The sequence below is a fragment of the Phyllobates terribilis genome, unplaced genomic scaffold (genome assembly GCF_046119375.1).
Source record: "Phyllobates terribilis strain yellow unplaced genomic scaffold, ASM4611937v1 Scaffold_1__5_contigs__length_1240528914, whole genome shotgun sequence".
NCBI classification, from domain to species: Eukaryota; Metazoa; Chordata; class Amphibia; order Anura; family Dendrobatidae; genus Phyllobates; species Phyllobates terribilis.
Window position 1 is genome coordinate 893,609,136 of NW_027362761.1, and position 72,089 is coordinate 893,681,224.

Genomic DNA, 72,089 nt, shown 5'->3' on the forward strand with positions numbered 1-72,089 from the left:
TTGTATCTAAAAAAAAAACAGTTTGAGTGTGTCGCTCACTGTTCAGCTGCAAATATCTCTATTTAAAAAAGTGTGGTATACCCCAGTAAACAATAACTGTGGTTTTGCCATCCCACGGTAAAAAATCTCTATTATTCAGCTTTTGGTAGTTTTTTCCGTAAAGAAAAACAGTAGTGTCTCCTGACTGTTGTGACACAAAAATATATCTGTTGAAAATAGTCTTGTGTAGGCCCGACATCCCAGTGTGGTTTCGCAGTTCCACGGGTCAATTCGCTGTACTATCCAGTTTTGGGCCTTTGATATCTAAAAAAAAAGCAGTTTGAGTGTGTCGCTCACTGTTCAGCTGCAAATATCTCTATTTAAAAAAGTGTGGTATACCCCAGTAAACAATAACTGTGGTTTTGCCATCCCACGGTAAAAAATCTCTATTATTCAGCTTTTGGTAGTTTTTTCCGTAAAGAAAAACAGTAGTGTCTCCTGACTGTTGTGACACAAAAATATATCTGTTGAAAATAGTCTTGTGTAGGCCCGACATCCCAGTGTGGTTTCGCAGTTCCACGGGTCAAATCGCTGTACTATCCAGTTTTGGGCCTTTGGTATCTAAAAAAAAAGCAGTTTGAGTGTGTCGCTCACTGTTCAGCCGCAAATATCTCTATTTAAAAGAGTGTGGCATACCCCAGTAAACAATAACTGTGGTTTTCCTCTTCCACGGTTCTAATCTACTCTTTATTACCCTTTTTCCATTGATAGAGCAAGTGTAAGCTATTTTACTTAATTTACAATGGGCAAGGCGCGTGGCAAGGGACGTGGAAGTGGACGTTCTGGTGATGGTTCGTGCAGAGGACGGGGCCGTGGCCAAGGTGAAAATGTGCCACAACCAACAGCCACATCTTCTCGCTCCCACTTCTTGACCGAATTACTAGGGAAGCACAGAACAACACCAGTATTGAGAACTGATCAGTGTGAACAGGTTATTAATTGGATAGCAGAGAATACTTCCAGTTACCTGGGCACCACCACCTCCGGTCTGTCTTCCACACGGTCAACTCTTAGTAGCCGTGAGTCTCGACCGCATACTCCTCCTCCCCCTGATGCTCCTTCCTCCCACCATGCCGAGTGTCGTCAGACAGCAAGTGATCCCACACTTGGACACTCTGAAGAGCTGTTCACTGGTCCATTTCCATATTTGGGCCCCTCGCCTGATACGCTTGAAGTGGTGGAAGAGGAGATCCCATGTTGCGATGCCCAAATATTTGAACAGCCACGGCCACAGGAAGTCGACATTGGCAATCTGTCACAAGAGGTGGACGATGACGAGACACAATTGCCAGGAAGTGCGGAGGTGGATCGTGGTGCGCAAGTGGAAGAGGAGGAGGTGGTGGATGATCTAGTAACTGACCCAACGTGGAAGGAGGACATGCAGAGTGAGGCCAGCAGCACACAGGGGAGGGAGGCAGAGTACCCCAACAGGCAGGAAGAAGCAGTGTGGTGGCCGCAGACAGAAGGCAGGCAACCGCTCCCCGTAACACCAACACGAGGGACGTTGCCAGTACAAGCGGTAGGTCTTCCAGAGTCTGGAATTTTTTTAAAGACTCTGCTAATAACCCCAAAAAGGCCATATGTTCCACCTGCCATGCCAGCATCAGCAGGGGTGACAAAACTACCAGCCTGACCACCACCAGCATGATCAGGCACATGGCAGCAAAGCACCCGACTTTGTGGGGCAAAACCCAGGGTCCACGACCAGTGTCAGCGGGTGTCACCACTGCTTCTTCCACTGTTGTGCATGCAATAGAACCCCCTGTTGTGTGTGCAAGGCAATCCCCTGTCCATACTGCATGTAAAGATGCCCCCTCCTCTCAGTCTTCACTTGTTATGGCAGTTTCTCAAGAAACAGTATCAACGTCCACGTCCACGTCCCACCGCAGCGTTCAATTGTCCATATCCCAGACCTTTGAACGAAAGCGGAAATTCGCAGCTAACGCCCCACAGGCCACAGTCCTAAATTCGCACATTTCACGACTGCTTGCATTGGAAATGCTGCCTTTTAGGCTGGTGGAGACAGAATCCTTCCGCAATCTTATGACGGTGGCCGTCCCTCGGTACTCGGTCCCCAGCCGACACTATTGTGCCCGGTGTGCCATCCCCGCACTACACAAGCACGTGTCCCAAAGCATCTGTCGTGCCCTCAACAGCGCAGTTACTGGGAGAGTCCACCTGACAACGGACACGTGGACAAGTGCTTGTGGCCAGGGACGGTACATCTCTCTGACGGCACACTGGGTAAACATAGTGGAAGCCGGGACCCAGTCGGACCTTGGGACGGAACACATCCTCCCCACACCGAGGATTGCGGGCCCTATGTCAGTCAGAGTTGCCCCCACAGTGTACAGCTCCTGCGCATCCTCCTCCTCCTCATGTTCAGCCTCCATCTCAGATATCACCACATCAGTTACAAGCTGGAAGCATTGCAGTACTGCCTCCGCCAAGCGGCAACAGGCTGTGCTGAAACTCATAAGCTTAGGTGATAAACCTCACACTGCTTGTGAGTTGTGGACAGCTGTGAAAGAGCAGGCAGATCTGTGGCTGAGACCGCTGAACCTACATCCCGGCATGGTCGTGTGTGACAATGGCCGTAACCTGGTGGCGGCTCTGAGGCGAAGTGAGATCACACACGTTCCATGCCTGGCTCATGTGCTTAACCTCGTGGTTCAGCGGTTTCTTAAATCGTACCCCGAGTTGCCAGATCTGCTCGTGAAAGTACGCCGCCTGTCAGCTCATTTTCGCAAGTCGGCTACAGTTTCCGCCGCCCTTGCTGTGTTGCAGCAGCGTTTGCAGCTTCTGGCACACCGACTGGTGTGTGACGTCCCCACACGTTGGAACTCTACCCTCCACATATTGCAAAGGATTTGTGAACAGAAGAGAGCAGTTGTGGAGTACCAGCTGCAACAAGGCCGTCGATATTCAGGTCAGACTCCACACATAAGACCTCAGGAGTGGACCTGGATGTCTGACATATGTACCATCCTGACAAACTTTGAGGAGGCCACCAAGATGGTCAGTGGCGATGACGCCATCATTAGTGTCAGCATCCCACTTGTCTGTCTTTTGCAACGCTCTCTGCAGAGAATTAAAGAGGAGGCATTGCAGCCAGAGTATGATGAGATGGATCAAGAAGCCGTAGCGGGCGATTACACACAGCCCAGCCTCATCTCATCCCAACGTGCATTGGGGGACAATGAGGGAGAAGAGGAGGAGGAGGAGGAGGAAGAACAGGAGCTGCTATCATGCGTTGTAGACGGTAGTACCTGTACAAGTGTCATACCGTCGGTTCAGCGTGGGTGGCCTGAGGACAGGGGGGAGGAGGAAGAGGAGGAGGAGGAGAGCATGGTCAGTCGTCATCTTGGTGAGGACACGGAAATCTTGCCCGTTACCAGTCTGGCACGCATGGCTGACTTTATGTTACGCTGCCTTAACCGTGACCCTCGCGTTGTCAAAATGTTGGGTGACAGTCATTACTGGTTGGTGACACTTGTAGACCCCCGCTACAAGGAGAACTTTCACTCTCTTATTCCTGAGGTGGAGAGGTCTACAAAAATGGGGCAATACCAGAAGGCCCTTGCTGCAGAACTCTTAAAAAAATTCCCATCTGAACACGCTAGCGGCAGAGGTCACAGTTCGTTGCCCAACCAAGGCGTACAGGTGAGAGAGATGCAACTCCAATCCAGCAGAGGCAGGGGAACACTGTCAATGTTCTGGGACAGTTTTCTGACACCCGCCCAACTTACAGGCCCTGAGGCGCGGGGTACTATCACAAGGAGTGGAAAGTTTCAAAAGATGGTGAGGGAGTACCTTGCCAATCGTACCAGCGTCCTCCGTGATTCCTCTGTGCCTTTTAATTATTGGGTATCCAAGCTGGACACTTGGAATGAACTCGCTCTGTACGCCTTGGAGGTCCTGGCCTGCCCTGCCGCTAGCGTGTTATCAGAGCGTGTTTTTAGTGCCGCTGGGGGAATTATAACTGATAAGCGCACTCGCCTGTCAACTGACAATGCTGACAAGCTGACCCTTATCAAAATGAACAAGGGCTGGATTGGACCAGACTTCTCATCACCACCAAATGACAGCAGAGTAACATGAAGTCAAATCCACTGTGTTATTTCGGGAGGTGTATTCACATGCACCGCTTCACACCCACACATGGGTATACGCTTCCTCGTTTCGGCTGTTTAATCTTCTTCTCCTTATCCTCAGCCTCCACCACCACTATACCACCAGGGTGCCAGCATTGCAAGTTCCTCCGTCCTTATTTTTGGCAGCTTTTGCTTGCAAGGCATAAGCAAATACTATGGGACACCCACTCCCCAATAATGGGACTTATGTTAGTAATATGATGTGCTGCATGGCTCTTGTAAGGGGCATTGCAAGTTGCTCCGTCCTAATTTTTGGCAGCTTTTGCTGGGAAAGCATAAGCAAATACTATGGGACACCCACTCCCCAATAATGGGACTTATGTTTGTAATATGCTGTACTGCATGGCTCTTGTAAGGGGCATTGCAAGTTGCTCCGTCCTAATTTTTGGCAGCTTTTGCTGGGAAAGCATAAGCAAATACTATGGGACACCCACTCCCCAATAATGGGACTTATGTTTGTAATATGCTGTACTGCATGTGACGCGCCCCCTGGGCTGTGTGTACACGTGTGTGGGATACCCGGTGCCGGGTCTCTGGGGTCTGTAGTCTCCGTGGCGGTGACCCGGTCCCGTGGCTCAGGCTGGTCAAACCAGTGGCAGTCTTTCTTAGGTTTTGAGGTTAATTGTCCGACTGCGCCACCCGTGGATTGCGGTCAGGGAGTACCACCGCTGCGAGGCAGACCGCTGAGGCTGGTGTTGTGTGCGCAGCATAGAATGGGATAACTCCCCTCGGGAGGAGTATAGCCTCAGGGCAGTTATTGTGGATGATGGGGGTGATGGTGCACGAGCGCAGCAGGAATGACTCAGAGTCTTTGCAGTGCAGTTCAGGGTCTTTACTGATGATTATAAGGTAGACCCTCCCGGGAGTACTGGCTAGCATAAGAGGCCTGGTCAGTCTGTGAGCAAGCAGGAGTTCCCCTGGCCAGGTGGAGTTGTAGGCCTCCCCGTCTGTCTGCACTCTTCCTGGCTACCTTGCTGTAAGCGGGTAGAAGTAGCCAACGTCCCTGAGTGTACCGTGTAGTGCTCACCCGTATGGCTGGTGACTTGGGGCCTTCAGTTAGCCTCCGCTCCACAACGGCGGTGCTGGTCCCTTGCTTGTGACTGAGCCTCCGGGCTTCTATGGCCAGAGGACCTGAAATCCCCTGCCGGCTGGTTTCTGCTGCTGGATATATAAGTCCTCACAGCTTCGGACTCCTGTGTCCGGTTCCTATTGTCTTCTGCCAGGGCGAGCTCTGCTCAGCTTCCAGCCCCTGGTCTTTAGCTCCTACAGAGCTCCTTGCTGTTACTTTCCCTTGCTCTCACTCTGACTCTGACTCTGACTGTTCTCTGACTCACTCAACCCAGCCCCAGATCCAGTTTATAAGGGCAGAATTCTCCCCTCCCAGGATTGGGGCAGGAGGATGTTGCAAGTTTAAGGGATCCTGACCAGGAAACCTCCCACTTGCTCTCCGACGTAATATCTCTATTACTGTTGTGACCAGACCCCTGGGGTGCCACACATGGCTCTTGTAAGGGGCATTGCAGTTCCTCATAATTTTTGGAAAGCTTTCCATTCACTGCTTAGGCCAACAGTGCACGGGAGACCCAGTTGCTATAAATGGAAAAAAAGGTTTAGTTAACGCCCTCTGACCTCCATGTCATTTCCAAGGGGCATTGGAGTGGCTCGAAATTTTTGGTAGGCATTGCACTCACTGTATGCCCTATAACTGTGTAGCCGAACCGCTCCTTTTGTTACAGAAACATATCCTACAAGACATATCTGGTTGACTGGCCTGATATTGATGTGAATGGTCCCTGTTCCTCCTGCTCTTTCTCCTTTGCCACTACCTCATTTATCATTTATCACCTGAAGCTTTGTTTTAACGGGAGTCATAGAACTTGGATAGTAGCAGGAAAACATCCAGCAATCCTCGGAGGAGGTAGGATATGCGCCAAAACGCTGACCACCTCAGGCCTAGCCGCTACTACATACATGCGCTTGTGACGCGCCCCCTGGGCCATGTTCAAGGAATACCCGGAGCCGGATCTAGATAGGGGTAGTAGTCCTTGTGGCGGTGACCCGGTCCGTGCCCAGGGTGGTCAAACTAAGTGTGTGGCAGTCTTGGTAGATGTTGTTTCAGTGTCGACTACGCCACCCGTTGATTTGCGGTCACAAGGCCGCCGCTGCAGAACAGTCCGCTGAGGCCGGTAGTATGTGTGCAGCAATGGTGGTATAACCCCCAACGGGAGGGGTATGGCCTCAGGGCAGCTGGTGCGGATGATGGAGGTAGTGATAGTGCAGAAAGGAGAGTCAGAGACGTGAGATGCAGTTTCAGGGTTTTTACTCACTGATGTTGCTTTAGTCACTTCGGCCGGGAGTGACCACCCGAGCCGTACTGCATTCACCAGGTGCGGGACTCGGCTAACCCACAGGCAGTTCCGGAGCGTGGTCCTGAGCTTCCCTCTCACTCTCTTTCTCCTGGCCGTCCCCACCAGGGATCCACCTTTGTCCGGTTCCCTTGGGCCTTCTACGGTAAAACCTTCTCTGGTTTTCCTGACCCTACTCTTGGTGTACCTTCCTGGTGGATGTGGTGAGGGTCGTGGCAAAACTTGACCACGACCTCCGGTTCCTGGTTAAGGGTTACTTTTGCTTCCGCCAGCTTGGGATCCGGTGCCCTCTTCTGCCAACCCTTCACCCTTTTGGCTTAATTCTGGGATCTTAGGGTTCCCTCTTTTCTGCGTCTCTGGGCCTTCCTTCTTCCTCTCCACTACAAGCCTGGCCCTGGAGCTGGGCCCAGCCTGAGCCACAGCTCCTAGTCAGCCCTCCTGGCTGAACTCTCCTTCAGCTTCTCTTCAGACTGACTGACTGACTCTGTCCTAAGATGGTGCCCACCATATATACTCTCTCTATGTGTGAGCCCAGGTGACCAGCACCCAATGGGCTCCTAGCTTTACCCAGAGTACTCCCCCTATCTGCCCCTACACTACTGGGATGTTCCACCCCCCCTCCCACTCCAGCCAGGGACAGACGCTGTCGTACCTGCACATTTACTTGGTGGGAGTACCGTAGTTCTGTCCCCCGGAAATGGGATGTATGTAGTGCATGCAGCCTACTGAGCTCAGTCCCACACTCCATCCTTACCCGGGAGTGGAATACCACACCTCTGGAGTGAGGTTCAATACCCCTGTAGCAGCCGAGTCCTCAGGGTGCTACATTCCCCCCTGGTAAATCACAGCACGTCCTCGGGCTGTAAAAGAGCAAAACATTCAAACATACAAAATTTTTCAAAACATACACGAATATATAAAACATTATAAACATTATCAGCAACATAACATTACGGGTAACTTCTTATATTATAAGACCTTTTTGATATAATACTCTTCTTATAAAATGTTCTTGTTCTTCTGGCCACTGTGCACTTGTGACCAGGTAAAAGTGCAACAGTACAAAAACAGTTCCTTATAAAACCAGTAGGGGGCGCTTTAGGAAGCGCAACTATATACAAGGGTATGGCCGCTCTCAGTCCTCGACCAGTGGGGATAAGGGATGGCTGCTCACAGTCCTCAGCCTGTTAAGGGATAGGGACACACGGGTAACAGTTTGCTGGTCCCAACGGGGACTATACTTTACAGGTAACAGTTCTTGTACCCTTACGGGTAACTATTTACAGTTTCACTGTACCGTACTTTAGTAACGGCGTCCTCCTGCTCCTTCCTGCGGGTAACCTTCAAACCCGTCCGGGTCCTCTTGATCCTCCTTGCACTGTAGCTCTTCCTCGGTCAATCGGTGCACATGAAGAGCATATGGACCTTTGGCACACTGATGCCGGGTGAAGGTGACCTCGTCACCCAGGTAAAGGTCACGACCTCTGTGTCCCTCCGGCAGATGGCTCTCGACATCCCTGCGGGTGACAAAGACGTCGCCGGGGGTTCTGTGGTCCCGGACAAAACTCCACCCGTACTGCAGTTGAAACTTAATTACGGTCCCGGTGGCGCGGGGACCGTGGGCTGCACGGGGGTTTCGTCTGGTCCGGCTCTTCTGCTCCGCACTCTGGACTTGCAGCCGCTCCTCGCGGACCCGCCTCTCTCGCCGTTCCCGGTCGAAGACCTCCAGCTGTTGCCGGCAGCACTCTGCTCGCTGGGCTGCGGCCGCCCGGGTCTCGTGGGTGAAGCCGATGAGGTATTCTCCAGTGGGGTCCCATTCGAATTGGGCCTCCTCCAACGGGAGCGGAGTGATCTTGGCGGGCGCCGGAGCCGGAATCAGAGGCTCACACAGAGGCCTTTCCTTCCGGAGTCGGGGATGGAGGTACTCCGGTGGCCACTCAAAGGGCTGCCCATCCGGGCAAGTGTGCTGGGCGAACAGGTCTTCACCCAAGGGTAGGACTTTGTGGGTTGAGGGCGCGGTGGTAGTAGCGGCGCCCGGATTCACCAGGCCTTGCGACCAGGCCGGTGGTGCTCTAAAGGTAAAGGGCACTGTGGAGACGGCGGCGCCCGGGGGCACTCGACCTTGCGACCAGGCCGGTGGCGTCTCCTGCTTGGCCGCGCTCGGGGTTGAGGCGCGTGACGTCACAGGGGCGTGGCCGCGGCGCCTACTTGAGGCCTAGTCTGTAGCGGTGGCGGTGCAGCGACGGGCACGGTAGGGGGAATTTCGGGCTCTGCGACGGGGAGCTGGGGCAGGCTCGCGGTTTCTAGGCTTGGGGTAGTGACGTCCCCTTTACCTGCCTCCGTCTCTTCAGCTCCTTCCACGGCGTCGTCTCCGGCCTTCATTCCTCCTGCACCATCCTCAGAGGCGGTCAGACTCCTCGTCTCGGGTGGCGTGCTCCGCTGGCGGGTTCCAGCCTGCTGGGCCATCTCCCTACTCCACTCAGTCAGCGTTTCTCACTGCACCTGGGCCATCCTCCGTGCGAGGCCCTCCAGCGCGGTCTGTGCACGCTCCCGGTCTCGGGGGAGCTGTGCTAGGATCTCCACCAGGTCTTGTGGGGTGGTGACTTGCAACAGGCTCCTGACCACAGGGTCGGTGCTGCCTGACTCTCCCTCCATCTCCGGGTGCGACCTCTCCAGACTCTTCCAGGCTGCACCCATCCTCACTCTTTTGTTCTGTATCCGCCCACACTGAGGGTGGTCCCGGGGCAACTTGGTGATTGTCAGTTCCAGGGGCAGACCCCCACGCTGACGGACATCTCAATCATTGCAATCTCTGCTGGTGGGGGCGGTCTTCGCTTTTGGCGCCATTCTTGGACCTCGCCCACGATGGGAGGTGGCCTCTTGCCACCCTCTGGCACGCCCATAATGGCGTCCGCTCTGCCAGGGCGGGAAATCTTCTCAGATGGCGGGAATCGTCTCCCAGTGGCGGGAAACTCCGTGGATGGCGGGAAAAAGCTGCAGATGGCGGGCAACCGGCGGGAAACGACCCGTGATGGCGTCCGATGGCGGGGACCCTCAGGAATTGGCGGGAGACTTCTTCTTACGGTACATATAAACTTTTCTTCAGGCACGCAGTACCCGGTGGTGCCGGGCACGTGATCCTGCCGACTACGCCAAAGTTGACGCGCCCCCTGGGCCATGTTCAAGGGATACCCGGAGCTGGATCTAGATAGGGGTAGTAGTCCTTGTGGCGGTGACCCGGTCCGTGCCCAGGGTGGTCAAACTAAGTGTGTGGCAGTCTTGGTAGATGTTGTTTCAGTGTCGACTACGCCACCCGTTGATTTGCGGTCACAAGGCCGCCGCTGCAGAACAGTCCGCTGAGGCCGGTAGTATGTGTGCAGCAATGGTGGTATAACCCCCAACGGGAGGGGTATGGCCTCAGGGCAGCTGGTGCGGATGATGGAGGTAGTGATAGTGCAGAAAGGAGAGTCAGAGACGTGAGATGCAGTTTCAGGGTTTTTACTCACTGATGTTGCTTTAGTCACTTCGGCCGGGAGTGACCACCCGAGCCGTACTGCATTCACCAGGTGCGGGACTCGGCTAACCCCCAGGCAGTTCCGGAGCGTGGTCCTGAGCTTCCCTCTCACTCTCTTTCTCCTGGCCGTCCCCACCAGGGATCCACCTTTGTCCGGTTCCCTTGGGCCTTCTACGGTAAAACCTTCTCTGGTTTTCCTGACCCTACTCTTGGTGTACCTTCCTGGTGGATGTGGTGAGGGTCGTGGCAAAACTTGACCACGACCTCCGGTTCCTGGTTAAGGGTTACTTTTGCCTCCGCCAGCTTGGGATCCGGTGCCCTCTTCTGCCAACCCTTCACCCTTTTGGCTTAATTCTGGGATCTTAGGGTTCCCTCTTTTCTGCGTCTCTGGGCCTTCCTTCTTCCTCTCCACTACAAGCCTGGCCCTGGAGCTGGGCCCAGCCGGAGCCACAGCTCCTAGTCAGCCCTCCTGGCTGAACTCTCCTTCAGCTTCTCCTCAGACTGACTGACTGACTCTGTCCTAAGATGGTGCCCACCATATATACTCCCTCTATGTGTGAGACCAGGTGACCAGCACCCAATGGGCTCCTAGCTTTACCCAGAGTACTCCCCCTATCTGCCCCTACACTACTGGGATGTTCCACCCCCCCTCCCACTCCAGCCAGGGACAGACGCTGTCGTACCTGCACATTTACTTGGTGGGAGTACCGTAGTTCTGTCCCCCGGAAATGGGATGTATGTAGTGCATGCAGCCTACTGAGCTCAGTCCCACACTCCATCCTTACCCGGGAGTGGAATACCACACCTCTGGAGTGAGGTGCAATACCCCTGTAGCAGCCGAGTCCTCAGGGTGCTACACTTGCATTACAACAAATCAAAGCAGATGCTAACTTCTATCATCCTCATCATGCTCCTCACCTTTGCACTCTCAACTCCCCTGATGGAGAAGCCAGGGCCCACCGGAGGAGTCTGATAGTCCGGTGGGCTCGGCCAATGCTGCCCTAAAGCAGGCCAGGCTAAGAAAAGTGTGGGAAAGGTTACCGGGACAAATAGGGGTGGCTGGGGACCGAGTATGGACACCCGGCCACCCCCTGGAGGCTGGGGAGCAAGCGGGGACACCCGGCCACCAGGCGGCTGGGGACTGAGTATGGATACCAGGCCGCCGACACAGCCATGGCGTGGTGGCCAGATTCCGCCTCCACATGCCTAAAAGGCCCAATTTAAAGTGCAAGCAAGCAAGCAGTATGGTATTGCAGCCTGGGGGTGGGTGGGTGGCAGGCTGCATACTTGGGCTTGCATTGCAAGGAATGGGAGAGGTACAATTGAACACTGCCCTGGGACAAGGACTTGAATGGGGATAGTTGCAAGTCTGCATCTTCTGATGCGGTAAGGATCACTTATGATGGGCACACTTTTAGACAGTGACCTGGGAGTCAGAGATGCTTCCAGGGGTCTTCCCCATGCTGTTCCCTTGTCTTTTCAGCACTTTATGCATGTGTCACACAGCACATGGCCAGTTAAGGTTGTAAAATATGACATTTCATGGTGAATACATTTGTCATAGTTGAAAGCAATACAAAAGTGCAAAAACGCATAAAAAATGCTACTTGTGAACATAGCCGAAGGTGTGGAGGAGTATTTTTGTTTTTGGTCATTTATTTTAACTTATACACAAGTCTTTACCCTGGAAAGGATGTTCCTTAACATATTTCACAGGAAAAAAGTTTCACTTTCGTTTTTGAACGTTTTATTGTGAGCCTGTAAAAATGGCTTAATACCTCTGACCACGTTGTTGACAGCAGTGACCTGGGGGTCAGAAATGCTTCCTGGGGCGATCCCTATGCTGTCCCCATGTCATTTGAGCACTGTTACTATCGTTTTGGGCACTTGTTAGGCTTTTAAAAGACTGCCGGGGGTGCCACCGCAAAAATGCTCGAGTCTCCCATAGACTAACATTGGGCTCGTTGCTCGGGTCGAGCACCCGAGTATCACGGCGAGCTCGGCCCGAGCTTCGAGCACCCGAGCATTTTAGTGCTCGCTCAACACTATTACCCATCCAATATAGAGTTCAATTTAAACTTATCACGCTTACCCACAAAGCGCTCCATGCTTCAGTACCCTCCTACATCTCCTCCCTTGTCTCAGTCTACCACCCTACACGTGCTCTCCGTTCTGCCAGTGACTTAAAACTTAAATCCTCCATAATCTGAACTTCCCACTCCCGTCTCCAAGATTTCTCACGTGCTGCGCCAATTCTTTGGAATGCATTACTCAGGACAGTTCGATTAATTCCCAATACCCACAGTTTCAAGCGGACCCTAAAAACCCATTTCTTTAGACTGGCGTATCGCCTCCACACACTATCTGTCCATCCCAGTTGTCCGTCCCAGTTTTCCCCCATATTAAAATCTTCTTCAATTTCAGGTTCATACCAAACATGCACATAATAGCCTCGGTCAGGACTGCACACATACTGCCAGGCGACCACTCCATGTATTATTTATCTTATTTAGTATATTAAGGCTGCATTATACAATATATGTACATTCTACCTTTTGTGTCTCCCCCATTTCCTCATAGACTGTAAGCTTGCGAGCAGGCCCCTCACTCCTTTCGATATGAAATATGTTTATTCTGTATTGTTTGTTTGTATAAGTCCCCCCTAAAATTTGTAAAGTGCTGCGGAATATGTTGGCGCTATAAAAATAAAAATTATTATTATTAATTAATACATGAATTCATAATTATTGTATACTGCATTGGTATAAATATTAAATGTATAAATCATGTTCAGTTTTTCACAATTACATTATTGGATTGTCTTGTAATAATCATGTGATATGACGCTTTCATACATTGATCTTTTTGAATATCCAAATACATATGCAAAAATGTTGTCACAAGTATTCAATATTCAGACAGTAATTATATCAATCCAAACAAACTCTTAGGCTGTGTCTCCACGATGAGTTTTTGATCCTGTGTATTTTCGCTGCATCAAAAATGCAGCATCTTACAGTTCCAGTAAAGTGGATGGGATTTATAGAAATCTCCTGCTCCCTGTGGTTTTTTTTCACTCAGAGTAAACCGACCTGTGCTGTGGGTTTCAAATCCGCAACATGTCGATTTCTCCTGCGGGTACACTAAGTTTTATGTGCAGATTTTTCCCATAGACTTGCAAATCCGCAGGTAAAAAAGTACACCCGTTGCGTTTTTGCACGGAAAAGAAATGCAGTATTTTAGAATACCAGCAAAGTGTATGAGATTTCTGAAACTTCTTCATGCACATGCTACATATTTTTTCCTTGTAGATTTCATTCTTCCCTTCAAAGCGTTTTTTTCAAATCTGCAAACATTGACATGATTGGGGGGAAAAGCATCTAAAACTAAGGCAAAACACGCATATCTCAAACTGTTTTTCCTGCCAACGCTATGGTTTTTGCAGCAGAAAAATCGGCTGCATACATTAAACATATGCACTTACTCTTGCACTCATGTGTTCATCGCTGGACACCATTTGACAGATGATATATAAATATATTCTGTATAAAAAGTTGACTTTGTGAACACATTACATCACTCATCTTGTCCTGGCCTACAACCTGTATTTTAGAGTTTAGAGCAGCACTGACAGGTCTGAAAATGTGTGGACACTCAGGCTTCACCTTACAGCTCCGCTGAGCTCCCATAGCACAGAACTGTCAGGAAGCATTTACACTCCCCAAGTGTAGTGAACAATTTTTTGGAGGAACACTCGTTTCCAATAATGGCTCAGTGTAAACAGGATGCAAATCATTGTTCTGAGATAATTTTTAAGATTGCTTAAAACTAATTGTTCTCGGCTGCACATTATCTTGTGCAAATAGGTTGTGTGCTGACGACAAAAACAATAGCTTATGTGCACAAAACGATCTATTACGATTGTTCTGTGTGTATGGGAAACGCGGTCAGTCTGTGTGAACAGAATAAACTACCGCCAATCGGTTGTCGTTTAATGTTGCGAGTAGGGTAGTGTAAACCTGCCCTTACATCAAATTGCTGGCGCGCAGACTATATGTAAAGGAATAATCTTAAATTAAAAAAAAACCTGAGGAATAGCTGGAAAAATATTAAAGTTTGAGAGTCCTTGGTAGTTGATACCGCAAAATGTGAGGAACAGCAGTAAATCTGTTAAAATAACAAAAATAACCAATACTTACGAATTTATGACTTATCACTCAAAAGTGGTCCCACTCGCCCTGCATCAATTATGTGACATACATTACTCATGTGACCACTGCAGCCAATCAATGAACGTATTAGTAAAATTTGCATGTACAGCATGTCACCATTGATTGGCCATAGTGCTCATGTCAATAATGGATATGAGATCATGGGTGCAGGATTGGCAGAAACCACCAAAACGTCAGCGCTGCAGTGCCGATGAGTTGAGTAAATTATTCAGTCATCTGTTAAAGAGGATCGTCATACATGACTATGTTTGTAGATATTTGCATTCTTCTTGGCATAACCATTCTGGAGATTTTTCCTGATATCTCTGTGCTGTGTCTATTATTTCTTCTAGAAATGTATGAATAAATTGGCATCTGGGGGTCACCACTTGGGGGTGTCCCAGTACACGCTCACATTGTCCACTCACTTCTCACAGGACCACCTGGTAACACCGGGCTATTTCCTCAGACATTTCCAGGAGCAATAACAGAGGAATGTCACCATGCAGAGTTTTTAGGAAACATGCTTCAGAATTGCTATCTCATAGAGAATACCAATAGTCGCTATAAAAACATGTCAGGAGAAATGACAGGTACTTTTATAATGCCACCATTGTAGCATTTCTTCTAAAAAAAAAATAAAAAAAAGTACTAGAATCAAAGAAATTATTATTATAATGAGGGCGAAAAATTTCTCTTGAAGGGCGATCGCCATCAGTGTTTGTTAAAGATAACTTTGGACATAAAACATTTGGTTCTGTGATATCTATGGGTCTCAGCTTTACACAATACTACATTAATAGGTTTGGCAGTTCTAACTTTTTTTTATTATTATTTTTAAAGCTCCATTGATTCCATGATACTGCACATGTGAGAAGGGGGTTACATATAAAACACTGAGATAAATTACAAGAAACAGACTAACAATGACAGACTGGTACAGACGGGAGAGGGTCCTGCCCAACAGCTTACAGTCTACAATTGTCATAAAGAAGGAATAAGATGCATGAATAATACCAGTCCAGATAGGCAGCATTGGAACTTGTGCTGGGAGTCTTTGGATGATAGGATAGATAGATAGATAGATAGATAGATAGATAGATAGATAGATAGATACAGTTATATGAAAAGTTTGGGCACCCCTATTAATCTTAAGCTTAATGTTTTATAAAAATTGGTGTTTTTGCAACAGCTATTTCAGTTTGATATATGTAATAACTGTGGGACACAGTAATGTTTCTGCCTTGAAATGAGGTTTATTGTACTAACAGAAAATGTGCAATCTGCATTCAAACAAAATTTGACAGGTGCATAAGTATGGGCACCTCACCAGAAAAGTGACAGTAATATTTAGTAGATCCTCCTTTTGCAAAAATAACAGCCTCTAGTCGCTTCCTGTAGCTTTTAATGAGTTCCTGGATCCTGGATGAAGGTATTTTTGACCATTCCTCTTTACAAAACAATTCCAATTCAGTTAAGTTTGATGGTTGCCGAGCATGGACAGCCCTCTTCAAATGATCCCACAGATGTTCAATGACATTCAGGTCTGGGGCCTGGGATGGCCATTCCAGAACATTGTAATTGTTCCTCTGCATGAATGCCTGAGTAGATTTAGAGCGGTGTTTTGGATCATTGTCTTGCTGAAAGATCCATCCCCTGCGTAACTTCAACTTTATCACTGATTCTTGAACATTATTGTCAAGAATCTGCTGATACTGAGTGGAATCCATGCGTCCCTCAACGTTAACAAGATTCCCAGTGTCGGCATTGGCCACACAGCCCCAAAGCATGATGGAACCTCCACCAAATTTTACTGTGGGTAGCAAGTATTTTTCTTGGAATGCTGTGTTTTTTTGCCGCCATGCATAACGCCTTTTGGTATGACCAAACAACTCAATCTTGGTTTCATCAGTTCACAGGACCTTCTTCCAAAAAGAAATTGGCTTCTCCAAATGTGCTTTTGCATACCTCAGCCGACTCTGTTTTTGGCGTGCTTGCAGAAACGGCTTCTTTCGCTTCACTCTCCCATACAGCTTCTCCTTGTGCAAAGTGCGTTGTATAGTTGACCGATGCACAGTGACACCATCTGCAGCAAGTTGATGCTGCAGCTCTCTGGAGGTGGTCAGAGGATTGTCCTTGACTGATCTCACCATTCTTCTTCTCTGCCTTTCTGATGTTTTTCTTGGCCTGCCACTTCTGGCCTTAACAAGAACTGTCCCTGTGTTCTTCCATTTCCTTACTATGTTCCTCACCAAGTGGAAACTGACAGGTTAAATCTCTGAGACAGCTTTTTGTATCCTTCCCCTGAACAACTATGTTGAATAATCTTTGTTTTCAGATCATTTGACAGTTGTTTTGAGGAACCCATGATGCCACTCTTCAGAGGAGATTCAAACAGGAGAACAACTTGCAAGTGGCCACTTTAAGTAGCTTTTCTCATGACTGCATACACCTGGCTATGAAGTTCAAAGCTCAATGAGGTTACAAAACCAAAAAAAGTGCTTTAGTAAGTCAGTAAAAAGTAGGTAGGAGTATTTAAAACAAGAAAATGATAAGGGTGCCCATACTTATGCACCTGACAAATTTTGTTTGAATGCAGATTCCACATTTTCTGTTAGTACAATAAACCTCATTTCAAGGCAGAAACATTACTGTGTCCAACAGTTATTACATATATCAAACTGAAATAGCTGTTGCAAAAACACCAATTTTTATAAAACATTAAGCTTAAGATTAATAGGGGTGCCCAAACTTTTTCATATAACTGTAGATAGATAGATAGATAGATGATAGATAATATAGGGATAGATATATAGATAATAGATAGATAGATACAGTATTTAGATAGATAGATAATATAGGGATAGATAGATACATAATATAGGGATAGGTAGATGGATAGATAGATAGATAGATAGAAAAAATCAAGGCCACAACAGCAAAAAAGAGGGGGCAGGGGTTCAGAGCCTCCCAGACATAAACCAATCCTCCAATATACCTACAAAAATGAAGGCAGCACTCCCAAAATAGAAAATTTGAAAAATGTAATAGCCCAGAGTGACGACGTTTCAGTCCAATTGAGGACCTTTCTGGATAGAGATAGATAGATAATGAGAAGACGCTTTTTCTTTCTCTTTCCTTCTTCCTGACTTGTGCATTGTATGTAGTAAGGCACCAATATTAGTGCTATTTCTAAATGTAAATGGAGTCATGCTATAATCAAACAATTTTCACATGTATATCATGTTATGTAAATTGTGATATGCTCTTATCTTTGTAATTGCAGCTAAACACTTTGGTCATTTAGATGCCTTAAATACTCTGCACTTGTACTTTTGTATTGCTTGAAAAAGGTTCTCATTTTTTATCTGAAACGTCGTTCTCATGGGCTATTAAATAGCACTTATTTTTCTGTGTTTATGTGGTGTGATGCCTCTATTTTTTTTAGATAGATAAAGATAGATAGAAATGATAGATAGATGATAGACGGATACATATATGGAGCTACATATAGATAAGTAATTATAGATGGTAGATAAATAGATCAGATATGTAGATAAACATAATCATAGACTAGCTAGATATTAGATACATAGATGGTGATATATAGTTAGATACAATTCTAGAGCTAGAACATTATAGTTGATGGATAGATTAGATATAGTTGATGGAATTATTACATAACTATGGAGATAGTGAAGATGAATAGAGATAATTATAGATGGATTATATCGATTACATACAGAGCTGATGCACTGATTACATAGCTGTGTATGGAGCTAGTGATTAGGATTATATAGATTACATAGAGTAGACAGATAATTCCATAGATCGCTGGATAGATGGACAGGCAGGTGACAGCAGTAGCTACAGGTGCTGCTCTGGGGGCTTCACATACAGAACTGCACAACTTTCCAGCGTCTTCTAGTCCGGGGCGGGGGTCGCACGGTGATATAATGGCCGCTGGCCGCAGCTGCCTCCCGCCTCATCCTCAGCTGCTCCCGCACACGCGTCTCGCAGCCCCCCGTCCCGGCGCCGCCATTGGCTGCTCCCCTCACTATTCATTAATAAAATTAGCGGCACGCTTCAGCCGAGCGGGAGCCACCAATCAGCAGGCGGGGAACGGAGGATACCAAGAGCCCGTGACAGGGGGGCAAAAGGGGCGGGGCCTGAGAACAACAGACCTGAGCACCAGGAGTAGAGAAGTGCAAGGATGAGGGATGCTGAGGAGAGTAACCCGGGCGGGGAGGGGGCGCTGTGCCCCGGGGCAGCGCTGATTGTAGCGGGCTGCTATATAAGGGCTATGAGGAGGGTCGTGTGCCAGACACACAGCCGCCCGGCCACAGCAGCCTCACTCCTCCACAGCAGGACGCGTGCCAGGAGAGCGGAGCCGCCCGCAGCAGCATCACCTCAGCCGCAGGTCAGTACCGCCTGGTGGGAATACAGGGAGGGCTGCACGGCATGGAGAGAGCCGAGGTGTCACGTCCTACAGCGTGCCGAAACTGCAGGAAGGAATGACAAACACCGCTCTGCTACATCTGTGTCCTGTACAGTCCTGTAATACAGCTCTGCTACATCTGTGTCCTGTACAGTCCTATACTACAGCACTGCTACATCTGTGTCCTGTACAGTCCTATACTACAGCACTGCTACATCTGTGTCCTGTACAGTCCTATACTACAGCACTGCTATATCTGTGTCCTGTACAGTCCTATACTACAGCTCTGCTACATCTGTGTCCTGTACAGTCCTGTAATACAGCTCTGCTACATCTGTGTCCTGTACAGTCCTGTAATACAGCTCTGCTACATCTGTGTCCTGTACAGTCCTATACTACAGCTCTGCTACATCTGTGTCCTGTACAGTCCTATACTACAGCACTGCTCTATCTGTGTCCTGTACAGTCCTGTAATACAGCACTGCTACATCTGTGTCCTGTACAGTCCTATACTACAGCACTGCTACATCTGTGTCCTGTACAGTCCTATACTACAGCTCTGCTACATCTGTGTCCTGTACAGTCCTATACTACAGCACTGCTACATCTGTGTCCTGTACAGTCCTATACTACAGCACTGCTATATCTGTGTCCTGTACAGTCCTGTAATACAGCTCTGCTACATCTGTGTCCTGTACAGTCCTATACTACAGCACTGCTACATCTGTGTCCTGTACAGTCCTGTAATACAGCTCTGCTACATCTGTGTCCTGTACAGTCCTGTAATACAGCACTGCTACATCTGTGTCCTGTACAGTCCTGAAATACAACACTGCTACATCTGTGTCCTGTACAGTCCTATACTACAGCACTGCTACATCTGTGTCCTGTACAGTCCTATACTACAGCACTGCTACATCTGTGTCCTGTACAGTCCTGTAATACAGCACTGCTACATCTGTGTCCTGTACAGTCCTATACTACAGCACTGCTACATCTGTGTCCTGTACAGTCCTGTAATACAGCTCTGCTACATCTGTGTCATGCTCAGTCCTATACTACAGCACTGCTACATCTGTGTCCTGTACAGTCCTGTAATACAGCTCTGCTACATCTGTGTCCTGTACAGTCCTATACTACAGCACTGCTACATCTGTGTCCTGTACAGTCCTGTAATACAGCTCTGCTACATCTGTGTCCTGTACAGTCCTATACTACAGCACTGCTACATCTGTGTCCTGTACAGTCCTATACTACAGCACTGCTACATCTGTGTCCTGTACAGTCCTGTAATACAGCTCTGCTACATCTGTGTCCTGTACAGTCCTGTAATACAGCACTGCTACATCTGTGTCCTGTACAGTCCTGTAATACAGCTCTGCTACATCTGTGTCCTGTACAGTCCTGTAATACAGCTCTGCTACATCTGTGTCCTGTACAGTCCTGTAATACAGCTCTGCTACATCTGTGTCCTGTACAGTCCTGTAATACAGCTCTGCTACATCTGTGTCCTGTACAGTCCTGTAATACAGCACTGCTACATCTGTGTCCTGTACAGTCCTATACTATAGCACTGCTACATCTGTGTCCTGTACAGTCCTATACTACAGCACTGCTACATCTGTGTCCTGTACAGTCCTATACTACAGCACTGCTACATCTGTGTCCTGTACAGTCCTGTAATACAGCTCTGCTACATCTGTGTCCTGTACAGTCCTACACTACAGCACTGCTACATCTGTGTCCTGTACTATAGCACTGCTACATCTGTGTCCTGTACTATAGCACTGCTACATCTGTGTCCTGTACTATAGCACTGCTACATCTGTGTCCTATACTATAGCACTGCTACATCTGTGTCCTGTACTAGAGCACTGCTACATCTGTGTCCTGTACAGTCCTATACTACAGCACTGCTACATCTGTGTCCTGTACAGTCCTATACTACAGCACTGCTACATCTGTGTCCTGTACAGTCCTATACTACAGCACTGCTACATCTGTGTCCTGTACAGTCCTATACTACAGCACTGCTACATCTGTGTCCTGTACAGTCCTGTAATACAGCTCTGCTACATCTGTGTCCTGTACAGTCCTATACTACAGCTCTGCTACATCTGTGTCCTGTACAGTCCTATACTACAGCACTGCTACATCTGTGTCCTGTACAGTCCTATACTACAGCACTGCTACATCTGTGTCCTGTACAGTCCTGTAATACAGCTCTGCTACATCTGTGTCCTGTACAGTCCTATAATACAGCTCTGCTACATCTGTGTCCTGTACAGTCCTGTAATACAGCTCTGCTACATCTGTGTCCTGTACAGTCCTGTAATACAGCTCTGCTACATCTGTGTCCTGTACAGTCCTGTAATACAGCTCTGCTACATCTGTGTCCTGTACAGTCCTATAATACAGCTCTGCTACATCTGTGTCCTGTACAGTCCTGTAATACAGCTCTGCTACATCTGTGTCCTGTACAGTCCTGTAATACAGCACTGCTACATCTGTGTCCTGTACAGTCCTGTAATACAGCTCTGCTACATCTGTGTCCTGTACAGTCCTGTACTATAGCACTGCTACATCTGTGTCCTGTACTATAGCACTGCTACTTCTGTGTCCTGTACTATAGCACTGCTACATCTGTGTCCTATACTATAGCACTGCTACATCTGTGTCCTGTACTAGAGCACTGCTACATCTGTGTCCTGTACAGTCCTATACTACAGCACTGCTACATCTGTGTCCTGTACAGTCCTGTAATACAGCACTGCTACATGTGTCCTGTACAGTCCTGTAATACAGCTCTGCTACATCTGTGTCCTGTACAGTCCTGTAATACAGCTCTGCTACATCTGTGTCCTGTACAGTCCTATAATACAGCTCTGCTACATCTGTGTCCTGTACAGTCCTGTAATACAGCTCTGCTACATCTGTGTCCTGTACAGTCCTGTAATACAGCACTGCTACATCTGTGTCCTGTACAGTCCTGTAATACAGCTCTGCTACATGTGTCCTGTACAGTCCTGTAATACAGCTCTGCTACATCTGTGTCCTGTACAGTCCTGTAATACAGCTCTGCTACATCTGTGTCCTGTACAGTCCTATAATACAGCTCTGCTACATCTGTGTCCTGTACAGTCCTGTAATACAGCTCTGCTACATCTGTGTCCTGTACAGTCCTATAATACAGCTCTGCTACATCTGTGTCCTGTACAGTCCTATACTATAGCACTGCTACATCTGTGTCCTGTACAGTCCTATACTACAGCACTGCTACATCTGTGTCCTGTACAGTCCTATACTACAGCACTGCTACATCTGTGTCCTGTACACTCCTATACTACAGCACTGCTATATCTGTGTCCTGTACAGTCCTATACTACAGCACTGCTACATCTGTGTCCTGTACTATAGCACTGCTACATCTGTGTCCTGTACTATAGCACTGCTACATCTGTGTCCTGTACTATAGCACTGCTGCATCTGTGTCCTGTACAGTCCTGTAATACAGCTCTGCTACATCTGTGTCCTGTACAGTCCTATACTACAGCACTGCTACATCTGTGTCATGCTCAGTCCTATACTACAGCACTGCTTCATCTGTGTCCTGTACAGTCCTGTTTTACAGCACTGCTACATCTGTGTCCTGTACAGTCCTATACTACAGCTCTGCTACATCTGTGTCCTGTACAGTCCTATACTATAGCACTGCTACATCTGTGTCCTGTACAGTCCTATACTACAGCACTGCTACATCTGTGTCCTGTACAGTCCTATACTACAGCACTGCTACATCTGTGTCCTGTACAGTCCTGTAATACAGCTCTGCTACATCTGTGTCCTGTACAGTCCTATACTACAGCTCTGCTACATCTGTGTCCTGTACAGTCCTATACTACAGCACTGCTACATCTGTGTCCTGTACAGTCCTATACTACAGCACTGCTACATCTGTGTCCTGTACAGTCCTATACTACAGCACTGCTACATCTGTGTCCTGTACAGTCCTGTAATACAGCTCTGCTACATCTGTGTCCTGTACAGTCCTATAATACAGCTCTGCTACATCTGTGTCCTGTACAGTCCTGTAATACAGCTCTGCTACATCTGTGTCCTGTACAGTCCTATAATACAGCTCTGCTACATCTGTGTCCTGTACAGTCCTGTAATACAGCTCTGCTACATCTGTGTCCTGTACAGTCCTGTAATACAGCACTGCTACATCTGTGTCCTGTACAGTCCTGTAATACAGCTCTGCTACATCTGTGTCCTGTACAGTCCTACACTACAGCACTGCTACATCTGTGTCCTGTACTATAGCACTGCTACTTCTGTGTCCTGTACTATAGCACTGCTACATCTGTGTCCTATACTATAGCACTGCTACATCTGTGTCCTGTACTAGAGCACTGCTACATCTGTGTCCTGTACAGTCCTATACTACAGCACTGCTACATCTGTGTCCTGTACAGTCCTGTAATACAGCTCTGCTACATCTGTGTCCTGTACAGTCCTATACTACAGCTCTGCTACATCTGTGTCCTGTACAGTCCTATACTACAGCACTGCTACATCTGTGTCCTGTACAGTCCTATACTACAGCACTGCTACATCTGTGTCCTGTACAGTCCTGTAATACAGCTCTGCTACATCTGTGTCCTGTACAGTCCTATAATACAGCTCTGCTACATCTGTGTCCTGTACAGTCCTGTAATACAGCTCTGCTACATCTGTGTCCTGTACAGTCCTATAATACAGCTCTGCTACATCTGTGTCCTGTACAGTCCTGTAATACAGCTCTGCTACATCTGTGTCCTGTACAGTCCTGTAATACAGCACTGCTACATCTGTGTCCTGTACAGTCCTGTAATACAGCTCTGCTACATCTGTGTCCTGTACAGTCCTACACTACAGCACTGCTACATCTGTGTCCTGTACTATAGCACTGCTACTTCTGTGTCCTGTACTATAGCACTGCTACATCTGTGTCCTATACTATAGCACTGCTACATCTGTGTCCTGTACTAGAGCACTGCTACATCTGTGTCCTGTACAGTCCTATACTACAGCACTGCTACATCTGTGTCCTGTACAGTCCTATACTACAGCACTGCTACATCTGTGTCCTGTACAGTCCTGTAATACAGCACTGCTACATGTGTCCTGTACAGTCCTGTAATACAGCTCTGCTACATCTGTGTCCTGTACAGTCCTGTAATACAGCTCTGCTACATCTGTGTCCTGTACAGTCCTATAATACAGCTCTGCTACATCTGTGTCCTGTACAGTCCTATAATACAGCTCTGCTACATCTGTGTCCTGTACAGTCCTGTAATACAGCTCTGCTACATCTGTGTCCTGTACAGTCCTGTAATACAGCACTGCTACATCTGTGTCCTGTACAGTCCTGTAATACAGCTCTGCTACATGTGTCCTGTACAGTCCTGTAATACAGCTCTGCTACATCTGTGTCCTGTACAGTCCTGTAATACAGCTCTGCTACATCTGTGTCCTGTACAGTCCTGTAATACAGCTCTGCTACATCTGTGTCCTGTACAGTCCTATAATACAGCTCTGCTACATCTGTGTCCTGTACAGTCCTGTAATACAGCTCTGCTACATCTGTGTCCTGTACAGTCCTGTAATACAGCTCTGCTACATCTGTGTCCTGTACAGTCCTATACTACAGCACTGCTACATCTGTGTCCTGTACAGTCCTATAATACAGCTCTGCTACATGTGTCCTGTACAGTCCTGTAATACAGCTCTGCTACATCTGTGTCCTGTACAGTCCTGTAATACAGCTCTGCTACATCTGTGTCCTGTACAGTCCTATAATACAGCTCTGCTACATCTGTGTCCTGTACAGTCCTGTAATACAGCACTGCTACATCTGTGTCCTGTACAGTCCTGTAATACAGCACTGCTACATCTGTGTCCTGTACAGTCCTGTAATACAGCTCTGCTACATCTGTGTCCTGTACAGTCCTATACTACAGCACTGCTACATCTGTGTCCTGTACAGTCCTGTACTACAGCACTGCTACATCTGTTTCCTGTAGTCCTGTAATACAGCTCTGCTACATCTGTGTCCTGTACAGTCCTATACTACAGCACTGATACATCTGTGTCCTGTAGTCCTGTAATACAGCACTGCTACATCTGTGTCCTATACAGTCCTATACTATAGCATTGCTACATCTGTGTCCTGTAGTCCTGTAATACAGCTCTGCTACATCTGTGTCCTATACAGTCCTATACTACAGCACTGCTACATCTGTGTCCTGTAGTCCTGTAATACAGCACTGCTACATCTGTGTCCTATACAGTCCTATACTATAGCATTGCTACATCTGTGTCCTGTAGTCCTGTAATACAGCTCTGCTACATCTGTGTCCTATACAGTCCTATACTACAGCACTGCTACATCTGTGTCCTGTAGTCCTGTAATACAGCTCTGCTACATCTGTGTCCTATACAGTCCTATACTACAGCACTGCTACATCTGTGTCCTGTAGTCCTGTAATACAGCTCTGCTACATCTGTGTCCTATACAGTCCTATACTACAGCACTGCTACATCTGTGTCCTGTAGTCCTGTAATACAGCACTGCTACATCTGTGTCCTATACAGTCCTATACTATAGCACTGCTACATCTGTGTCCTGTACAGTCCTGTAATACAGCACTGCTACATCTGTGTCCTGTACAGTCCTATACTACAGCACTGCTACATCTGTGTGTCGGGTGCATCCCTATAATTCAGCACTGCTACATCTGTGTGATGCCATGTCCGGGCTCAGTGGTATAACGCCAGTTCTCTCTCTCCTTACAGAATGGTGTTGGTAAAGAGCGAGTACAGAGAGGAGCAGATGTCGTCACCTTGCTCCATGTCCACCTCCAGTCTGTCTCCCCAGCCCTGCACCTCTGATGATGAGCAGCAGTTCACCCCCAGCCTACAATCAGAAGATGGAATAATGGGCACAGATGCCACCAAGAAACCCAGGCGTAACCGTACCCGCAGCAATAAAAACGGTGAAGTCGTCTTGAAGATAAAAAAAACCCGGCGCCTGAAAGCTAATAATCGGGAGAGAAACCGAATGCACCACCTGAACTCTGCCCTGGATGCGCTCAGGGAAGTGCTGCCTACCTTTCCTGAGGACGCCAAGCTCACTAAGATAGAGACCCTACGCTTTGCACACAACTACATCTGGGCGCTGTCTGAGACCCTTCGCCTGGCAGACCAGCTACACGGCTGCACCACGTCTTCTGTGCTGATCCATGACTCGCCGCCATCTCCAAGCCCTTCTGCTTCCTCATGGAGCTGCACATCCTCACCCTCTTCATCTTGCGGCTCACTGTCCCCTGCCAGTCCTGCCAGCTCCACCTCGGACATCCTAGATTACTGGCAACCTGCTGACCGCCTCTTACATGGAGCCCTCACCAAGCAAAACCTCTCCTACCTAGTCACCAAATAGCTCTGAATGGCCATTGTACATGGGACCAATAAACAAGGGTTATATGGGGGAGAGTATGTGAAGGCCATATGTCTAAAGCTTGTGGGGTCCTCCTCTCTAGATGCTATTGTTATGCCCGGATGCCAATGAGATGTTCTTACTGCTTCAGTGGAGAAAGCACAAACGACATGACGGAACTGTGACCGTGATAGTAATCAGGGCTAGGGAATCTCTTATGTCAGAGAAACAAGTAGGTCTGCCAGAAAGTTCCTAAAACAACCAAATCCATCTTATTAGCCAAGGGGATAATCAGCTGTTAGTAGATGGTGGTCTTCAGACCCCCGTGTCCATAGATAAGGGGGACTCTGCTGCATCTGTTTATTTCCCACTGCTTGGAGATCGTTGTGGGAATTTAATGTGTCAATCCGAACTTTCCCTCTGACTTGCACTTCGTTCACTTTGCCAGATTTTGTCACAATACCTTTTTGTTCAGTCATTTTATCTGCCCATTTCCATCTGTCCGCTATGATTTATTTGTAAAAAAAAAAAAAAAAAATGTTGCTTGCCAGAGGGCCAGGTTAGAAGTCATTGTATAATTTGTAAGCTTTTGTACCCCTTGAATGGAAGCGTGAAAATTTAGGCTGAACTCACTGAGAAAAGGAGAAAAAGGGGGAAAATGGAAAGAGAGGTTTCCTTCATACATTATTTATCTGTGCATTCAGAGGAAGAGGAGCCCCTATTCTTCCAGGAGATTAAATGAGCGCAGCAGACGGGGAGGATCACTGTGATCAGATACATGTGCTCAATTTTATTTATTACAGATGATGATTTCACGGAGTATATGTATTATTTTTTTTTATTATTTTTGTATATTTCAAAGAGTTTATTCTAGAATGTATTTACAGATCTTGTGTTTATAATTATTAAATAAAATATCTAATTTTGCTAACTTTTGTCTATGTCACTTTTCTTTTATATTTTGTTGCATCATACAAAGTGCTGTATCACAGGCCGATAGTGGAAAAATTCAAGTAGCTAATTCTATCAAAACCCAATATATCCTCATACATTTTGCACACCGAGAGAAATGTCACTCAGGTCCAAAAGAAATAGGAAAAAAATAATGAAATGATAAAATTGAAAAATTCAACTAAAGAAATCAGATTGACTAATGGTAAATTAAAATTCTACAAAAATATGTTATTAATGTCTCATTCAGATGTCCGTGTTGTATCCATTCTTTTTCCCGCATACAACAGGTACCCATTATAGTCTATGGGGCTGTTCACATGTCCGTGTTTTTTCACGGACTGTGTGTCCATACAAAACTCGCGGAGACATGTCTTTTTAATAATAATAATCTTTATCTATATAGCGCCAACATATTCAACAGCGCTTTACAATTCAGAATGACAAGTACCAATAAAAGTCTATGGGTCTGTGTAAACACCTTTGGCACACGGATGGGATCTGTGTGCTGTCCGTGTTTAACATTGCAAAGAATAGGAGAAACTTTTTATTTTTTTTTAATTTATTCACTCATTTGAAATACCCTGATGAGACACTGACCAAACACTGATGACACAAGACCATTTTTTTGTGTATGTGAAAAACTCAGACGTCTGAATGCAGCATAATAAGAATATCACTGACAAGGAAAACACTAAATATGTATAAAAAATATATAGTGCAGAACATTTACAGGTAAAATGAAAAGAAGCAAGGTAGAAAATTTAGTAATTTCATAGGTAGAATGATAGTTTTAATTTTTAATACATTTTTTATAAAGTTACAATAAACCAAATTTTCTTAGCATCATCTGATATACTACAAAACCTTCTGCTCATGTGATAAATGTCCTATTAATTTCTCACTCAATGTGCAATTTTAAGAAAATGTGCTTTTTTTTTTGTGTGTTCTTAAAAGACACCATACATGCCAGGTAATCTATAAACATTATATACATGAAGACCATATGGATGGATCTACAAAAATAGGAACATTATTAAAAGAATGATCAGAGGGAGTTTAAAAAGAATGAACTAGCCAGGTTTGGGATTTCCTATATCTGTACATGGATTTTTCCAATTTTTCCAACCAGCCAATATAGTACTCAGTATGATATGTGGTGTCCTATGTAGAGACATTCATTGTGGGTAGACAACGACTTGTGGGGAGAAGGTGAGAAAATAGAATGTTGGGGTAGGAGGACAAATAAGGGGGCCGTAGGAATACAGAATAAAGGAGTGAAAAAAGGGATGACCTCAGGGCTTGTAGTTTTCTGTTTATACTAAAATGAGCTTGAAATGTAGTTAAAGCTGCTGAATATGTATATATAAAGCATGGCTGGTGATGTCTCCCTTGTGTTTATTGGGGACGTACATCTTAATTTAATATACAACGCACCTTGTATTTATATATAATTCATGTGTTCTCAGAAGTAAAAAAATAGCCCAAGTTTAGGCATAATTTATTCATGCAAAATAGCAGTGATTTGTCCCTGAAGTCATGTAACAGGCGCAGTATGCATAGAATCAGTATGCTAAATCAGGATGCAAATATACTTAAAGCTTAAATATGGCTAATTAGCCTAAGGCGTTCCCGTATGGGAAAGCACAAGTGTTATGAGCTACCTGCCTCCTACTGTTCTTTAAACACTTGTCAGTCCTCAGGCTTGTGAATATAGATTGTCTACAGGCACTGCCCTGCCTGACAAGCTCAATACCCTTGGTAGGACCCAAGCACAAAGCCATTAAATCCGCTATGAATAAACATCCCTCCCAAAGCAATTAAAGGCTTCAGGACACAGTGATATCATATAGCAAGCTTCGTTACCAGTAATTGGGGTAATGCTCCAAAGGCCAAAAAAGTTGTGCTTCTATTCAGTTTAATCACAATTATAAATGCTCAATAAAGGGTGAGCGGGTCTCATCATTACTAAGTGTTCTCTCGCTTGCACTGGGATGCTGCCAAAGCCAAAATATCACTACTCTCGTTATACAGTCTGTTCAGGGAACTTAATTTAATCATAAATGTGCATTGTGTGACATTAATATGAGGAGAATGGTCTACGATTTACATTTATATAGACCAACTTTTGTTAAAGAAGCCCTCCCATGAAGTTTGTTTTTTTTACAAAAGCTGTGTATATGTGTATGTTGTAGTGTGTGTAAATAATACTCTATTGCCACCTTCTCCGGTATCCAGAATTCTGCTCCTCTTCTCAGTGATGTCAACACTCTTCAGACCCTCCAGGTCACTCTATCTGAGCCTGTAGTCTCTTATAATGTAAGCCTATGGAGGCTCGTCCTGACCCTCCATAGACTTCTATTGTGAAAGCCACTTCCAGGTCATGCAGAGCGCAGCTCAAGTGCCAGGGTCAGGTGTCTAGTGGTTGGGATATCATCGCTTCTAGTCTGGTGGAGACCCGTCCGGTAGGAGCAGCAGCACTGGAGCACGTGGTGGGTTCTGGGGGTAAGCATGTCTTCATCATTGATGCTGATGAATGGATATTAGATCAATGTAACATCTGTAAATGTTAGTTCTCAGAGACTAAAGCCCTCCATGCACCATAGGCTAAATTCACATATCCGTGTCAGTGTTACCATCCAAGAAAACCGACCAATTTTTTAATCACGTGTCATCCTAGTTGCTTCGAAGTTTCTTCACTTTTTTCTCATCCCTTTTTATTTTACTGATGCAGGCAGACTCTCTGAACCTTTTTTTTATCCATTGATTCTTAACAATATATCGGTTAAAAACACATGAAACTAGAAAGGAACACTAAAATACAAAGCATGTCTTCCTAGTTTCATCTGTGTCTCATGGATCCTCGAAGACTTTAATAGCGGACTCTGATCTGCAAAATCTGATGAGAATAGAACATGCTGTGAGTCTCATGGACATCTCTGGAGGGAGAGAGAACAAAATTGGACATGCCAGATCCTTATCAACCCAAAAATCATCTATCGGCAGGCTCCATGCACATTAGACTGTTGGACGAACACATTGACATCGTTGGGTTCGGCCGATGTTAGTCTAATGCCAGAACATTTCAGAGAAAATGCACTTTGAAGATGCGGCTGGGACCATAGCCAAAGACAAAACTAGCCCAGCGCCACCTCCAGCCTGCTATTACTAGAGCTTATTGACAGGACTCTCATTATGTACAAGGGAGGGAGAGACTTGTCAATCACCTGCAGCGGCACTGAGAAAAGGCAGTTGGGGGTAGCGCCAGACTAGTCTGATCTCCTGCAATGGTCCACTGCTGGATCATCAAAGCATATTTTCTCTTAAACGTGGAGAGTTTCAGACAATAATTTACCTGGCTGCAATTCATGCTGTCCGCAGTTTGTGCAGCATGAATTGCCCGACATGTTCCTTTTAAGGGCTCGGTAAAAATAGCCAAAACACAGGTGTAAACGACCGCCGATCAGCTACATTGAAACTAACAACCGACTAGACCTTACAATGCGCACAGAAGGATCATTAAGAGACCATTCTGTCATTGTTCTCGGCAGCACAGGTCCTGTTTACACAGGACATCGAGCTGCCAAGAATAATGATTTTTTTTTAAGCTAACCGAAAGATCATTTTACCCAACAAAGGAATGTTTTTCTAGTTTGTCAGGCAATCGGCAACCCGTTTATACTGAATGATTACAAAGAAAAGAGCGTTACTAGGAATGCTCGTTCTCGATAGTTGTGTAGTAAATGCAAATATTTTGACATCCTCTTTAATTAGTGTGGTGGCCACAGAAGTATAAGGTCATGCGTGCAACCATGCTACCTCCAATGACTTGCAGTAGTGGATCATAGTGAAGAGCTCTGTGTCATAGAAACCAACAGATCCATAACTCAATTGGTATGATTTGTTAAAAAAAATGTCCTTATTGCTTATTGCAGTCTCTATGCCGGTGTCTAATTAGTTTAACCCCTTAATGACCACCAATATGACTTAAAACTGACTTGAGACACAAGTGAATATCATCCCCCGACAGGTGACAATCCAGCAGCTGTCAGGTGTACACTATTCCTGACACCCTGCTGCGTCAGTCACGATTGATGTTGGCACCAACCATTGCTGTTTAACCACTTAGATTTTACTGTCAATAGTGACTATGGCATCTAGATGGTTAACAGAGTGTGGGGACTTCCTCTTTAACCTCATCGGCACCCTGACATTATGATAGTGGGGTCCTGATGTTTGCCATGGCAATTCACGGCCAAATAACAGCCTTACAGTTTGCCAGATATAGCGGCCTGTTCAGGAATTAGAAACATTTAGGTGGTAAAAATATTTTTTTTTATTTCCTGTCATTCCACTTTGCATTAATTCCTGAAAGGCAAAGGGTTAATAAACTACCGTGACAGTAGTTTTGTATATGTTGAGAGGCGCTCTTTTTCAAATGGTATCACTTTTGGGGGTTTTCCAATATATAAGATCCCCAAAGTCACTCGAAATCTGAATAGGTTCCTAAAAAAATAAGTTTTGTAAATTTCCTTGAAAAAATTAAAAATTACTGCTACAATTTTAAAGCTTCTAACACCCTGCAGCAGCCATGAGGGAAATGTTATTTATTAACTATTTTGTGTGGTATGACTATCTGAATTAAAGGGATAATTATTCAAAGCTCGAAAAATTGCTAATTTTTAGAAATATTTGTCAAATTTCTGATATTTTTATAAACAGAAAACATATTGACGTAAATTTACCATTATCATAAAATATAATGTGCCACGAAAAAAACAATCTCAAAATCACCGGGATATGTTGAAACATTCCAGAGTTATTGCCACATAAAGTGACACGTCAGATTTGAAAAATTTGGTCTGGTCAATAAGGGGTTAATATGAAGACTATATAGTTACATACCTTGGAAAATGACATGGATCCATCAATTTTAACTTTTCTCAATCATTTATACATCATTCATTGCTTGGTTAATTCTAACCCACATATAGTTTGTTAGATCTAACCCTTTTTTAACCATGTGTCTTTTCACACCCTAACTGAACATGCTGCTTTCTATTAGAATGTAAAAACACATTTTTATGTGTATTTAATTGTTTTCATATTTTTTAAAACTTTTTTTATTAACCTTTTTACTGAATTTGTTAGTTCCCTTAATTGTCCTGAACCTGCAATCATCTGATTGCTTATACTACAAATAACAGAGGTGTCCAACCTGAAGCATGGGGGCGCATGCAGCCCAGAATAGCTATGAATGCGGCTCAACACAAAATCATAAACTTACATAAAATATGCGATTTTTTTTGATTATCTGTTACAATAGAATAGATGTATGTACACTGTCGCGCTGTTTGTATGAATGTGGCCGTGTGCAGTTTCTAGTGTGTTATCTTCAAAGCGCAGACAGTAATTCATGGAGTTGTAAGGTGTGCAGGGTGACAGTCATGGGCGAGGGGCTGCTGTGTTCCCACACCCTGGCACCCCACAAGTAAATAATGTCCTGTCTCTCTTGTGCTGTGCTCGAAGCCTTAGCTGACTCCACGATCCTGAATCCAGGAACAGCTGCACATTGAACAGGAGACACTTGATCTTTTTCAAACAAATGAACTTTACTGAACAGTCCAAACTCCATCTTTGGCCAAGTCATGTGTACCTAGCAGCCGCGGTAAGGCGTTTCTCAGTGCCAGGACCCTTCAAGAAGGGTCTTTATTCATGTTTTTCCTTTGCTGACGGATAAGAGTTTGAAGGTTAGGATACCAAAGGGTGTTTGTGAGAGCTTTTTCACCCCACGTATGTCTTTTTCCCACAGAAATATCGGACTTAATGGTTATATTTTATTGATAGGATTAAAGGTTATGTTTTAAAGGGCATCCTCTAATTTTTTGAGATAATGACTTCTGTGCTTTCATTGGCTGTAAGCCATAATCATCAACATTAACAGAAATAAACACTTGAAATGGAGTAAATGGGAAGAGGCCAATTTGTATTTGTTTTATTGAGAAAGTGAATATCTGTATACAAGATTTCGCCTATTGCATTAATCAGAGACAATAGCCTTTACTATTTGAAAAAATTAGCCAATGTAATAGTCTTTGAGAAATTTCAGAGAACGTTGCCTTGGGTTTTTGTTTTGTTCTCTTTGGGGTTTTTTTCATCAGCTTTCTTTAATATAATCTAATACATTTTTTCTATTTGCTTAAGGGGAACCTGTCATCTGATTCATGCAGCCCAAACCGCATACAGCTCTGGCATTTCAGGAAAAATATACTTTAGAGATCTGACCAGGAACTATAGTGGGAGATGAGACTAGTCTGGTGCAGCCCCTGGCTAGCTTTTTCCAGCACTGTACTTAGAGACAAACCTGTCAAACACCTCTAACAATGCTGGGATTAGTCTACAGTAGGGGCTGAGCCGGACTAGTCTCATATCTGGCTATGGTCCCCAACCGGATTTCTAAAGGATATTCTTCTCAAAATTCTGTAGCGTTTTAGAGAAAAATATACCTGGTTGCCATTGAGCAGCCAGGTTGTGATTCATGCGGTTTGGGCAGCATTAATCAGATGATAAGTTCCCTTTAAACTTTCTTGTAGTATAAATGTTTGCTTTAAAAAAATGCATCTATAAAATGAGTACTGTCAATACTTACCCTTTTATAAAATGCACTGAACAAGGTGCAGAACTTGATCAGCAAACGGGACAGTAAAGTATTAGTAGCCAGCAGTGCTGGAGGAGCTTGTCTCCCCCTCATCTCCTATGTGATCTGCATCTCCATAGCTATTCCCCCACAACATGTAAACAGGGAGCATTCAGTGTGGCTTTAGGAAATGAGAAGGCGCTCAGTCACGAGAGCCCTTGTCTTGGCACACGAGTGCTCTGTGTGTAGCCTATGGTCCAGCATCCAGCCTGATGTAGACTCCCCAGAGACCAGCTCTCAGGCCTTTTAATTATTCAAGAGCAACTTTGTCTGTCTCCACATACACAAAAAAAACAATATACTCTAGTAGGCGTCTGTCTCCTTGACAAAAAATTTTGCTAGTAATGTCCCACACATATTTAATGGAAATTCTCCTAATGAAGAATGAGTATGATTGTATTCTTAGCCAATACATTCAAACTCTGCATGGAGAGGGCTGGAGGGATCCGTCTACCTGTCTTATACAGTAGACCATTCCTCTTACTGTAAAGTAATCTCATGGGAACCAAGCAGTATGTTTTGTTAACTATATAATGGCATTAGACTGCCGGCTGAGTGCATTTATACACGACCTCAGAGGTGACTGGTTGAAAGAAAACATCCTCATCTTTTCTAAAACAAATTTTGTTTTGTACCTGACCCAGTGCACGAAAAACCTTATAATAGTAGTGCAAGTATTGACACTGTACATTTGGTAGACCTCGATACATTTTTAAAAGCAAACAATTTGAAAGAGAAGAGTAAGCAAAAACATCAGATTATATTTTACTTAAGAAAGCGGAAGCAGAAAAAAAATTACATGTTCTGAAAACCCTCACTGACAAATATTTAAGCTAATTCACCACTGATCTCTGTATAATTGTAAGGTATAGACACCAGAATGTGATGTGTAGACAAATAGACAAATATTTCGAATTAAGCTGTCAATGTGCCTAGTGTCATCCTACGACTCTGCAAGCTACACACAGGACATGAGATGATTGATTCTTGTTCTGCTGTCTCCTTTTGAGCTTTTAATATTTGCACGATGATGAATGAATAATATATTTTCATGATTCTGAAATATATGCCTATTTAAATAAAAGTGTAATAATTTAATACACAAGGTAAAAAAAACCTACACAACTGTTCTGTTCTGCATTTGTACTCTTAAGCTATACACATTAGATGTCTGTCAGCCTGAACGATTCTTTGGACAACTATTGAGCCAACAGCCATCTCAACCATCTCTCTCATATACTGGAGCGCTCGCTCAGCTAAGTGTTCCTGTGTTCTCTATAAGAAAGCCGCCAGGTGACATCTTTGCCGGCAGCTGATTTCCAGGAGAACAAAGCCATTGGCAGTCCGAAATCGGACATGCCTGATCAATATCTCCCACAATGATACGTTGGCCGGTGCCCCCACATACACTAGACTGCCAGCGGAACCCATTGACATTGGCAGATTTGGCAGACATTAATCTAATGTGTATGGAGTGCTTTATGTTAGTGTACACTTTGCTCCATGATAATATTAATCAGGACTATTTGAATTTCTTCCCGGCATATCCATATGTCCCAGGAGTATGCAACTGACCATCTATACAGCTGTTTATGTTTACTATTGGCTCCCATTTAAAAAAAAGGTATATGTGCTGTATTTTTTTGTATACAGTTGTACTGAAACTGTAGCCAATGGTGCTTTTTAATATAGTCCTGATGTCTACCTGGCAAGTGTATGACAAAAGGAGATCTTATAGCTATTAAACCCTTTGCTGCCGTTGACGTATAACTTGAGAAATTTTCCTGCCATACATGAAGAACATGCTCCACAGCTTTAAATTCACCCTATTAATGTCCACCCAATGTGCATAGACTTTATAACATCCATTCAATAAAGCTCATATATGCAGAAGCTCCATGTAACATTTTCTATGACCATGAAAAATTACTGGAAGGGAGACAAAAGGAGCTAGGGGGCAAGATTTAAACCTTAAAACAAACACTTGGTGACAAAGGCGCTGTTATAGGGTGCTGGTATCGTGGTTGTGTCCACAGGCTTTGTTGCACAATTCAAATAAAACTCGAGCCTGCTTCTTTTATTCACTTTCTCTTTTTCTCTAGATGTTTAAGCCACCAGCACCTGGAAATCATTCTGAGGTGCAAAATCCACTTTCCCCAAATGAATGCATTAATTTAATAAAATCCTCAGACCATGAATCTTCTAAACATGGTGGGATCTTCTGACCGTGAAGCTCAGCTAGGAAAACACTGGCTTAATAAAATAAAATGTGTGAAAACAGAATTAGTGAAATTAGGTTAGGCTAATAAATCGTGAGCAGCTCTTCTTATTCTCCCTACCAGCCCTGGGCTAAAGTGCTAGCTCGCCTGATCTATTGTTTCCTATCCAAGCAGGGGGTTTATTGTGTGATAAATAATTCCTTTAAAAAAATGAGTATTTGCATAATCAGGTCTTTGAAGTGTCCAGCATTCAGAGGATTGGTCCCCAGATTTGCAATGGGCCTTGAGCAACAAAAAGACTCCAATCTTTCACTGCACTGACAGTGTGTGGCAGCTTGTCATAAACAGCTTCACCCTTCGTCTTTTTTCCGATCCCCTTAATGACTAAACTTTAGGAATGTCACAAAATAGAGGTTGTGTTTTTTTCTACAAGTCAGGCGTGATGGATCTGATTGTGTGCTCCTTCCCAACATCCTTCAGGAGACTATTCTGAGAACTACTCGGCCTGTATGGTAGAAGTAAAGAGCAGCTTCCACCATAATATCCACCTACAGGCTAAGACTAATCAATGGATCTGATCTCCTAGAGAAAAGAGGACAACAAACAGTAGGATCTTTATCATTACACATGGCTGGAGAATCCAGTAGTAAGTGTGCACCATTACCCTTTTTTTTTAAATCAAATGTTTTTTATTCATTTTTATAAAGATTTTCACAAAGGTAAAAAACAACAACCAGACAAACATTGGAGAAACACAGTTCTCCATCCCCCAACCTTAAGAAGCATTAAGCATGAGTTATTTATACATCTTGGCTCTGCAAAACCAGCATAATTAGATGAACAAATATTTGAACATAGTAACAATAGTCAATCCAATTACATATAACTTGTGGAAATACTAATAACATTTTTATTAATTTTCAAAGAAGTTTAATTTGAGGCATCATATAAACATAACTCAAAGCAAGTCGAGGCGAAATCTCCTCAGTTCACTAGAAGTCAAACCAGAGCCATCAATCCATAGACCCCATATCTTGTCAAATTTAAAGATAGCATCTCTTTTTAGGTATACAGTGGTGGCCAAAAGTATTGGCACCCCTGCAATTCTGTCAGAAAATACTCAGTTTCTTCCTGAAAATGATTGCAATCACAAATTCTTTGGTATTATTATCTTCATTTAATTTGCTTGTAAGGAAAAAACACAAAAGAGAATGAAGCAAAAATCAAATCATTGATCATTTCACACAAAACTCCAAAAATGGGCCAGACAAAAGTATTGGCACCCTCAGCCTAATACTTGGTTGCACAACCTTTAGCCAAAATAACTGCGAACAACCGCTTCCGGTAACCATCAATGAGTTTCTTACAATGCTCTGCTGGAATTGTAGACCATTCTTCTTTGGCAAACTGCTCCAGGTCCCTGATATTTGAAGGGTGCCTTCTCCAAACTTCCATTTTGAGATCTCTCCACAGGTGTTCTATAGGATTCAGGTCTGGACTCATTGCTGGCCACCTTAGAAGTCTCCAGTGCTTTCTCTCAAACCATTTTATAGTGCTTTTGGAAGTGTGTTTTGGGTCATTGTCCTGCTGGAAGACCCATGACCTCTGAGGGAGACCCAGCTTTCTCACACTGGGCCCTACATTATGCTGCAAAATTTGTTGGTAGTCTTCAGACTTCATAATGCCATGTACACGGTCAAGCAGTCCAGTGCCAGAGGCAGCAAAGCAACCCCAAAACATCAGGGAACCTCCGCCATGTTTGACTGTAGGGACCGTGTTCTTTTCTTTGAATGCCTCTTTTTTTTTCCTGTACACTCTATATTGATGCTTTTTCCCAAAAAGCTCTACTTTTGTCTCATCTGACCAGAGAACAATCTTCCAAAACGTTTTAGCCTTTCTCAGGTAAGTTTTGGCAAACTCCAGCCTGGCTTTTTTATGTCTCAGGGTAAGAAGTGGGGTCTTCCTGGGTATCCTACCATACAGTCCCTTTTCATTCAGACGCCGACGGATAGTACGGGTTGACACTGCTGTACCCTCGGACTGCAGGGCAGCTTGAACTTGTTTGGATGTTAGTCGAGGTTCTTTATCCACCATCCGCACAATCTTGCGTTGAAGTCTCTCATCAATTTTTCTTTTCCGTCCACATCTAGGGAGGTTAGCCACAGTGCCATGCCCTTTAAACTTCTTGATGACACTGCGCACGGAAGACACAGGAACATTCAGGTCTTTGGAGATGGACTTGTAGCCTTGAGATTGCTTCCTCACAATTTGGTTTCTCAAGTCCTCAGACAGTTCTTTGGTCTTCTTTCTTTTCTTCATGTTCAATGTGGTACACACAAGGACACAGGACTGAGGTTGAGTCAACTTTAATCCATGTTAACTGGCTGCAAGTGTGATTTAGTTATTGCCAACACCTGTTAGGTGCCACAGGTAAGTTACAGGTGCTGTTAATTACACGAATTAGAGAAGCATCACATGATTTTTCAAACAGTGCCAATACTTTTGTCCACCCTCTTTTTTAGGTTTGGTGTGGAATTGTATCCAATTTGGCTTTAGGACAATTCTTTTTGTGTTTTTTCATTGAAGACAAATTAAATGAAGATAATAATACCAAAGAATTTGTGATTGCAATCATTTTCAGGAAGAAACTGAGTATTATCTGACAGAATTGCAGGGGTGCCAATACTTTTGGCCACCACTGTATGCCTTTTTCCAAATTTACTAGCCAGTTAACTTTATCAATAAATTCTGATATCATAGGCTCCTGATCTGCTATCCATTTTTGGGCTGTCATTCTATATAACATACGTGCCGCCGCAATTTTGCCGTACTCATCAATAGTCAGATCTTCAACATATCCCAGTATACATACTAATGGTGAAAGCTCTACGTCAATTGAATAAACCCTGTTAATCATTGCTACAACACTCTTCCAAAAGGACACCAAGTTAGGACAACTCCACATCACATGAAGCATATAAACTATATTAGTTTTGCATCTAGGACAGTGGGGACTTGAATTAAATCCTATGTTAAATAAGAATTGAGGTGTCCTGTATACCTGGTGTATCACATGTGCACCATTACTTTTATTTTACTCACTTATGTAGTGCCATTAATTCCACAGCGCTTTACAGACATCATTATCATCACTATCCCCATTGGGGCTCACAATCTACATTCCTTATCAGTATGTCTTTGGAGTGTGGGACGAAACCGGAGAACCCGGAGGAAATCCAGGCAAAAATGAGGAGAACATACAAACCCCTTGCAGATGTTGTCCTTGGTTGGATTGAACCCAGGACCCCAGTGCTGCAAGGCTGCAGTGATAACCACTGAGCCACCCTGCTACCTTTATAAATAGTTATCATAGTTCATTAGTTTTCTGAGTTCATTCATAACATTCTATACATACAATATTTATTACACTAATGTTTCCTTCATTTTTTTTAAGAATTAGTAATGTTATATTACTAACACATGATCCAGCCCGGACTTCCTCTTGATGTACGATTTGTCTGAAGGCGGGGCCAATGACGCATACATTTTTGTATTTGTGCTCTCATTTTTTTCTCCTCTTTTTCAAAAAGTCAAAACTTTTTTATTTACTTACACATATGAGGGTTTTTCTTTATTTATGGGAGGAGTTATAGTTTTGAAAGAAACCATTCATTTAACCATATAGCGTAAGGGAAAATGGTGGGAAATAGTCTATGGTGAAATTATTAAAAAAAAAACACTTTAGCCATTGTTTTTTGAGCTTTATTTCCAGTGCATTAATTGTGCAGTAAACATTACCTGGAAATATGATTATTCTGGTCAAATTATTATAGTGATACCAAATGTACAGAGTTTTGTTTTTTTTTACATTTTAGTGGCTTTAAAAAATTCTGAACATTGTAAAAAAAATTTTGTTTGTGTTGCCATTTTTTTGTAACTCATAACTTTTTCATTTTTCCATCGATGGAGTTGTGAGAGGGCTTGTGCTTTGCTTGGCAAGCTGGCATTTAATTAATACCATTTTGGGGTAAATTTTGATCAATTCTTCTTTGTTGGAGGTGCAATGAAAAAAAACGTCAATTACGGTGTTTAAATTTTTCTTTACGACATTTACCATGTGGGTTAAACAGTTTTTTATTTTGATAGATTGGACTTTTAAAGATGCGGCAACATTAAATATGCATTTATATTCCTTATATTTTTTTACATTACTTTATTGTTAAAGGGTTATTCCCATCTCAAAGATCCTATCCCAATATGTAGTAGGTATAATAATAATAATAATAATAATAATATTAGCAAATACCTCCAATTAGAAATGTACTATAGTTCTTCTGATTTGCTATGTCACTAACTCCATATGCAGGCATTGCAGTGGCTTAGGTATCCATGGTTATGGCCAGTTATATAGTGATAGTTAGTTAGTCAGCTGTTAGTGGTCGTAACCATCACACAACATCTGTACTATATTAAAAAGCACCATTGGCTACAGTTTCAGTACAACTGTATACAAAAAAATACAGCACATATACCTTTTTTTAAGGGAGCCAATAGCAAACATAAACAGCTGTATAGATGGTCAGTTCCATACATATGGATATGCCGGGAAGAAATTCAAATAGTCGGTAACAGAAGACAATACAAGAACAAACCTTGACTGGAAGTTAGAACAGACTACTGACTAGAACCAAAGCTCAGGCTAAGAGTGAAGAGAGGAGCTGCCTAATATATCCCCTGCTGGCAGTGGATAGGCCAGGGAAGCTAATCTCTGCATGACACAGCAGGGTTAAATTCCTGCAGAGACTGCCCACACCTCCCTATAGCCAGATGGAGATGGCAGAAAGAGGCAGCAGTGCTGAGGAATGCTGCAAAATGCAAACTCAGGGAGACAGCCTGAAACGAGGGGAAGAAGAGCGGTGACCACAGTGAGTAGGATGGCGCTGAGAGGGCATGCATGTTACCGGCGTGTCTTATATCTTATCAGAGTAATCTGCTTCTTTCTCCTCGTGGACTGGTCACTCATTCTCAAAATTCTAAATTCACAGGTAAAATCAGATATTCCCATTACTGAGATTGGAGATGACAGTTACTACTGATAGAACTCTATGTAGTGTGGAGGGGATAGGAGAAGTGAGGATTTCTGCCTCTAGCTCTCCCCCATGCTCCTCCTCCTTACACTTTACATAGAAGATGACAATTGCTACTGATACGATTCTGAGTAATGCAACAATCTGTCTTCTCTTAATACATATTTTATCCGTGAATTGAGAAGTTTGAAAATGAAAGATCAGTTCTAGCGGAAAAAGAAGAAAATTTCTCTGATAAGATATATTACAAAGTTCTTCATGAGGAGAAGTATATTCACGTCACTCTCCACATAAATCTTCATCCAAGATTTCCGTTTATTTATATAAGGTGCATACAGGAAATATACGGGAGACAAATGTGCAGTAGCTGCTAACAGCTGTTTTGCGTTCTCTGGCGATTTCTCAAAGTATTATTTTTTCTTGTGATGGACTATATTACAAAGTTTCTTCCTTTCATGTGTGCTAATGATTTATGAAATAAAAATTAAAACAATGCCTACTTTTTAATGAGAAAAAGGTTACATGATTTAAACAATTTGATCATTGAAACATTTTGAGTAGAAATTTGAAATATAAATTGGTACATGACTAGTGTTGAGCGAGTATGTTCTGTTCCGAGTATTTACAGCTGCTCGTTGATATGGTTGAATCCCTCCCGTGTGCATGATTTGCAACTGTTTGACAGTTTTATTACATGTGAGGAATGTGTAAGAAATAGACATTCCTCACATGTATTAAAACTGTCAAACAGTCGCAAATCATGCACACGGGAGCGATTCAACCATATCACCGAGCAGCTGTAAATACTCGGAGCTCGGCCCGAGCATACTCGCCGAAAGGGTTAATAGAACATACTCGCTCAACACTATACATGACCATCATTAATTGCACTGATTCTACTACAAAGCTTTTATATATATATATATATATATATATATATATATATATATATATATATATGTATATAAATATATATATACATACAGTGGTGTGAAAGTGTTTGCCCCTTCATGATTTCTTATTCTTTTGCATGTTTGTCACACGTAAATGTTTTAAATCACAAAACAAATTTAAATATTAGACAAAGATAACACAAGTAAACACAAAGTGCTGTTTTTAAATGAATGTCTTTAATATTAAGGAAAAACAAAATCCAAATCTGTGATAAACCCACAGTTCATTTATGTTTTAAGGGGGGGCAATCACTTTTTCACTCAGGGCCCTGTAGGTTTGGATTTCTTTTTCCCTTAATAATAAAGACCTTCATTTAAAAACCGTGCATGCTCTGGGGGAATTCATAAGTCTGCAGTTACACAATTTCTTGCACAATTTACACAATTGTTCCTCAATTTCTTTGGATCGCAGCATGATGTCTAGCTTTTGAGGATCTTTTGGTCTACTTCACTTTGTCAGGCAGGTCCTATTTAAGTGATTTCTTGATTGAGAACAGGTGTGACAGTAATCAGGCATGTGTGTGGCTAGGGAAATTGAACTCAGCTTCACAAAGATGTGATAAACCACAATTAATTTATGTTTTAAGGCAGGGGAATCACTTTTTCACACAGGACCCTGTAGGTTTGGATTTTTTTCCCCTTAATAATAAAGACCTTCATTTAAAAACTGCATTTTTTGGTTACTTGTGTTATCTTTGTCTAAATTTTAAATTTGTTTTGTGATCTGAAACATTTAAGTGTGACACACATGCAAAAGAATAAGAAATCAGGAAGGGGGCAAACACTTTTTCACACCACTGAATATATACACAAGTTACAGTACAATGTATTTATATAAGGTTTCCAAACTTAATCTCCACATAATAGCATAAAATATATGACAGGGTAAGGAAGCAGTTAGGCAAATCCATACAGTCTATTCTTGGGCAATAACATGTAAAAATAAAAAAATTTCTAGTAGTGACTTTCCACATATGCAACCTAATATATGACAAATATTCCTATGAAATTGGCCCTAATGTATGTCTCATAAAAGAAATTTAGACTGTGAGATTGTTGTAACTGACGACAGTATATAACTGGTGCAGAATATGTTGGTGCTATACAAGCAAGAGCGGATAAATATCAAAGATTTATGGTTTTATAATGTAGGAGAACAGATTACAAATCACAGTATTAGATCGTCATGTATTCTAACCATTACAGTCACAATTTTTTTTTGCATACTAAAAATAAGTAAAAAAAAAAATTTGGTCACCGTGATCAGAAAATCTAAGTATTCTAATTTAAAAACATCATTACTAAAGAATGAATAGGAGCAGTTTGCAATAAAACTCTAGCGACATGTATCAGGTTGGATGCAAAGATGCCCATTCTTGTAACCCTGACTTTGAAGTAGGGGCTTAATCTACTTACCACAGCTTTGTATTTTTTTTTCTTTTTAACAAAGCCATGGTAGTTGTTTATTAAGATTGGTCTTACACCTTAGCAATTTACCACTGCTTTTTCCTCTTCAGGTTCACAGTTATTAAGTAGTGAGACTAATGCCCCTCTTAAAGTGGCAACACCACCTGCTTTCTGAAAGGGGAAGAAAGAACCAAAAAAGAAGATGTGTTGTACAGCTTTTTCTGGTGATTAAAAACAAGGGTTCTGTCATTTCTTGGGGAGCGTGCTCTATATAAAGGGATTCTTTATTTGAAAGATCAATGTTTTGTCTTGATTATAGCTTTCATTATAGCTTACCGGTTTTTGCATTGGTCAATAGCATTAGTTGCTGCAGAGCTGTGGAAAGTAGTTCTACATAATTACCCAGGGCAGTCACTCTTTAATTGCTCTTCACCCTGAGAACGTCTTACAATCTAGAGCGACTACTTACACCACTCTTACATTCCAGCAGAGCACCATCACCATGTATATATAGTGAATTTGACATATAGCTAACATACAGTATGTCCAACATTTAATACAAGAAGTGTTTAGAACATATAAAAAAACATATGTACTTTCCTAGTGCTCATAGTACTATGTGTAATATCACTGTGTGCATTATCCCACTACTGTGGCAACACAAAACATTTTTTATTATTTCTTTGGTTTGATAAAACCAATTGCATTATACGTGTACTTTAACCAGTTCACGACCAAGCCATTTAATCCCGTTCCTGAACAGGAACAAATTGTTTCTCGTTCGGCTATTCAAATGATTTTAGGATCTTTTATTTCATGATAAATTTAACTTTCTTTCTGTCATTCTCTTTTTTTATTTTTTTGCTGGAATTAGGCGGAATAAAGGAAATAGGTGTCTGTTTTTCACATACTTTTTTTATAGCCATAAATGACCACTAAAATACATTTAAAAATGTGGTACCCTTTCCTGTAACAATTATTTATATATATACTGTATATTGAACACTTTTTTTGTTTTTTACAAGGGCTGGGCTTGTAACAGCAATTTAAATTGGCAGGGTCTTTTTTTTATCTATGTTTTACCTATTTTTTTATTCATTTATTTTATTTCTTTTTAACTTATTTCACATAGCGTTCCCCTCATATGACCTCTGGGCAGCATTTCAATATTTAAATACTTTTTTTTATCTTATTTCCTCTGTAACTGGGGCTGGTATATTAGCCTCAGTGATTAGCCTACAGGGATTAGGCAGAGATAGTAATAAAGCATCTGTGACTTCTCTATTTTCCCAGCTCTACTATGCAGTGATGTTTCAGAAAGTCGCTGCAGAGTAAAATGCAGATCGCCCAGACGTTTATTGTCTGGAAATAGTTAGCCTTGTTATATGGCTATTATTTCTGTGTTTTTGTCATCATTACTCTTGTACTGTGTCATCTATTCCTGTTCTATGACATCACTGTGTATTTTTCATGTTCTATGACATCACTGTTTATTTTCTCTGTTCTATGACATTACTGTGTGTATTATACCTGTTCTATGACATTACTGTGTATATTACCCCTATTTTGTGTCCTCACTGTGTGCATTATCACTGTACTGTCATCACTGTGTACACATTGTGTTCTGTGACACCAATGTATACATTAGCATATTGTTGTGACATTCACTATAAACATTATCCATGTCCTATGTCATCACAGTTTGTCTGTTCTGTGACATCAGAGTATGCATTAACTTATTGTGACCTCGATGTTTATGACGCGCCCCTGGGCCTGTGTCGCGCTGCGTTGCGCATGCGGGAGCCTAACGGAGCCGGATCAGTGGAGGGTTGTAGTCTCGTGGCGGTGACCCGGTCTGTGCCCAGGGAGTCAAACTAGACGGCAGTCTATTAATAGTAAATAGTTGATGACTACGCCACCCGTTGAGTGCAGCCAGGGAGCTGCTGCTGCAGGGCAGACCGCTGAGGCCGGTGGTAGGATTGTGCAGCGTGATAGTATAACCCCCAACGGGAGGGGTATGGCCTCAGGGCAGCCGACGTGGATGATGGGGTAGCAGGAACCACTCAGAGACGGTACGGTGTAGTTCAGGGTCTTTACTGGTAACAACAATAGACCCTCCCGGAGTACTTGCTAGCAAACGGGGCCTGGTCAGTCTTTGAGCAGATGGGATCTCCCCTGGCCAGGCGTAGTTGTAGGCCTCACAAACTGACTGTACTCTTCTGGCTACCTTGCTAGAAGCTGATGTAAGTAGCCCACGTCCCTGAGTGTACCGTGTGGTGCTCACCCGTATGGCCGGTGACTCGGGGCCTTCTAATGGCTTCCGCTCCACGATGGCGGGGGTGGTCCCACGCGTGTGACCGTGCCTTCGGGCTTCTGGGCCAGAGGACCTGAAATCCCCTGCCTGACGGATTCTGCTGCTGGGTAGAAGTTAGTCCCCACAGCCTCGGACTCCGGGTCCGGTAAAGAATCTTCTTAGTCAGGGCGAGCGCTGCAGCTGCCAGCCCCTGACTCCTTGGAACTCTGCTGTTTCCTATGCTGCTTCTTGTCTCCACTCTCCTTGTCTGACTCACCCTGCCTCAGCCCCGGGTTTATACAGGGGAAGTTCTTCCCCTCCCAAGACTGGGCAGGAGGTGTGGCATGCACAGGATCCCTGACCAAAGGACCTCCCACCTGCTCTCAGACATAACATTACATTACTGTGGAAAACCAGACCCCTGGGGTGCCACATTCCCCCCTAGTGAAATTTAGTACTCCGGGACTAAACACATTTAGAAAAACATAACAAAGTATAACAATAACAACACAATAAGAAAAACACATAAGATGGTTGCGGCGTGTCCGCAACCGGGTGCAGTCTTTGAAGAAAAGCAAAGGTGTCCATTTCACCAACACAGGGAGACGTAACCAGGTAGGGGTCTGTCCTACCCCGAGTCCTTAACAGTCTCTAGTCCATCCTGGGTTACGCTCCAACTATATACAAGGATTCCCGGTAAATCCACCAAGGTTTCCTAAAAACAACTGGAAACACAAAATTATTCACAAGCAACAATACACAGAAAAACATAAATAAAACAATTTATACACTTTAAATTCTCCAGCGTGCGGGTAACTGGCCTCTAGTGGCCCGAGTGGACCTACGGAGCTGACTGTCTGGCCCTGAACTACAGGGTGTAGGAGCTGTCAAGGGTAAACTGGGCAGCTGTCTACCGGCTCCTTGTCTCACTAGGGGTACGGCAGGCTCACTATAAGCAGAGGGTTGATTCTCCTGTTCTGCTTGTGTGGAGTCTTCTGCCTCCTGGACCGGCTGTTCTTCCAGCTCTACCCGTTGCTCCGTAGGTTCTTGGGATGATGGTTGGAGGAAGGTGAGTACGGGTACCACAACTGCACCATTGACTTGAGTCCAAGACTGAGGGAAGTCCCCGAGCACGGTACTAACCATATCTTCCCTTTCTTCCACGGGTCGATGGTCTTCTTGTTCCTCTTCAGGGTTCCTCAGTTGTTCGGGACACTTCTTCAGGTGGTCCCGGGATACAATGGCTGTGGTTTCCCCTCCGTCTTTACTGATGGTACAGACCTTCGGGTTCTCGTGGCTTGAGGGCAGTACGGTGTACGGGTCCTCCTCCCACTGGTCATCCAACTTGTGGAGCCGTCTTTTCCTCTTCAAGACCTGCTCTCCGGGTACCAGGGGAACAGCGGGAGCATACTGGTTGTAAGTCTTCTCTTGTCTTTCCCTAGCCTGACAGAGACTTCGCTCCACGCTCTCTTGTACTCTCCGGTACTGCTGCTGCCTCTCTGTGTCCCAGTCTGTTTCTGGTGAAGTGTCCTCAGGTGTCAGGACTCCCATTTCCAGGTCAACAGGTAACTTACCAGGTCTCGCCCTCATTAGGTAAGCCGGGGTACAGTTGGTGGAACCTACCGGGATGTGGTTGTATAGGTCCACCAGATCGGGCAACTTCTCAGGCCACAGACTGCGTTCTTCCAGGGGCAATGTTTTTAGCAGATCCATTACCACCTGGTTCATTTTTTCACAAAGTCCATTAGTTTGCGGATGGTAGGGTGTCGTCCTTATCTTCCGGCAGCCATACAGATTGCAGAATTCCTGGAAGACCTCCGCTTCAAAGGCAGGTCCCTGGTCCGTCAGCACTTGGTCCGGGTACCCGTGTGGACGGCAGAAGTGCTGCTGGAAGGCTCTAGCTGCTGTTTGAGCCGTTAAGTCCTTGACGGGGACGACAACCAAGAACCGGGAGTAATGATCCACGATGGTTAACGCGTAGACGTAGCCACTTCTGCTTGGGGTCAGTTTTACATGATCCAAGGCTACCAGTTCCAACGGTTGCCGGGTGACGATGGACTGCAGGGGAGTCTTCTGGCTGGCCCGGTCCTTCCTTCTCAGATTGCACGGGCCACAGTCTCTGCACCACTTCTCGATGGTTCCCCTCATGCCTACCCAGTGGAACCGCTCGCGCAGCAGGAACTCCAGCTTTTTCCACCCGAAGTGTCCAGCTCCGTCGTGGTATGCCTCCATCACCATGGCTGCGTCTCTTCGTGGCACCACTACTTGCCAGAGTAGTTCATGCGTCCGGGAGTTGACCATTCTGCGGCACAACTTCCCCTTGTAAAGGAATAGTCGACTCTTCTCCGCCCATAGTTGTTTGGCTTCCTCCGGAGCGTCTGGTTCAAGTCGAGCCTCCGGCCGAGTCAGCATCTCCTTCACCAGTCGGACGGCAGGGTCGCTGTCTTGCGTTTCCGCCCAGTTGTAGTGGGGTAAGGGGTTCAACGTAGCAGCCTGTTTACCCCTTACCCGGTGGGAATACTGGATAGTCCCATGACGGTGGAACGCAGGGAGTTCAACTTCTTCCAGTCCCTCCGGATCTTCTCCTTCGTCCGGCAGGTTGGGCATCCTGGACAGGGCATCCGCGTTAGTATTGGAGCGTCCTGCCCGGTATTTGATTGTGAACTCGTAGTTGGACAGACGGGCCATCCACCTCTGCTCCAGGGCACCGAGTCTTGCCGTGTCCAGGTGTATCAACGGGTTGTTATCCGTGTATACGGTGAACCGGGAAGAAGCGAGGTAATGCCTAAAGCGCTCGGTGACTGCCCATACCACGGCCAGGAACTCTAGCTTAAATGAGCTGTAATTCTCGGGGTTCCTTTCGGTGGGTCGCAGTTTTCGGCTGGCATAGGAGATCACTCGTTCTCTCCCCTGCTGAATCTGGGATAGTACGGCTCCTAGCCCGATGTTACTGGCGTCGGTGTAGAGGATGAAGGGCTGGCTATAGTCTGGGTACGCCAAGATTTCATCCCCCGTGAGGGCCATCTTCAGCTGGCGGAAGGACTCTTCTTCTAGCTCTTCCCATTTGAAGGGTGGCTTCTGGTTCTTGGCCTTCCGGGACTGGCCTATCAGGAGGTCCTGCATAGGCGCTGCCTTTTTGGTGAAACCGGGAATAAACCTTCGGTAGTAGCCTACCAACCCTAGGAACTGCCGCACTTCTTTTACGCTGGAGGGGCTTGGCCATCCCTTAATTGCGGTGATCTTATCGGGGTCGGGAGCCACTCCGTCAGCGCTCACCACGTGTCCCAGGTATTGCACCTTTGGTTTCAGGAGGTGACACTTGGAGGGTTTCACCTTTAGGCCGTAACTCGCCAGAGCTTCGAACACCTCCGCCAGGTGTTTCAGGTGGTCCTCATAAGTTTTGGAGTATACGATGACATCGTCCAGGTACAACAGGACCATCTCGAAGTTTCTGTGGCCCAGACAGCACTCCATTAATCGTTGGAAGGTTCCTGGGGCGTTGCAGAGTCCGAACGGCATGCAGGTGAACTCACTAAGTCCCATCGGGGTGGTGAATGCGGTCTTCTCCCGGTCCGCCTCTGCTACAGGAACCTGCCAGTACCCGCTAGTGAGATCCAAGGTAGAGAAGAAGTTAGCAGATCTTAAAGCAGCCAATGACTCCTCTATCCTTGGTAAGGGGTACGCATCCTTGTGTGTGATACGGTTGATTTTCCGGTAATCTACACACATCCTCATGGTGTTGTCTTTCTTTTTGACTAAAACTAGTGGGGCTGCCCAGGGGCTACAGCTATCCCGGATTACCCCAGCCTCCTTCATGTCTCTAAGCATCCCCTTGGCGTGTTGGTAATGTGCAGGGGGTACGGGTCGATACCTCTCTTTTATGGGAGGATGATCTCCCGTGGGGATGCGGTGTTCTACCCCCTTGACTCGCCCGAAGTCTAACGGGTGTTTACTAAACACTCTCTCATACTCTTGAACCACCCGATAGACTCCTTGTTTCTGATGTGAGGGAGTGGAATCAGTACCCAAATGTAGTTGCTGACACCAGTCCTCCATGTCTTTCTTAGAGCCGTTACCTTCCTCCGGGTGAGATGGAGGCAAGGGTTCCACAGATTGTATAGAATTTTGATTAGTGGTATATAATTTGGCTAGCGTGGCATACCGGGGCAGGTACACTTCCCTCTCCCCGATATTTATTATGCGAATGGGCACCCTCCCATGGCGTACATTGACCACCCCCCGTGCTGTCAAAATGGTGGGCCTACTGTCTGAGTAAACTGGTTCTACCATTGCCTGGTAATCTCTTCCTCTCAGACCAATAGCTGCCCGGCACCAAATCATCATTTCACTTTTTGGGGGCATGGCAATAGGAAAAGGGTCACACATTCTTACGCTACCAATCTCACCGCCGGAGAGTTCCACTTGTTGCCGTTGCATCAGTGCCCGGATCTCTTTCTGGAGCACCCGCTGCTCGCCGGAGCTGGCGTTCTTGGCAACCTGCTGTAAAAGGAAAATCACCTCTGCAAGACAATTTTCAATTACGTTAGTTCCTAGAGTTATTTTTGGGTGACTCTCATGTTTATCAATATCTACAATGATCAGTCCCTGTGCGGCCAGTTCGACTCTACCGATTTTGAGGGCCACCTCCTTAAATCCGATCTGTGGCACGGGCTGGCCATTGCTGGCGATGATACTCAAGTCGTCGTCAGGGTAGTGGGTAATATCCGAGTCATTCCAGTACTGCTTGAAGAGCACGTACGGGATGGTGGTGACCTGTGACCCGGTATCCAGTAGGGCACTCATGGGAATGCCATCCAGTACCACAGGCAAGACTGGACGTCCTCCCACATATCTGTCGCGCCAGTTCGATGGGCCTGGTGATCTTTTTCCTGGGGGTTGGCCCTCTACCCCAGGTTGTGCCCGTTTAAAGAACAGTACCTTTCCATATGTCCGGGTTGATTGCAGCAGCGGCAGATGGGTCGTCCGTCCTCGCTGTATCGGTCACTGGGTCTTCCTCTGGCCGGTGGGGTCCTCCTTGGTCGACGCCACGGGATGTCCTCCGGTCCGGATGCCAGCTGGATCTTCCCTGGGGTGGAAACCTGTAAAGACTGCACAGTTCGGGTTAGCGCAGCAACGCTCTTAGCTAGCTCTTGGACCTGATGGTGTAGGTCTGGAGCCGGGTCATTGTCCAAAGCCTGCGCATCAGCTCCCACAGGCCCTGCTGACAAGGGCGCCGCCTCCTGGTAGTAAGTGGTAGTGGGGCGTCTGTGGGTCACAACGCCACCTGGTGCCGGTTCTCGGAGCACCCGGATGGCTCTGTCCTTGAACTGTGCAAAGTCTAGATGGGGATCCTGTAAGGCCATTGCCCGCAACTGGGTTCGGTGGGCATTGCAATATAAACCCTCTATAAATTGTTCAGTCAACAGCCTGTCCTCGTTTCCCACCCCATCAGGGTCGGTCTGCTTTATGGCCCTCAGGGCCTCTTGTAGGTTTAGTGCATAGTCCCTTATACTCTCATGCGCTCACTGCTTGCACCCGTAGAATCTAAGCTTAATCTCGGCTGAGGTGCGGGTATCAAAGGTGTCCTTCAGCCGGGTTAGTATCCCTGCGACAGTCTTCCTCCCAGGTGGCCAGGATTTTACTTCCCTTTTGGCTGCCCCGGTTAGTTGGGCCACCAGGATACTCACTTTTTGCTCTTCTGTGAGGGGGTACACCTGGAAGAGGCTATCCAGCTTTTCTCTAAAGTCATGCAGGGTATGTGACTCCCCTGAATACTGGGGTAGCCAAGCTGCTCCCGGGATATAGGGCATGGTGAAGGGCATAACTGCAGCAGCGGTAGCGCTGGCGGGGGTTGGGGCAGTGAAGCTCTCCTCCGTATCCGACATCTTCCTCCCCCCTAGTGGACCGTGGCCTACCTTGCGATGATCCTCTTCCGTAGGCCGCGGCTCCGCAGTGGATCGTCAGGGTTGAGGACCTTCCGTCGCGCTCCTGTGACGTCGGCGTCTGCTGGGCTCCTTCCAGGACCTTATGCAACGTCCGGACGTGAGGCGGGGCTTCAGTTCTCGCGCGCTTTCGGAGTCCACGCCCCTCTTCTTCCCGCGCGGCGTCCCCAAGATGACGTCCAACGGCGGGAAAACTCCACGGATAGCGGGAAGAAGGCCGAAGATGGCGCCGGATGGCGGGAAACTTCACCGATGGCGGGAAGAAGGTAGAAGATGGCGCCGGATGGCGGGAAACCTCCACGGATAGCGGGAATCTTCACCACTGGTAAGTTTGAACAGTCTTTGCTTTTCAGGCACGCAGTACCCGGTGGTTGCGGGCACGAAATCCTGCCGACTACGCCAAAGTTGACGCGCCCCTGGGCCTGTGTCGCGCTGCGTTGCGCATGCGGGAGCCTACCCGGAGCCGGATCAGTGGAGGGTTGTAGTCTCGTGGCGGTGACCCGGTCCGTGCCCAGGGAGTCAAACTAGACGGCAGTCTATTAATAGTAAATAGTTGATGACTACGCCACCCGTTGAGTGCAGCCAGGGAGCTGCTGCTGCAGGGCAGACCGCTGAGGCCGGTGGTAGGATTGTGCAGCGTGATAGTATAACCCCCAACGGGAGGGGTATGGCCTCAGGGCAGCCGACGTGGATGATGGGGTAGCAGGAACCACTCAGAGACGGTACGGTGTAGTTCAGGGTCTTTACTGGTAACAACAATAGACCCTCCCGGAGTACTTGCTAGCAAACGGGGCCTGGTCAGTCTTTGAGCAGATGGGATCTCCCCTGGCCAGGCGTAGTTGTAGGCCTCACAAACTGACTGTACTCTTCTGGCTACCTTGCTAGAAGCTGATGTAAGTAGCCCACGGCCCTGAGTGTACCGTGTGGTGCTCACCCGTATGGCCGGTGACTCGGGGCCTTCTAATGGCTTCCGCTCCACGATGGCGGTGCTGGTCCCACGCGTGTGACCGTGCCTTCGGGCTTCTGGGCCAGAGGACCTGAAATCCCCTGCCTGACGGATTCTGCTGCTGGGTAGAAGTTAGTCCCCACAGCCTCGGACTCCGGGTCCGGTAAAGAATCTTCTTAGTCAGGGCGAGCGCTGCAGCTGCCAGCCCCTGACTCCTTGGAACTCTGCTGTTTCCTATGCTGCTTCTTGTCTCCACTCTCCTTGTCTGACTCACCCTGCCTCAGCCCCGGGTTTATACAGGGGAAGTTCTTCCCCTCCCAAGACTGGGCAGGAGGTGTGGCATGCACAGGATCCCTGACCAAAGGACCTCCCACCTGCTCTCAGACATAACATTACATTACTGTGGAAAACCAGACCCCTGGGGTGCCACATTTACATTATCCCCGTTCTTTGTCATCACTGTGTGCACTATGGCCTAAATTCATCAAAAATGTCATTTTGTACTCCAGACTTGATAAATCGTGTGCTGGAGTAAGATGCACTAAATTCATTAAGAGCTTTGTTCTTGTTAATGAATTTTGGTGCATCTTTCAACTGCTATACATCACTGCAAGAAATGTACTGGCATACCATTGTACTGTACTTTATGATGAATTTGTCAGGCATGCTCAGATACACCCCCCCTTCTGACAAGCGTTGTCCACTTATCAAGCAGTTTCCAACAAATACTGCTTGATAAATCATATGCTACACTAAGATGGAGGGAGTGAATAACCACAAAAAAAAATAAATAAATAAATATATCATAAAAAATATAATTTTATTAGTGCATAAAGAAAAAAAAAACATTAAAATTGTGTGGGGCAATACACAAGGAAAAGTTGCGACAAACACATCAGAAAAAGGGGATGGCAAATAGCTAAGTGGTGTTGTATTCTCCATAAAATTTGTATATTCATCTACAGTACAGACCAAAAGTTTGGACACACCTTCTCATTTAAAGATTTTTCTGTATTTTCATGACTATGAAAATTGTACATTCAAACTGAAGGCATCAAAACTATGAATTAACACATGTGGAATTATATACTCAAGAAAAAAGTGTGAAACAACTGAAAATATGTCTTATATTCTAGGTTCTTCAAAGTAGCCACCTTTTGCTTTGATGACTGCTTTGCACACTCTTGGCATTCTCTTGATGAGCTTCAAGAGGTAGTCACCGGAAATGGTCTTCCAACAATCTTGAAGGAGTTCCCAGAGATGCTTAGCACTTGTTGGCCCTTTTGCCTTCACTCTGCGGTCCAGCTCACCCCAAACCATCTCGATTGGGATCTTTCTCATGATGCTACACAAAGAAGCAGTGTGTTTCAGGTGTGCATTAAAATACATCCACATGTGTGTCTCTAATTAACTCAGATGTTGCCAAAAGAAGCTTCCAAACACATGACATCATAATATGGGCAGTCCAGAATTGTTTAAAGGCATAGTGATCTTAGTGTATGTAAACTTTTGACTTTGCAGTAAGTAATAAAAATGCCTTTAAACTGCTATGTACAAAAAAATCGCTGCACACCCTAATGTGGTGCTCAAGAAGGGACCGTGCCCTGTCACATGTAAAAATAACATTGGCACTCAAAAAGCTCTGCTTAAGGAAATTTATTGCAGTCCATATTAATACACAGTGAACACATACGTTAACGTTTCGGTCTAAACGACCTTCTTCAGTTGACCGTAAACTCGTGTCAATGGTATAAGGGAGGATAAGCTGGAGGAGTCAACTAGGACAGCCTGCTGAGGAGTTTACTTTAAACTGTTATGCACACGCCCGGACTAACTGGCGTGTGCGTATTTAGTGATCCCACTGGACCATGAACCGGAGAATGCCTGGAGGGGCGTAACTAAGTATCTACCCGATCCGACCAAGGTCGCACGACGGCTAACGATGCCAGTGCACCAGGGAGGAACCGAGCAGAGGGACCAGGTGCCACTCCAGGTCAGACTCCGGACCCGGCTGTTGACCCACACCGGAGAATACAGGAACAGGCAGGTTAGGCTGGCACACTGACTGGTGGGTATAGGCAGGCACGGCAGGAATGCAGACAGGCGGGCACTGGTAAGAACGACTGGTATGCAGGCAGGGAGTACTGGCAAGCACGGCTGGAGTGCCGACAGGGAGGCACTAGCAGGTTGGAGCACAGACTGGATAAGGTCCAGTACAGACTGGGACTCAGGAACAGAACCGCAGATGCGGTAAACAAGCAGAGCAGAGCGAGACCGCCGGAGCAGTGAACAAGAGCAAAGCAGGGTGAGGCCGCCGGAGCAGTGAGCAAGAGCAGAGCAGGACAAGACCGCCTGGAGCGGTGAGCAAAGGCAGGACAGAGCGAGACCGCTTGGAGCGGTGGGCAAAGGCAGAGCAGAGCGAGGCCACCTGGAGCGGTGGGCAAAGGCAGAGCAGGCACGAACCGCCGGAGCGGTGAGCAAGGCAAAGCAGGCAGAAACCGCCGGAGCGGTGAGCAAGGCAGAGCAGAAAGAAACCGCCGGAGCGGTGAGCAAGGCAGAACGGGCAGAAACCACCGGAGCGGTGAACAAGGCTGAGCAGAGCGAAACCGCAGGTGCGGTGGATAAGGCTGAGCAGAGCGAAACCGCAAGTGCGGTGGACAGGGCAGAGCAGAGCGAAACCGCAGATGCGGTGGACAAGGCAGAGCAGAGCGAAACCACAGATGCGGTGGACAAGGCAGAGCAGAGCGAAACCGCAGATGCGGTGGACAAGGCTGAGCAGAGCGAAACCGCAGGTGCGGTGGACAAGGCTGAGCAGAGCGAAACCGCAGGCGCGGTGGACAAGGCTGAGCAGAGCGAAACCGCAAGTGCGGTGGACAAAGCAGAGCAGAGCGGGCAGAAACCGCCAGAGCGGTAAGTAAGGCAGAGCAGAGATAAACCGCCAAAGCGGTGAGCAAAGACAGAGCAGAGGGGACAGGGCTCTGTTTACACGTAACAGACTGGAAGGAAAAGGCAGAACCAGATACACACAAGGTACTTGCAAAGAAGTAGCGAGTGGACTCCAAACTCACAAACAGAAGTATAGCGACAACGAGAAGGAGTTAGGTGCAGGTACAGACTCTGCAGAAAAAGAGAGGAAACGGACAAAGAGACAAAACAGGTAACAGGTTAGGAGACAGTTCAGACAGGAACTGCACTGCAGCGAAATACAGGAACGAGCCTAGGTATAGCCAAGTGCTGGTTCAGACACTGCAGCAAAAGGGAGAAAACGGACATAGAGACAAAACAAGTAACAGGTTAGGAGACAGTTCAGACAGGAACTGTTACTGTAGCGAAATACAGGAACGAGCCTGGGTATACGGCACCCAGAGGCAGAAACGAACAGGCTAGGAGCGTGTTCAGACAGGCCTGGAAATACAGCCTCCAGGATGGCGGACAGGCAGGCAAGAAAACACAGATATCAGAACTAGGTATGCGGCCCCTAGAAGGTGGAACGAACAGGCTAGGAGCGTGTTCAGACAGGCCTGGAAATACAGCCTCTAGGAAGGTGGATAGGCAGGGAAAAACAGAACAGGACCTGGCACATTCAGAGTCAAGGAGCACACTGAATGTTAAAGTTGCTCAGGCATCAGCTTCCAGGTGAAGCTGGTTTAAATATCCAGTGACTGACAGCAATAGGCTGAGGACGCATTAGGGGTGTGCCCACAGCAGCTACAAGAAACAGGAAGTGACCGGGCCGCCGCCCTAAGCAGCCAGAACAGAGGCAAGCAGACAGCATGGAAAGAAGCCAGGCTAGCAGACTGGACTGATGATCAAGTTTGCCATCTTGCATAGTGGGAGATGGTGCCCTATGCAAGAACGCCGCCAGGTATGTTACATAAACATTCTCTCTCCGCTCATTATTCTGGAATTTGGCAAATATTAAAAATTATAGCAATCCTAATTGATCTAAAACGGGAAAGGTTTATTCTGACTTCATATTGAGAAAAACATGCATATGTGCCTTTTTAAATAATGTATGTAAACTTCTGGTTTCAATATGTGCAATATCAGAATATTGGTTATATATGGTTCTGTATGTGCAATATCAGAATATATGATACTCGTATTATATGATGACAACAGAGTGCCTGCCACCTTATTCATTTCTCTTTTTAAATAGTGTATGCAAACTTCTTGTTTCAACTGTATGTGCATGTAATGTAGTGTGAGTGTATTAATATACTCACCTACCGCTGCTGTCTCCGGTTTCCAGCGCTGTTCTTCTACTCTTCACAGTGTGTCACCACAATTGAGACTAGCCGGATTGTTCTATACTTGAGCGGGAAATCTCTTTTACAATGAAAGCATATGGAGTCTTGTTCTGACGCTGCACAAACTTCCATTGTAAAAGTGACTTCCGAGTCACGCAGAGCTCAGCGTGACACGGAGGAGTCTACAGAGCGGTGATGTCACTCAGAAGAGGTGAAGAACGGCGCTGGACACCGGAGACAGCAGCGGAAGGTAAGTATATTAACATACTCACACTACATTGCATGCATATATACACACATTTAAGAAATCAAAAACTTAATGGGAGTGCTTAATTACATTTTCAATTTTCCATTTTCTGCAGCTTCTTCCTTTTTGTTTTCCCTCAGCTATATACTTTGTCTCAGTGAGCGCAAAGCCTTCATTAGATACAAAGCAAACATGATAAATGATCAGATATGAGTGCTTGTCCTTGAGTGCTCATGGTTTATAAATAGAGGCAAAGGACAAAGCCACTTATTCAACCTGTATCTATAGTAGCCCTAAACAGAAAGTGAGAAAAAGATAGCATTCACTTTCCTTTAACCATTTTCTAAACACCTGTCACTACAGACTTCTTGGACCCAAAGTCACCCAAGTGTAAAGTCTGCACTTCTACTAGTGGGTCTCTTATCATGTGGCCCAGAGAAAGAAAGTCAATGGAAAGGATGTGATCTGACCCTCTTGGTGTTCATTACATTTGGTTAACATTGCTCTTGTGAAAATGTTACCAACCACTAAGTGATGTCCAGTGATTTCACTCACATTCCTCAATCACCCAGCCATTGAAACCATGAAAGAAGAAGTTTCCTACCTGTTGACAGTAAACACCAACTGTAGAGGATTCTCTGATGGATGACAACTAAACCAGCACAGACTGTCTTACCCCAGGAAACGACGACAAACACTTCAGTGGGCACTTTGCTGAAGTTTATTCTTCGCTGAACCCAGTGTGTAATAGAAAGCAGCCATATAGAATTTCTTTTCTTTCAAAACAATTCATTAAATATACCCTGCACAGTCCAACAGTGGTTCCTGGTTTATAATGTGTTAGGACTATACAACATTTATTGCTATATTCTTGGATTATATTTGGCATGAAGTCTGCATTTATGATTTCGATCTATGTCTCTAAATATGTTGTATATTTTAACTATGAGTCGATTTGGGCACTGATTCCACATTTCGAACCTGGAGCCGCCCACCTCATGCCTTATCACAGCCATATATAGGTAAGTTGGTCATGCATGTGTCCCTCCAAACTGAATCCTTTGGGAGTTATAGAAATGATAGAATCAAAATTAATTTTAAAATGAGTGTGTGGCCAACCATCCAGAAACTCCAGGACAGGCCGTAAAAATAGAGTACTTTTTTGCCCTGTCCGTAAATTTTTTTTCAAGGTGTCCGTGATTTTTTTGAAAATTCTATAAATTATTTTGACTGTAATTATCAGCACTTTACAGTGAATGCAGCTGATGTCTACAATTCAGAATTATGGGTTGTAGATATGTATCAATTATAAACATAATGATTTATTGTGGTTTTCCAATGTGTCCGTAAAAAATTTTGTTTGTGAGTTTTTGACAAAGTCATGTTGGCAACCCTGGTGGCCAACCCAAAGAAGTATTCGAGTTTGCCACCCAAAGAATGATAGTGGTTATCATCTGGTGTTCGTGTTTGGCTGGTGTACGTTGAAACAGGGAACCTTGCACTAAAACCAGTCTGATGCTTACTAAAATGATGTGTTAAATTGAAGGAATTCTCCTGTTCTTTATCAGTAACAGATACAGTACAGACCAAAAGTTTGGACACACCTTCTCATTTAAAGATTTTTCTGTATTTTCATGACTATGAAAATTGTACATTCACACTGAAGGCATCAAAACTATGAATTAACACATGTGGAATTATATACTTAACAAAAAAGTGTGAAACAACTGAAAATATGTCATATTCTAGGTTCTTCAAAGTATCCACCTTTTGCTTTGATGACTGCTTTGCACATTCTTGGCATTCTCTTGATGAGCTTCAGGAGGTAGTCACCGGAAATGGTTTTCACTTCACAGGTGTGCCCTGTCAGGTTTAATAAGTGGGATTTCTTGCCTTATAAATCAGTTGTGTTGTGGAAACACAGCTCATAGTCCTACTGAATAAACTGTTAGAATTTGTATTATGGCAAGAAAAAAGCAGCTAAGTAAAGAAAAACGAGTGGCCATCATTACTTTAAGAAATTAAGGTCAGTCAGTGCGAAAAATTGGGAAAACTTTGAAAGTGTCCCCAAGTGCGGTTGCAAAAACCATCAAGCGCTACAAAGAAACTGGCTCACATGAGACCGCCCCAGGAAAGGAAGACCAAGAGTCACCTCTGCTTCTGAGGATAAGTTTATCCGAGTCACCAGCCTCAGAAATCGCAGCTCAGATGAGAGACCAGGTCAATGCCACACAGAGTTCTAGCAGCAGACACATCTCTTCAACAACTATTAAGAGGAGACTTTGTGCAGCAGGCCTTCATGGTAAAATAGCTGCTATGAAACCACTGCTAAGGACAGGCAACAAGCAGAAGGGACAAGTTTGGGCTAAAAAACACAAGGAATGGACATTAGACCAGTGGAAATCTGTACTTTGGTCTGATGAGTCCAAATTTGAGATCTTTGGTTCCAACCACCGTGTCTTTGTGCGACGCAGAAAAGGTGAACGGATAGACTCTACATGCCTGGTTCCCACCGTGAAGCATGGAGAAGGAGGTGTGATGGTGTGGGGGTGCTTTGCTGGTGACACTTTTGGGGATTTATTCAAAATTGAAGGCATACTGAACCAGCATGGCTACCACAGCATCTTGCAGCGGCATGCTGTTCCATCCGGTTTGCGTTTAGTTGGACCATCATTTATTTTTCAACAGGACAATGACCCCAAACACACCTCCAGGCTGTGTAAGGGCTATTTGACCAAGAAGGAGAGTGATGGGGTGCTACACCAGATGACCTGGCCTCCACAGTCACCAGACCTGAACCCAATTGAGATGATTTGGGGTGAGCAGGACCGCATAGTGAAGGCAAAAGGGCCAACAAGTGCTAAGCATCTCTGGGAACTCCTTCAAGATTGTTGGAAGACCATTTCCGGTGACTACCTCTTGAAGCTCATCAAGAGAATGCCAAGAGTGTGCAAAGCAGTCATCAAAGCAAAAGGTGGCTACTTTGAAGAACCTAGAATATAAGACATATTTTCAGTTGTTTCACACTTTTTTGTTAACTATATAATTCCACATGTGTTAATTCATAGTTTTGATGCCGTCAGTGTGAATGTACAATTTTCATAGTCATGAAAATACAGAAAAATCTTTAAATGAGAAGGTGTGTCTGACGCGCCCAGGGGATGGGGACAACTCCCGGGCCCGTACCCTGGGGTCACTCTTAAAAAGGGGGGAACGGTTATTTGGGAAAGGGGAATGTTCGTGACGCCACCTGCGGTTTCTGATGAGGACCACCAGCGCTGCAGCAATCCTCTGAGGCTGGTGTTCCGGCAGCTAAGATGGCGTAGCTCCCCGCAGGTGGAGCTGGGCCTCAGGGCAGTGTAAGTAGAGGGAATGCGGGGATGCAGGACAGAGGAGACCCAGCCGGGTCAGAGCAAGAACAGGGACAGACACGATTGTCACTTCAGTACCTTTTACTGGTGGTAATCAAGGCACAATCCGGAGCACTGCAGGGTGAGGGGTGCACATCAGGACTCTCCCCAGTGACCGGGTGTAGGGCCTCCTGTTTCTTGCCTTTTCCTGATAAGTTTATGACCCGCCTGGAGCTAGGCCTAACTAGTCTCTGTCTTGCACCGGCTGACCTTGTGGTAGGGCCTTCTGTTGGAGGTCACTCTCCCTGCTTGCAGGGCCTCCGTGACTCCTGGCTCTGGTACGTATCAGCTTCTGGTGAACCTGGGACATGTAGCTCACCAGGGGTTCCGGTTGTTTCTGCTGGTCCTAGAGATCCTTGCAGACACGGACCCGGTGTCCGGTATATGGTTATGAGGTGAGCTGGTTAAGCTCCTCTGCCCCCTATGTAGCTCGCTCACTCCACTTGCCTTTGGCCACGCTCGGGCCCTCACTAGGCTTCCCACTGGCAGTAGGTCTCGCTACTCTTCACCGCTCTAAAGGCGTCGCCACGCCTTGGGCTCAGTAACTTGAGCTTCACTCTAGGCTTTCTCACTAGAGGAACTGAACTGAGGACTCTGTCCCTCTCCGCTCTGAGCAGGGACTCTGTTCTCAAGACTGAGCTCGGCTCTGTATTCAGACCTGTACTTGCTGAACTCTCCAGAGGAACTGACTGCCTAGCTCCACCTTCCCTTTTTATATCCCTAATGGGCTCCCTCTGGTGGTCTAAGGTGGAAGGTGGAGGTGTGTGTTTGCTGTGAGGGCCTCTTGTGGAGGAATCCGTCCATGCACCCCTCTAGGTTCTGTGGCACTAATGCGCAGCAGGGCGCCACATTCCCCCCTAGCAAAGCTCAATACTCCCGGACTGAAGTACTTTTTATAACAACAATAACAATAACAATAACTCTTCCTTTTATGGGAGGCACTTTGCTTAAACGTTACATATAAAACAGTATAAATAATAAAAAGATATGTACATATAATAAGCAACCCCAGAATCCAAGTCTCTTCCTGTGAGGTTCCCAGACAGGATGTCCATCTCACAGGGTAGAGTACTTGGTAGCTTGAGGGACCTGTCCCAAACCCTCCACGTAGGCCCTGGGGTGGCTGCAGGGCATGGAGATCCTGAGTTGGACCTCCGTTAGTGTCACACCAGACAGGTTTTTCTTCTGAGGTCACCTAAAGGGGCACTCCAGGGAGTGCAATTATTTGCAAGAAGCAGTTTTTGGGCTGCACATAGTCCTCAGCCACAGAGTTCTTTATGTACCCTTACGGGTTACTAGAGGCAAAGAGGGAAGTGTCCATATCACTTAAATTGTCCATTGCAAGGCAAAACACAAGTTAAGGTATACATACATGAAAATACACAATATAATACAATACAATACCCCAGGGGCAACTATCTACACTGTCAGAGTTTCCTTCTTACTCTCTGTATCTGACAGGGGTCTGACCTTTAGTACTACGTGTGGACCTGCGTGGTACTGGGATACGGAGGCACTAGTATTTGCACTACCTCCCATTCTGTCAGTACTAGGTGTGGAGGGGCTACAAGACTGCCTTGGCCTCTCTGCGGGACTGGCAAGTATACCATTAGCTGGGCCTTCCTGCTCTGCTCCAGCCGGGGATCCTTCTTCCGGGGACTCTTCTAGGGCAGGCTCTTCTGGGGCACCTACAGGTTCTTCTTGCTGTGGGTAGAAGGTGATTACAGGTATGATTACTGCTCCTCCTAGTTGTGGCCAATCTGCCGGGAAATCTCCTAAGTCAGTCTGTATTACTGCTTCTTTAGGCTCCTTCGGTACGGTGAGAGGCATTTCCTCCTGGGGCTTTAGCAGACCTGGACACAACTTCAGATGGTCCCTGGATACTGTTGCAGTTGTTCTTCCTCCGTCTCTACTAATTAGGCAGGTCTTCCTATTATCAAACCTTGAGTTTAACACAGTGTAGGGTACTCTCTCCCACTGGTCATCAAGTTTGTGATTTCTCATTTTCCTCTTTAACTCTACTTCTCCTGGTATGAAGGGTTCTGCCGGCACACTTTTATTGTAGTGGGCTTCCTGCTTGTCCCTCACCCGAGTGAGACTGTCTTCGACAAAGGCCTGTACTCTTCTGTACTGCTCCTGTCCCAGTCCTCAGTGGACATATCTGCTTCTGGTCTACTACACCAAGCTCCAGGTCCATGGGCAACTTCCCGGGTCTTGCTCGCATGAGATATGCCGGAGTACAATTGGTGGAACTCACAGGTATGTGGTTGTACTGATCTACCAGGTCAGGTAGTAGGTCTGGCCACTGATTTCTCTCCTCTAGTGGTATGGTCTTCAGCAGGTCGATGATGATGTTATTCATCTTTTCACAGAGACCATTGGTTTGGGGGTAGTACGGTGTAGTCCTGATCTTTTTACACCCGTACAAATGGCAGAACTCCTTGAACAATTCGGCCTCAAAGGCTGAGCCTTGGTCTGTCAGCACCTGCTCTGGGTATCCATGGGGCCTGCAGAAATACGCCTGAAACATCTTCGCTGCTGTCTCTGCCGTCAGATCCTTGACGGGGGTGACCACCAGGAAATAGGAGTAGTAATCCACCATGGTCAGGGCATAGGAGTATCCTGACCTGCTAGGTGACAGCTTGACATGGTCCAGGGCTACGATCTCCAAGGGACGAGTCATCTTGATGGGTTGCAGGGGTGCCTTCTGGCTGCTGTAGTCTTTTCTTCTGAGGCTACAGGGTCCACAGTTTCGGCACCACCTCTCAATGGAGCTGCGCATTCCTACCCAGTAGAATCGACACTTCAGCAGGGTCTCTAGCTTTTTCCAGCCAAAGTGTCCCGCCTGATCGTGGTAGGCTTCCAACACCATCTGGGTACCACTATCTGCCATACCATCTCATGGGTTTTGGGGTTGACGTACCTCTGGCACAGCTTCTCTCCATAGATGAACAGCCGGCTCTTCTCATTCCACAGCTGCTTGGCTTGGAGAGACGCTTCCTTCTCCGGGGAGGAACCTTCCTGGGTTATCAGTTCTTTGATACGGCTGACAACCGGGTCACTGTCCTGGGTCTCCTTCCAGCTGTGGTGAGGCAGGGGGTTTAACGTCCTACCACGTTGCCTCCTGGAGGCTCGTTGTTCGTGGACCATTCCATTCCGATGAAAGGCAGGTAGTTCAATCTCCTCAAGGTCATCCACTTCTTCTTCAGTGTCCGACTGGTGAGGCATCCTGGACAGGGCATCGGCGTTGGCGTTCTTGCGGCCCGCCCGGTACTAAATAGTGAACTGGTAGTTTGACAGCCGATCCATCCATCGTTGTTCCATGGCTCCTAGCTTGGCTGTTTCTAGATGAGTCAAGGGGTTGTTATCAGTGAAGGCAGTGAATTTACTGGAGGCTAGATAGTGCTTGAACCACTCGGTGATGACCCAGACCAGGGCCAGGAACTCCAACTTAAAGCTGCTATAGTTCTCCGGGTTTCTCTCGGTCGGGCGGAGCTTCCTGCTTGCATAGGCGATCACCTTCTCCTTGCCATTCTGCTTCTGACTCAGTACAGCTCCTAATCCTTCGTTGCTGGCATCAGTGTACAGCAGGAACGTATGGCTGTAGTCAGGGTAGGCTAGGATCTCTTCGCCGGTCAGAATCTCTTTCATCACATTAAAGGATTCAGCCTGCTCCTTACCCCACTGGAACGGGGGATTTCTGCCTCTGGGGGACTGTCCTACCAGGAGGTCTTGCAGAGGCGCCGCTTTCTCAGTATAGTCCTTCACAAACCTCCGGTAATACCCGACTAGTCCCAGGAACTGACGTACCTCCTTGAGGTTCTTCGGCTCCGGCCACTTCTGGATGGCAGTGACCTTCTCCGGGTCTGGTGCTACTCCCTCTGGACTAACGATGTGCCCCAGGTACTGTACCTTTCTCTTGAGCAGACGGCACTTTGAGGGCTTCAGCTTCATCCCATACCGGGACAGCGACTCAAATACCTCCGCCAGGTGCTTCAAGTGGTCCTCATACGTTTTGGAGTACACTATCCGTCGTCCAGGTATTGTAGTACAGTCTCGAAGTTGCGGTGTCCCAGGCAGCACTCCATCAATCTTTGGAACGTTCCGGGGGCGTTGCAGAGTTCAAACGGCATACTATTGAACTCGCAGAGTCCCATCGGGGTGGTGAAGGCCGTCTTCTCCCGATCCTCCTCAGCAACAGCTACTTGCCAGTACCCACTAGTGAGGTCAAGGGTGGAGAAGTAATTTGCAGACTTTAAGGCAGCCAGGGATTTCTCTATATATGGCAAAGGGTATGCATCTTTATGTGTAATGCGATTTACTTGTCTGTAATCTACACACATTCTCATGCTTCTGTCCTTTTTCTTGACTAGAACTAGGGGAGCTGCCCAGGGACTACAACTATCCCTTACTATCCCTGCCTTCTTCATGTCGTGCAACATCTCCTTTGCCTTCTGGTAGTGTGCTGGTGGTATAGGCCTGTAACGTTCTTTGATGGGTGGATGGTCACCTGTGGGGATATGGTGTTGAACCCCCTTAATCCTCCTGAAGTCAAGTGGGTGCTTACTGAATACTTGCTCATATTCCTGAACCACCCGGTGTACACCCTGCTTCTGATGGGCAGGAGTGGTGTCTGTCCCAACATGGAGCTGTTGACACCAATCCTCCACCTGGGTTGCCGGGTCATTATCCTCCACTTCGTCTGGTGAGGTTAAGGACTCCGCCGTGTGTATGGAGTTGTTATTTACTGTGTACAGTTTGGCAACAGTGGCGTAGCGTGGTAATCTAACCTCGTCCTCCCCATAGTTTAGGAGGCGTACGGGCACCCTCCCATTGCGTACATCCCCTACCCCTCTGGCAGTCAAGAGTGTAGGTCTATGCTCCGAGCTAAGGGGCTCTACTACCGCCTGGTAGCTCCGTCCTTTGAGACCTATTGCTGCTCTACACCAAATCAGCATTTCACTCATCGGGGGAATCACAATGGGTACCGGGTCTGTCACCCGTACATTACCAATTACACCGCCTGTTAGCTTTACCAGTTGCTGGTACATAAGGGCTCGGATCTCTTTCTGCAGCGCCCTTCTCTGCCCTGGTCTGGCAGTGTCAGCTATCTGTTGGAGCAAGAACACCACTTCTCCCAAACAGTTACTAACAATATTTGTGCCAAGAACCATATACAAGTTTGTATCATCAGGATTAGTCTCTACTACAATTAGTCCCTGGTCCTTCAGTTCCACTCTTCCCACCTTTACTGCCACATCCTTAACCCCGACTAGGTTAAGGGGAAGGCCGTTTGAGGCATAGACGGAAAGATTTGGATCTGGTGGGCTTAAGTCATCTATGGACCAGAACCTTTTGTAGAGGACATCAGGCATGATGGTTACCTGAGATCCTGTGTCCAGCAGAGCGGATTTCGCAATGCCGTCCAGCACAACGGACAGGAAACGTCTTCCTCCCACGAACCTGCTGTACCAGTCTGATGGGCCTGGGGGGTCTACTCCTGGGTGTCGGCCCTCGGCCCCAGGGTTTTTTTGTTTAAAGGACAGCTCTGGATGGTGTGGCCTGTCTTGTGGCAGCGGTAGCAGACAGGGTCCCTCGGCGGGCGGCGTTGGTCACTGGTCCTCCCAGGGGGCGGCGTTGTCCTCCTCCTCCTTCTCATCCAGGGGACATCCTCAGGGCTGTCGGCTAGCAGGATCCTTCCTTCTGCCTCGGGCTCTGTCCTCAGTTGCAGGGCACTCAGTACAGTGGTCAGAGTTTTGCTCAACTGACGCACTTCAGAGCGCAGGCTGTCCAGCTTACTAGTGGACGTTGCTGGAACCTTGGCTTCAGCAGCCACCGGGTAAAAGGTGGATGCTGCAGGTACTGGGGTGGCCCCACCCTGGTAACATTGGATAGCAGTTGTTTCCAGGGGCTGCAGTCCTTTGATAGCCATGTCCTTAAGGGTGTCAAAGGTGGCATCTGGATGATCCAAGGACCACCAACGCACAGTCCTGCTCTCCTCTTGAGACCTCAGTCCCCGGATAAACTGTTCCTTCAGCATTTTATTTTCATTATCGATGCTGGTTGGACTAACCTGTTTCAGAGCTCGCAGGGCCCCTTGTAAACGCCAGGCATAGTCCCGAACACTGTCCTCCGGTTGCTGGGAGCAGTTGTAGAACCTCATCCTGAGGTCTGTCTCAGTACGATTCTCAAAGACAGTCTGTAACTTTTTAAAGATTGCGGACACTGACTCCTAGTCTGCGGCCGACCAGGTTTCTACTTCTCGCTCCGCAGCACCCGTCAATTGTCCCAATACAACAGCGGCTCTTTGCTTGCCTGTCATAGAGTACATGTCCAGTATACCGCATATTTTCCTTTTGAATCCAGACAGGGTATCTGGTTTGCCGCTGTACTGGGGGAGCCGCTTCGCTCCCGGAATGTACGGTAGGGCCATGGGTATGACAGGGGTTACAGGCCCTGCTGGTGGAGCGGCTGCTCCGGCCTGCTCGGCGTCGAGCGCGGGTAGATCATCAGGGTCGTTAACCGGTACTCCGGCGTTGTGCTGTTCTTCGGACATTCTGGCGCCCCCCTAGCGAACCATGGCCTACCTTCTTTTCTTTTCTTCCGGTAGGCCGCAGCTCCACAGGTGACGGTCTTCTTCAGGACCTTGCGTCGCTTGCGTCCTACGTCAGAGCGTTCACCGGCGCTCCTTCCAGGACCTGGCGCTTCCTGGTTTGACGTCGAGGCGTGGAGCATGTCCGGGGCTTTGCGCGCTTCAGCAGGTACGCCTCTCAGTTTCCCACGGTTACGCCCTTCTTCCCGCTCGGCAGCCCAACAATGGCGGCAATCTTCGCCGCTTTTAAATACAGTTTTTGATTAAAGGCGCACAGTACTCGGTGGCAACGGGCAAAACACTCCTTCGTTGCAGCGGGCACGGAATCCTGTTCGTGACGCCAAGAAGAGATGACGCGCCCAGAGGATGGGGACGACTCGGTGCCTGGGCCTTGCTGTTAGTTTTGGGGGATGCCGCGGTGGCTGGCTACCGGGCCCGTACCCTGGGGTCACTCTTAAAAAGGGGGGGAAAGGTTATTTGGGAAAGGGGAATGTTCGTGACGCCACCTGCGGTTTCTGGTGAGGACCACCAGCGCTGCAGCAGTCCTCTAAAGCCATTGTTCAGGCAGCTAAGATGGCGTAGCTTCCCGCAGGTGGAGCTGGGCCTCAGGGCAGTGTAGGTAGAGGGAATGCAGGGATGCAGGACAGAGGAGACCCAGCCGGGTCAGAGCAAGAACAGGGACAGACACGATAGTCACTTCAGTACCTTTTACTGGTGGTATTCCAGGCACAATCCGGAGCACTGTAGGGTGAGGGGTGCACATCAGGACTCTCCCCAGTGAGTGGGTGTAGGGCCTCCTGTTTCTTGCCTTTTCCTGATAAGTTTATGACTCGCCTGGAGCTAGGCCTAACTAGTCTCTGTCTTGCACCGGCTGACCTTGTGGTAGGGCCTTCTGTTGGAGGTCACTCTCCCTGCTTGCGGGGCCTCCGTGACTCCTGGCTCTGGTACGTATCAGCTTCTGGTGAACCTGGGACATGTAGTTCGCCAGGGGTTCCGGTTGTTTCTGCTGGTCCTAGAGATCCTTGCAGACACGGACCCGGTGTCTGGTATATGGTTATGGGGTGAGCTGGTTAAGCTCCTCTGCCCCCTATGTAGCTCGCTCACTCCACTTGCCTTCGGCCATGCTCGGGCCCTCACTAGGCTTCCCACTGGCAGTAGGCCTCGCTGCTCTTCACCGCTCTTATGGCGTCGGCACGCCTTGGGCTTGTTAACTTGGGCTTCACTCTAGGCTTTCTCACTAGAGGAACTGAACTGAGGACTCTGTCCCTCTTCGCTCTGAGCAGAGACTCTGTTCTCAAGACTGAGCTCGACTCTGTATTCAGACCTGTACTTGCTGAACTCTCCAGAGGAACTGACTGCCTAGCTCCACTTTCCCTTTTTATATCCCTAACGGGCTCCCTCTGGTGGTCTGGGGTGGAAGGTGGAGGTGTGTGTCTGCTGTGAGGGCCTCTTGTGGAGGAATCTTTCCATGCACCCCTCTAGGATCTGTGGCACTAATGCGCAGCAGGGCGCCACATGTCCAAACTTTTGGTCTGTACTGTACATGAAGTTGGAGTTTAACCAGTCGGATCCCCTTGTCACAGTTTCAGAATAGTCACCTGTTAGCAACAAGATGCATGAGGTATAAAGCACAAAAAGGTAGTCAGGCTGCAGCATTAGAACTGGGAGGTCAGTAAAGTATGACAAGCCCATAAGGGTCAGAAATCCAAGCTACAAGAAGAAATGTACAGATGTTGACAATTCCAAGTGACAAGGCAAGAGTCTGAGTCCAGACATGAATTAGAGGGTCAAATATAGGCAGGCTAAATAATATAATGCATGCTATTGGCACATTCAGGGATGGCACCTGATACTCAGGTAAGGGTGGGGAAGCCCTTCATTGTATAAATGGATTACCAAAGTGATTTGCCTCTTGTTATGGCATGACAGGGGATCAAATGTCAAAATGATAGTCAGCATTCTATGGAACCATAAAAGGTTCATGTTAAAGGAATAAAAATCTACTTGCATAATAGAAGATACTGTACACTTTGAAACATTGTGAATTGCAAATTTTAATAGTAGATTTTTAGCACACAATAAATTATTAGTCTTTAGGTGTATGACTGGGAGAAATGAGAATTATCGTACATAGTTACATAGGTTGAAAAAAGACTCAAGTCCATGTTACGAAACTGGTGTTGCACTGCTGGAAACCAGTGGCAGAAGGAGCACGAGCAGGAACAGAATGCGATAATAGATGTTCTTGGATATAGCAAAGGAGTTGTAGGAAACAATCTGTAGATCGGTTTGAACGGTCTGGCTAAGACAGTCCAGGAGCTGGAGACTTGAACTAGACAAAACTGCTAGACATAATACGCAATGAGTGAGAGATACATGTGGCTTTAAGTAGGCCCAAACAGGAAACCTTTCTCCACCAGTTATACATTTTTGTCACAAAATGATCTATAACTCACAATGTTATGTCATCCAGTCCTTATTTTAAAATCTGTTATAGTGTCTGCCATTACTGCCATTGTGGTCGGCATTCCACAGTCTGACTGCTCTGACTGTAAAGAACCCTTTCCTGTTTAGGTGCCGGAATCGCCTTTCTTCCACCTTTAATGAGTGCCCCCCTTAGTATGGACTTTGGAAGAAACAAGTCATGTGCCAGTCCTTTGTACTGACCACCCATGTATTTATACATATAAATGATATCTCCTCTGAGGCGTCTTCTTTCTAAGCTAAACAAGCCCAACTTTTCCAATCTCTCATCATATGAGAGGCCTTCCATCTCTTATAACAATCTAGTTGCCCGCCTTTGAACTGACTCTAACTTTTGAATATCCTTTTTAAAATCTGGAGTCCAAAACTGGATGTGGCCTTACAAGTGATTTATAGAAGGATAATGATACGTTGGGAGCACAATATTTTTTCTCTGTTTACACAGCAAAGTCTCTCCCAGGAAACAATTTCAAAGCAGACTAGAGTTTCAAGAAATGCTGTTCAAAATCCTTTGTAGAAACACAAAGAAATGATCAATAGTCAGCTAAGGAACCTTAGTGCAGCAGATAAAAGACAGATCATGCCTTCCATTCAAAATCAGATTATCAGCAGTAGCATTAGCTCAGAACTGGCAATAACCAGTGGGACCCTGCAACATTTATATACTGTTCTATACTGTCTAAATTGAAGAATTGTGGCCAAAAAGTCATACCTTTTACATCGGAACAAGTCCAAGCAAATCAACGATGCATGAAAACATAGGACCAGTAGAAAATGGCAGCAGGTGCTCTGGACTGATGAGTCCAAATTTTATACATTTGGTTGTAACAGAAGGCAGTTTGTTCTAGGAAGGGCTCAAGAGTGTTACAGTAATGAGTGTGTGCACACAACAGTGAAGCATGGTGGAAGTTCTTAGCAAGTATGGGACTCCATTTTATTAAATTAAGTTGCGGATTTGGTTAGCATTAAAAGTGTATTAAATGCTGAGAAATACAGGCAGATACTTATCTATCATGCAATACCATCAGGGAGGCGTCTGATAAGTTCCAAATTTATTATACAGCAGGACAAAGACCCCAAACATCTAGCCAATGTCATAAACCGCTTCGCGACCACCGACAATAGATAAACATCAGCGCTTGCAGGGCTTTGTGCAGCTCTGGCGTTTGTCTACGGTCAGCGGTTTTCTTATGATCGGGACCCCCACGTACCTTTAAACACTGGGATTCCAGTTAGGCTTGATAGCAATTGCTTTACCAATAATTTATTAGTAGTTACGTCAATTACTCACGTCAATTTGTCATGTCAATTAGTCACGCAAATTAGTCACGTCAATTAGTTTGTTAATTATATAGTTGAGTCAATTATATAGTATAATATATACTATATACATAATTTGATAGAAACGTAGTTTATACTAAAATATAACTAATACTGTTGATTGTTCTATTAGTTCAGGAATTATATAGGTTTATATACATTGATAAAAAAATCTAAAAAGTAATAAAATTACATGTCAGTCCTATACTGCAGAGGAGGTGTATGCCCTGTTATCTTCTGATAGTAAAGAAAGTCTGTCAGATGGTGATTAGAGATGAGCGGTGTTCGACTCGAACTGTTCGCCAATCTAAAATTCGAGCTGTTTTGGGCGGTGTTCGAGCCGTTCGGCGAACACGAACAATTTGAAAAAAAAATTTGGCTGTTCGAGGTTATGTTCGATAACTGTTCGTGCACCAAAATCATAACTGGATTTTTTCTCAGCAATGCTGAAAATTAATGTTAATACGCAGTTTGAGTGTACAGCAGGGTGGGGGGAGGGGAAGGGGATGGATCTCTGCATAAATAATGAAGATCTCCATTTTTTTTTCTCTTTCCCGCATTTACAGTGGGGATGTGCAATCTGTCAGCCTATCAGCAGCGCACACACGGAGCGAAGTGCTTTTTTTCACACAAGCAAGGGCATTTGTCATTGGCAGTGTATGTCACATGTCCTTGCCCTAAAAGACCCAGCCATTTTCCCCGTCGCCACCATTTTCTCATTGCTACAGCTGCGTGTTAGACGGCATCGTGGTTGCTGTGTGCGCTATACTTTGTTAATTTCAAGTCAATTTTCGCACAAATCTACAGATAGCTTGGGAGTAGGGAATAGTTGTGATTGCAGTCTTTTTAAGGACTAGGTTACATCATTTCCTATGACTTTTATCAGGCAGGTCTGTGCTCTTAAATAGATAGTTTGGGAGTAAAGACTAATTGTAATTGCAGTCCTTTTGAGGGCTAGGTTACATCAGTTCCTATCACTTTTATCAGGCAGGTCTGTGCTCTTAAATAGATAGTTTGGGAGTAAAGACTAATTGTAATTGCAGTCCTTTTGAGGGCTAGGTTACTTCAGTTCCTATCACTTTTTGCCAGGCA

General features: G+C 45.9%; 1 protein-coding gene across 1 annotated transcript; it reads left to right on the top strand.

The window, feature by feature from the left end:
* The first annotated feature begins 18,359 nt into the window (after window positions 1-18,359).
* NEUROG2 (neurogenin 2) lies at window positions 18,360-27,090 on the top strand. The gene is made up of 2 exons (XM_073655447.1): window positions 18,360-18,704; window positions 25,560-27,090. Exon 2 carries the CDS (start codon window positions 25,561-25,563, stop codon window positions 26,200-26,202), a length of 642 nt encoding a protein of 213 aa, XP_073511548.1. The 5' UTR covers window positions 18,360-18,704; window position 25,560; the 3' UTR covers window positions 26,203-27,090.
* The last annotated feature ends 44,999 nt before the right edge of the window (window positions 27,091-72,089 follow it).

What these genes read in the sequence shown, in the direction of transcription:
- NEUROG2 (XM_073655447.1), top strand. Translation starts at nt 25,561, where the DNA reads ATGGTGTTGGTAAAGAGCGAGTACAGAGAGGAGCAGATGTCGTCACCT.